We start from the raw sequence: 72089 nt of genomic DNA, 5'->3' as shown, positions 1-72089 counted from the left end.
TTGGGCTAAAGAAATCCTGATAGGACGGCGGCAGCATGACGACAGGCAGCGGGGACTCCAGGCAAGAATTTCATTTGTGACCAAGAAAAGTTGGGGTTGTGTTTAACAAGCCAGGGGTAGCCTAGAAGGAGCGGGTGTGATGGAGAATCCAAGATGAGGAATTGGATTTGTTCCACATGAATGGCGCTGATGGTGAGGTTAAGTGGAACTGTTTGCCGTTTAATCAATCCAGGCAACAGGGGAGAACCATCCAAGGAGTGCACAGAGACAGGAGGAGAGAGGGGCACAGTGGGGATTTTCCATTTCCTGGCGAGTGAGGCGTTAAGGATGGTTTTCGGCGGCACCTGAATCAATAAAAGCCGAAAGGGAGATCGTAAAAGTATTCCAGGACAGAAACATGGAAAGGAAAGGACCCGAAGGGACAGGGCAACGAGAAATATTGCTAACAGTGGTGGAGATTGAGCGCGCCGGTCAGGTACTGGGAGGTTTAGAGGGACAGGAGGACAGGAGATGACCTGGAGAACTGCAGTAGAGGCACAGGCCTTTCTGAAGGCGTCTGGCCTTCTCCTTCGTGGTAAGTTGGGTATGTGACATTGCAGGTTGCCATGGTGTCAGGGGAGGGGAGCCTGCATCCTCTTGAAGTCGTTCCATCTTCCTGGCCTGAAGATGAGCATCTAATTCCACCACCTGGGAGATAGCAAGATCCAGAAAGTGGGGGCTAAGGGGAATAAGGACTAGGTGGTCCTTCAGATCTTTGGAGAGACCCTTACGAAACTGGCATATAAGTGACTCGTTGTTCAAGGCAGAGTTCGTGGCCAGAGCTTGAAATTCAATAATATAGTCTTGAAGGGGTCATAGCCCCTGCGGGACTGAGGACAGGTGGAAATTAGTGAGGTCTGAGCTAGAAAGGTCGGAAGTCGTCCAGAGTTTCTCAATAAAAAGGTAAAAATCAAAAAGTTCAGGGGATCCTCTAGACCATAAAGCTGTGACCCAATCCAGAGCCCTGGCTGTGAAGAGTGAAATGACAAAGCCAATGACAAAAGGAATCTTATCCCTTTGCAAAGAGTTAGTTTCTGTTATCATTGAGCTATGATAAACAGTAAAAAATAACAAATTATCATCAAACTGTAAAGGGCTTTGGTGACCTCTAAACATTCACTCTCTCCGCAAAGCTCTTATGTCAGCTGGTTCCCTGAAGAAAAGTGACATCATTTTTTTGCACAGGACTGATTGGTCTGTGAGTTGAGCTCAGAACAGGTTAAAAATAGAAGATCTGTTGCTATTTTTGGGATACAGTTAGCAAATGGTGCAATAAACAAAACAGGCAGCAAAAACTGCAAAAATTAACTTGAAGATCACAATGTCACTCGTAGGAAAGCTAACATTAACCCTAGCTGGGGTTTCAACTGGGCAGTTCTGCAAAAGGTCTCTGAAGCTCTGCAGTCAGCAGATTTGAAAACATCGTTCAAACCACAAAATATGAGTGCAGTGCAACAAAGTCCTCGGTTAATAACCTAAGGAAATTAATTTTATTCAATAGTCTATCATCCTTAGAAGATTTTCAAACTGGTGAAAAATGCTTTTAAAATGGTCTTTTGAATGAGAGAGTTATTTAAGGCCAGGGTAAGGTTAGACTTACAAGAAATATTAAATGTTTCCCGCAGTAATAGTTCTAAATGCTCATTAAAGGACACAATTAAGATAAATAAATAAATAAATAAATAAATAAAACAGGTTTTCTTACAACTTTTGATCTGATGCAGTTTTGGGATGCTATTACTGAAAGTTGCAATATACAAAACAGGCAGCCAAACGTCTCCTAAAACAAAACTTCAAGACGGGACCAAAATACCACTTGTCCTAAACTTCAGTAGTCCTAAACTTGTACAAACTTCACTTGTCCTAAATTGCACTACAGGTTGCAGTGCAGAGTGTAAACGCTTTCTTACTAACATGGGAATGCTAACCTTACCCCTAGCTGGAGTTTCAACTGAGCAGTTCTGCAACCCGTCTCTGAAGCCACTAATCAGATTTGAAAATGTTCCTCAAAGCACAAAATATGAGTCCTAAGCAATCAAATCCTTTGATATTAGCTCAAGGAAAATGTTAGAAAATCTCTCTCTTTTCTGAAACATTTAAATCAGTTGAAAAAAAGCTGCTAAAATGGCATTTAAATGAGCATGCATTTTAGGTCACGATAGGGTTGGCTTACAGGAATCATGAAATGTTTACTGCAGTTTTACAGTTGCTTATTTAATTACAAAATTAAGAGTTTACCCAGCAGAGCAGGTGTTCAAACAACTTTTGATCTGACTCAGTTTTGGAATACAGTTACTGAATCGTACAACATAAAAAACAGGTGGCCAAAAGTCTCTAAACAAAAAGTTGAAGATAATGTCATTAAAGCGACCAAGAAGGGGAAAAACGCAAGTTTGAAGGAGGCAAGAGTAAAAAATGAAAAGGTTGCAATAAGACACAGAAAGTGTTGAAGTTGAGAATAATCCCCACAGAATTTCATAAACATATTCAGTCATAGCGCTTTCAGAACGAAGAACTTGATTTGGTTTTGCTCATGGGTGGGACACAATAAATCCTTCCAGGTGTCCCGAGGGAGTATCGAAAAGAGATGATGGCATTAATGTAAAAGTAATTAAAAGTTTACTGTAGGCATTTGGAGACAAGCATATGATGTGCTTTTAAGAAAGCAGAAAAGCATCAATTGGAACTTCTGTACTTTGTTGGTCTGAAATTACTGAGTTTTGTGTAAATGGTACCATATCCCTTTTGAGAATACTGCAAGAAAACATACTTAGCAGGGAGGACTGGAAGCAGCTGTAATGAGGGATCAGAGTGGCTTTCTTGGGGGAGTTCTGCAGGAAGATACATCTGTTGGCCATTTGTGAACTAACGGTGTGGCTGGAACAGTTGAGCATAGGGAACTAACTGCTGGCTGACATGGTTTCCTGCGGACTGTGTTACTGCTGTATATAGAATGATTACGATGGAGCCCCAAATAGTGGAAGGCTACTTACATTAAATGTAGATAGGCCCTGTGAGTTCAGAGGGATTAACAAGGAGTCCGGGCCTGGAGTAGACCAACACTGGATGTTCAGGAAGGAGTCACTGGTGCTAAGTAGGAACCTGGAGCACTTGACGAGGCTTGAGACCTGGGATCCTGAAGAATTGGAGCAGCCAGGCGGGGTTCAAAGGGCAGGCTGTGCGAACTGGACACCAGTTTTGAAGTGGGATTATGGGGTGCGGTAACCCCTATGTAGCACCCAGGGATGAAAGGCTCCAGGGACAGTGGAGCTGTTAAAACAAGGAGGCCAGGTCTGGTGTTGGCTCAAACCAGGCCCAGGGGCAGAGCGTGTGTCATTGACTGGGGGTCTCCTTGGCAACTGGGGAAAGAGCAAAAAGATGAGACAACAAATATAGACCAGGGCCATAGGCATAGACGACTGGACACTTGACCAGAAAGGGAGTGCAGTTGAAGAAGGGGGATGAGCAGAGATTTGGTGGGGGGATGTGACTGCAATTGATCCAGAGCTCCATAGAAAGCTGGAAGCAAGAGGAGGCAACATGGTAGACGCTTGTAGCTGCGTCTGAGGAGAGGCTGAGGCTGAAGAGTTGCTTGATTGAGCTGGTAAGGAAGGAAACTGGTTCCTAGTCTTTGGGAGATGTGTGGTGATCAGATCTTTTAATCGTGCCGTACTAGGAAAGGCAGCAAGCATTAGAGATGGCAAACCTGGAGCTGGGCAAAGCAGCAGCAGAAAGGTGTAGAAGCAAGTAATGTAAACTTAAACATCCCCAAATGTGAGACAGCCAAGTGCGGGGGCAGTGCGGTGGCTCTGTGGCTAAGGATCTGCGCCTGTGGCTGGAAGGTTGCCAGCTCATATGCCGCAGCCGGCAGAGGAATCCTACTCCGTTGGCCCCTGAGCAAAGCCCTTACTCCCCACTGCTCCAGGGGTCCTGTATAAATGGCTGACCCTGTGCTTTGACCCCAAGCTTTTCTCCCTGTCTGTGTGTCTCATGGAGAGCAAGCTGGGGTATGTGAAAAGACAAATTCCTAATACAAGAAATTGTATATGGCCAATAAAGTCATCTTATCTTATACTGTATCTCTGTGACTGCTAACACACTGAAACATGAGAGATACATGTCAGGAAGTCCAGGGTGTGAGACTTAATTTGTGTCGACAAGCAAAATGCGAATTAGGATTTATCTATCCTCCCAAATTTCTATAATAATCTATGTTAGAATTCTATTTATCATACAGAGCCATGTGTATGTTATGACATTTGATTTCACAACTGGTCCAATATGCATCTGAAAGGATCTTATCATGTTTTGTTTACTAATGCTTTAAATATGATAAAATTATTTGGTCTATTTCTATCTGGAATATCATCTTTACTTTTTTGGAGTCTCCTGAAGCTTCCATAAAAATTCTGGTATGAAAATTAAATTCATGTTATGACCATTACAAATATTCTCTAGGTCATAACAGTGTTGTTCTTAATTATGTTCATCCAAGAAATGTAATCAGAAATAAATTAAGATAACAAATACCATATTATTTTCTTAAACTCTGTACAGTATATTCTCTCATACATAAATTAGACCTGAGGGAAATTAAATTAAATTCAGAATTACTATTAAAATGCAAAGAAAAGAGAGCTTCTTAGATGACTCAGCCATGCAGACTTTAACAAATGTATGTCTGTTCCTTTATAGAGGACTTCTGGGAGGGATAAGATGTTTCTGTCTTATTAGTGAAATTCAGGAGGAATTCATCTTGGGATGGTGAATAATACATGTATGGATGATGTCTTTCTTTCCACTATTTATATTATCCTTAATTAGGTCTCAGCTTTCCTTTAAATGTTTAAATTATGTATTATTTTAAATATAAAGAGTATGCATTCTTAAAAAATACTATGTGTGCAAACCCTTTAAGGTTAAGGCCTATTCACTAATAGTACATGTATTGAAATAAAAAAACAATGTGGCCTGTCAATTCACTAAAATAAGTCTTTGAAGAAACTAAAATAAAAACAGATGTTGAGAAAAGCAAATGGAAGTTTCCAATGCAGACATTTTGACTCACAAAAAGTAAACAATTAGTCTGATATTTACAAATATTTTAAAAAGGGCCAAATTGGAGTGAAAAACTAAACTAAGCCTTAAATGAACTTTTTACTCAGACCAGTACTTCTTTAGTTTATCATTAAAGATGGCGTTCTCATGTTCAATACACATTTATGAAAGTTAATCAATGGAAAAACATTTTTTTTTCCTTTGCATTGTTCAAGGAAGTGAAGAGTACGCTTGCTGGAAGCAGAGACACATGCTTCACATGCTTCACATCCTTCAAACAAGTAAACTACAACCAGCTAATGACATTTAAACTCTGCCACATATAGCGTGAGAAATGTTTTGCAATAGCATTAAATCCTTATGGGAGGAGAGTGCACTGAAAACTTGGCTTATCCCCAGCTAATTCTGCGTATACACTATGTCCATACTTTGTAATCTAGTGGAATTCACACAAAGAGCATAAACTGAAGACTAGGAAGGGGGCTGTGTGAAATAATGACCAAAGGCATAAATCTGGTCTTTAGAGGCTACAGGTCAAAAAAATGTCAGAGGAGTGTTAAACTCATTAGTCTGTCCTGGACTCTGGAATCACTTGTGGAAATACTGTAATGCTTTAGACTTTGTATTTCAGATCTAAAAAAAGTTTTTCACTAAATTTAACTTAATAAAAAATTGGGAAGTTTCTGCCAAATTTTGTTTTTAATCTGTATAGAAATTAATGCTAACACAGTGCAATTAAGTAACTTTGGTCTGAAACATTGTGAAATAAATATTTTTTTTAGCAATATAAACCTTGTGCATGTTTTCCTTCAGCAAAACTTCATTCCAGCTTTCACATTTTGGTGTCTACCAACAAACGTCTCTTTATGAAGAGTTGTTAAATTGCTAATCTATAAAATAAAAACAATTGATTTGATGTGATTGGAAACTCCAGAACAACATCTACTGCTTCAGCTAATACACATTTCTGAGCAGAACTCTCCTGCAAGGGCTGTGTCATTATATCTGAATATTTAGTCATAGATTCCTTTTTATAAATTATATTTGATATGAAATTAAAACCTAGGTCTGTGGGACCGCACACATATGAATGTGAGAAAGGTTACAAATGAGAGGACCTTTAGTGTGTTTAACTTGGTTGGTAGTGAGTATCTAAATGATGTAAGGTCTCATCCACTCGTTTCTTGAATGAAACCAGGGTATCAGCTTCAACAGCACGGTTCTGTGGCTGTTTCCAGACTCTTCCATTCCTTAATGAAAAGACACTGCTTCCTGTAGTTCATTTTAAATTCCCTTCTCTTTAGTCTGCTTGTGTCTTTATGGTTTCCCTGTTGATTCTATAAAAAAATACATTATTTATTAAATATTGGCAGAATTTTGAATGGGAATGTTGTTGGAAATTTAAATGTGAAAAAGTAAAGGCTGACCTAAACTATTCCCTTAACGACAGATTACTGTTCTTTTAAATTTTCTCCATTCATTGGAAGTTTCATTTCACACCTCTCTGCACCCATTCTGACTTCACACCTCTTGATTGGCCTCTCTTTCTGTCCCCTGCTCCCGCCTCTCACTCCTCCTCCCTCCCAACCTTTGTTCTCCAGCTACTTTACCTTTGCCTACTGCCCTGTCTCTCTCACACCTGAAGAAGGCTCCACGGCCGAAACGTTGTGTTCTCTTTCTTCTTTTTTTCAGCATGGAATAAACCTATTACTTGTTCCTTTGCAGCCTACGCATGCTGACGCAGCTACCCACCTGAACTACTAAACTATTCGTGTTTTTATGTGTTTTTTTACATGCATGTGATAACCATCTGCTGCTTCTGTTTTGCATCTGATGCTACAGTCTTAGTAGTAAAACATATCTATCTTCAGCTCTTCTAACAGAAACAGAAGCACAACTTTTTGTGGCACCCATAGCTCTGAAATCTGTGTTTGATTGAGCACTTTCTTAAAGGAATTTGAAATGTGCTCATAAGCTGTTTAAACACAGAAGGCAGCTTTTCTACGTGTATTTTTCAGGATTTGTTTTGTTTCCACTCGAGAAAGAAATGTGTCATGTCATTTTTAATTTGTTCATCGAGCAATACTGGAAAAATCTGTGAGATACTGTAAGTGCCTAAAATGATGAGTAATGTCACATTGCAGCATGCAGAAAATGCAATAATCTAATATTTTGCCTAGGTACCCATGTGCCTGTTGCTTGCTGAAATACACTCTGGCTCCCCTTTGACATTGTATTTGATAAAGTTGTCTAAAACTGGATACATGGATGGATGTATACAGGTAAAAAGGGGAATAATGTGCTAAAAACAATTTAAAAAGCCATATGCCTAAGTTCTTGCTTAGGTATGGTAGAAAAAATACTTTCATTGCATAGTTATGAAAATGTCTAGATCTTTAATCTTAATGACAAATTCTATTGTATATCTTTGCACATGGTTGATAGCTGTGCTTAACTCACTGATATGTTATAATGATTTAACATGTAGGTCCAAAGTGTCAGATAAAAGAGAGAAGTTATATTTTTGGGGTGCATGTGTTAAAACTGCAACTTGTTTTGTATTTATGTTCTTTTTAACTTACTACAGGTACACAGTAGATTAATGAACTGTTAGACACTAATTCAGACTTAAAGTATTGTTTCATGAAATTGGATGAATGACAGGGGATATGATGGTCATGTCAGCTTTTTCCTGAATCAGCTGAAGCCTTTCATAAGTCTTATGTGTTTGGGTTGCTCATACTGTAGTTTTGTTGGCTAAGGTCTATTTCTCACATTTACAGTACTTTAAATATACAATTCTGTATTATTAATATTACACAGAACCTATATACAGTATATATACTGTATATTAGGTTCTTTTATTTTTGCCTTGGACATAACCATAACTTATGTCCATTAGAGAAAACAATATTAATATTATGTAATCTAAACCAAAATTTTAGACCTGATATCTTCATGGAGTGAGTAAATCACCAAAAAGACCAAAGAAATTAGCAATGGAAAGCAATGGTCGCAAGGCAGGGCAAGCCAATCATACATGGGGACACTCTGGAGGCCACGGTAAAGACATTTGGCCCGGACACCGGGATAACTCCCTACTCTTATCGAGAAATGCCCACAGATCTTTAATGACCACTGAGAGTCAGGACGTCGGTTTAACTTCTCATCTGAAATACGGCGCCCACTACAGTATAGCATCTTGAGACTGTACTGGTGTTACGGGAGCCAGTTCAGACTCCCGATTTGTGTACTCCGGAAGTAAGTGGAGTAAGATTTCAGGGGAAACACGGCAGGATCAGGAAGGCATGACAGACAGGGGGCATGACGGCTGTGATCCGGTGCTCAGGGGGCGTGGCGCAGGTGAACAAGACCAACACAGTCCAAATCGGGAAGCCAGGGCGCAGTCCATAATCCGAAACCAGGAGATCGATCCAAGACAAAACACGAATAAAAACAGGGAACAAGGCCATGGAAGTTAAAAGATGGGTAACGAGGCCAGGCACTCTGAGCCCCGGACTCAGCTGGTCACACAGACAACAGGGTGGGGACCCCCCACTGATTCCACTAACACCACTTCCAGCAGCAACCATAGCTTCCCAGGAGGGCTCCCATCCAGATACTGACCAGGCTCAACCCTGCTTAGCTTCAGTGGGCTGCCAACTGAGAGCTGCAGGGTGATATAGCTGTTGGCACAAGTCACTTATTGTTGGAAAAAGTAATGCAACTACACATTGTATAATTCAGACTTTATAATTGGTCTTGATGTTGCATGAGGACTGGTTACAGACTTATCTAAAGGACAAACCTTTCAAAGAATAGCATCTTTAAACAGTGTTTAAGTATTTGCACCTTGTTTGTTTCTCCTTAGAAAATGACAGCTCATAGCTTTGCATGGCTGATAAAAGCTTCATTTCTGTGGTTTGTGCATTGATTTCTCTTCCCCAGGAAATGTTTCTCTGAAAGTAGAGGAGTCTTCTTATGCAAAATCCACTTCCTTTAGGGAATACAATGTCATTTCTGAGCAAAGCCTTGTTAAACAGACACCAGCTGAACAAATGAAAATAGTAAGCAAATCACCACATTAAGTGCGTGTTGAGTCACCAGGATTATATTCTTGCTAAACCTATTCAATAGATGCACCATCATGACACAGACATGTTTGAAATAGGATTGGCAGCAACAGTCTATTAGATTTAATTTTAATCCATCTCATTCTTTCAAGCCTGCTTATCACTTTGTCTGTGTTTACATTGTAAATTCCCAGCCTGACATTTATACAAGAGCAGAACTACTTTTAGCACGGTGTGAATAACAATTGTATGCATGCTGCGAGGCAAATGAACTTGCTCTTAACAATTTACTTTGTCGGTTCAAATGGTTAGATTCACAGGCTAGCTTTTTTTTTTCTTTTAGATCACTCCTGTGATAATTTTGAAAGATGATAACCAATTATTTCCTTTTTTGTATGGTACTTGATCTTGCCTATTTTTGCATATTCCTAAAGGAATTCTCTTTTGCATTGTTACAGTTTATACCTCTGTTTTCCCATTAACAATGCCAAATTCATTCTCCATGGTAATTACATACCTACTGTAAGACCTGCACAGAGACTAGTGAATTGACTTGCTGTATGGTGTTATGGCTTGACTAAAAAACATATTCCTGTAGTGTACCAGCTAAGACACCCTGATGCCACTGCTGAGGTACTGTACCTGTCACCACCTGTTAATACAAAATGAAAAAACTAAACAAAACTATCTCAGGAGGTAAGTGATCATGTGTAACAGCTGCACAGAAAAAAAAAGAATTCTCTGACTTGTATTCAGAATTCTATAATTTGTGACTGTGATCTCAACTTGTTCTCAGCTACTGAACACAGATCTGAAATCCTTTGTTTTCTATAAGCCTATCAAAAAGGCACAGAACAAAAGCTAGGACACATATCACAGGAAGCTTTGTTGTGCATCTAATAGGTAATTGATCCAAATATCTCACCCAGCCAGAGTATAAAGTACTGTACTACATATGTGGGTAGCTTATTCCAGATGCCCATAGACCTTTGTGGAAACAAACCGCCTCCTGTTCTCAGTTTTAAAAGCACTTTTAAAGTTTCCAATTGTGTCCTGTGGTTTATTGTTCACTGTTTATTAGTTGATTTAGTTGTCAGTGCAGGATATTCCTTTAACCACAGAAATGTATTTGTAATTGTTTTTGTAATACAATAACCGCTATTGTACAAAATATTCTAAAATAGGTTTTATACAGTATTTGTGTATTTGTACATCTTCAGTAGAAAATATAAGTACGTAATGTGAGAGTATTTAGAGTGTCTTTCTTTATAGGCTGTCTTTCTTTGTAATGTGAATGAGCTGAGATGATGACATATGGTATAGCTCACAAATGGTTTGAGAGAATGAGAGAATGTGGGAGCCACAAGCATTTTTCACTTTAGTGTGCACAAACCCTTTCTGACGGAAACTGAAATTGTATTTGTTTCATCAACACTAATGTGGTATTAGTTTAGTGTCATTCCCAATGTCAACATTACAAGCTAGAGTTTCTGGCAGATGCCATTGAAAAAGGAGACAAAGTTGGTAAAAAAAATAATTGTTTTTTTTTAAAGTAATTTTTTACTTTTACCAAGCAAAACATAACCCCGCCTTATTGCTTCCCCATAGCGGGCAGTAGCTAATAGTACTGTATATGCTGCCTGCCAGGGCACACAGGTTAGCATCAATCAGAAACTGGCTTTGATAGCTCACAGATGTTGTGTTAATTCAGCTTCAATTTCCTAAAAACCCATTGGGTGAATTCCTGACGCCAGGAGTTCCTACAGTATGCTGCTTGGCTATGGAGACATCCTGCAGGTCCTTCCCATTGATGGCAGCTTCACCAATGGCGATCTGCTGTCAAAGGTGCACACACAACAGGGACTCACATCGGATCACTTAATGTGTGGTTTATTTTCTAAATATTAGAAGAAAACATGAGGGGGTTCTCAGAAGTATTCACGGGATGGCACAAGATAGGAGTTCTTTCCTAAAAGTGAACACCTGATGTTAAAAAGACAGAAATTCACACAAGGAAAGCAGGTATTGTAGGACGACTGCTGACTCAACTGGAGGAGTAGAGTTAAGGGCGAAGAGGTGGCATTAGGAAATGCTGTTGAGACAAAGCTGGATAAAACATGGGGGGAACAGGCAGAAATTAAATAGAGTGAGGGAAAATGAGTAGACCTGGAGTCTGTAGATCAGTGGGTTGGGTTTTTTGACAGATCTTAAGGTTTCTGCGCAAATATGAAATGGATATCTTGGAAAATATGTGTTTTTTGGAGGACAACATTATGATCTCTCCTTTGAGCCAGAAGGATGACAGCTGAAAACTACAAAAATGTAGCTCTAAATTATAGACAAAAAGTTTTTCTAGCACATTATCTTCTCCATAAAGTCTTAGTTGGCATTCTATAACTGGTTTGCCGGTTGCTCTTTAAGAACTGTTGGAATGCACATGCTACAAAGCAAAATCTGAAGTTCTGGCCGCAGCAGTTTAGACACATCCCAACCCTAGATAACTCTTGAGAGTCTTTCTAACTCTTTCTTGCTTGTGTGAAGAAATGAATAAGCAGACAAAGATAAATTTTCACTCCAAATGTACCTAATTTTTTTCTTATATCTGCAACATAGTATCAGCCAGCATTACAGACACATTTGTTAACTGTGAACACTGTGATACATGAAAAGAGTTCTTAAATATCAGAAAAAGGGTTAGAGAATTCCTTATTTCTGTTAGCTTTGTTCTACTTTTTCAGTATATTTTTTCTCATACTGCTTTTTACTGAGAACATTATTCTTATTACTAAATGCCAAGAACAGTATCCACACGATCTAACTACATTCAGTGTTGAGTACATATTTACTACGCATTTACTGCTCTACCACAATCCTCCTCCATCACAGATTATATCTGCAACACATTGCAGGATCAGTTCCACTTGATGCTTACTAGAGATGCTCTAGTCTGTGGAGACGTGCCACCACAGAGCCAACAGCAGTTGATGTACTGTAGCTCTGTAGGTAACAGATCAGCAGCTTCTTCATGTTCATATTTTTTATCTAGCAATTTGCAATGTAAAGCCCTGTGGATGTCTGAAATAGACACAATAGTTCAGCTGTTACTTCAAGTGATACATAATTTGCACCCTAATGCTTTTTGTAAGATCACTTACTATAGCAATGATAGTTGCGAAGGAAGTTTAGATGGATGGAGAGTCTAGAGAGATATATAAAAGGACTAACAGAAACTAATAGGAAAAATAGAGAGATCAGGCGAATGTGTGCATGTGGGTTAAAGGCACAGATTTCTATGTGCAACAGCATACAGAGCAACAGAGTGAGCAGAGCAACACTCAGCTGCAGCCAGCACATGTTGCAGCCTCTTTAAGGATGAATTGACTCAGATACAGGGAGTTCAGTTACCATAGGAGATAAGGACAGACACAGTTTGTGAACATCGGACTAGAGACAGAGTGGGAGGGAGAAAACAGAGAGAACACTCACAATGTCGCAATATTGTGGGTGCCTGGTGATGTATTAATCCTCTCAGGGACAGAAACAGACAAGCTGTAAAAGTCACCCAGACAGCAATCTCAGAGTAGCAGTAAGGGCATGCTGATAAAAGGGGAAGAGTAAATAATAATAATAATAATTATAATAATAATAAAATTTAGTTCTAGACCTTAAGAGCTCCTGACTCATGGGGAAAGGGAAAATAGGTTCTCAGGTGGAAGCCGTCCTAGTACTGGGTTAGTTTCTAGGGTCAGCAGCAGCAAGTGGAATAAAAGAAAGTAGGAGCATGGTGCACATACTGTACCAGTAAGCTTACAGTAATAGTAAGAGCACCTGAGCCAAACATGATCAATTACACTGCTGCTACAGAGGGTTTAAGAACTTAAGACAGAGAGAACTGGTTGGGTATACCTTTATGGTATTCTAGGCTCAAACCTTGGATGGGGGTTGTAGTCATCAGGGTGAAGGAACTCAGGGGACTGATACAGCCAGTTCCGTTTCACACACTGTGTGCAGGTGGCTGCTGTTTAGGATTCACACGTCAGCTATCTCATTAAAAGGCTCCAGTAGAAGGTACGTCCATGGGTTATGTGAGAGGATAGGATGGGATCACTTCCTAGTCCACTTTCTGTGCTGGAGTAGAACAAAAGCCCTGACCTCAGCAGGTACTGTAGATGAGACAGTGGTAGGACTGAGAAGAGATTAGAGTTTGCAGGCATGCAGTGAGTGCACTCTAGGAAAGGGGTAGAGACTTAGGCTCTCAGAGACACATACAGTACAGTTCAACAGATCCAAAAAGAAAACTCAGACGTGGATCAGCAAAACCTCAGAAACAATTAGATTTGATGCAAAGCTGTGAGTCTCCAGCTAGATGTGTTGAGAAACTCTGTTATGGTAACCAGGCTTGGTTTTGCTTGGAAAGGAGGAAAAAACCTACTTTGTTATCATTTTACAGTCCTCCAGAAATACATCCTCTATAGCTGGATGGAAGCTATATACGATATAGACTATATCACTCTTATAGAAGATATTACTCTCTTATACTGTACTTTATTAGAGGAGGTTTTTACATACAAATTAACAAGCAGAAGTTTGCTCTTAGCTGACAAGTAAAAATGAAACATTGTGTTTTCTTTCTTCTCTTTTCAGCATGGAATAAACCTGTTACTTGTTCCTCCTACAAATAGTATATGTATGAGTATCAGCACCCAAAAGGTGACAATTTTTATTTTTCATTTCATTATTTATGTTTTTGTCTTCCCTAGCCAGATTTGGAGCGTCTTCTCTTAAAACGTTTCTTAGGGCATCCAAGGTTTTATTTTAGTCTTGTTTTGCAAGTGACTAATGCAACACGTACCAGGATTGCTGTGTAAAGAATTAGATTCCATGATATGGCTTAGTGAAATGTTCCAAGCACTTAAGCACTCTTTCCGTGACAAAAAATGGAAAGTATTTTCCATTACACTAGTTGCCAAAATTCTGCATAATTTTATAATTAACTAAATAATTTTATAAACTAAACTAAATCACCTAAAACTACCATTCCTCTTTAAATACGCAGATCTAAACATTCTCAGGTCAAATGTAAAGGAACATTTCCAACACACATACTGTACAACAGTAAGGTCAAAAAGCTGGCAGAATAAGGTCGTTTGGTGCTTCTGCCTTTTCCTTCCATCACACAGCTGCATGCTGGCACTTTTGAAAAGCCTTCAGTTTTCATTTTATTGCACGTCTTTGATTAGAACAAACCAGTATAAAAAGTTATATTGACTTTAATTCATGCATATTAAGGTATTTTTTATGTTTTAAAAATGGACATTTTAATTTCATCGGATAGGTGTTATTCAGGAGTTCTGCATATTTTTATATTTAATGCATTTTAAAATGAGCATTTTATGTGTCAAAACACTCACTTTAGACATGTTGACTTAAAGCTTTCCATACAGTCAACACCTGTGACTTAAAGTGCCTTTACTAAAGCCGTTAGATCCTTCTTATCATGTTTTATTTTGTGAAATGACAATGAAATGAAATGATATGCATACATATTCTTTAACTAAATATTTTAGTAAACACCTCACAGAGTGAAGACTTCTAAGGGTGAGTTAAGTTTAACAAAAAAAAGAAGAGGAAAAAATGAAATAGGTTGATTTACTACAGTATGTATTCAGACTTGTCCACTCAATAATTGGTGGAAGTAATTACAGTCTTTTTGGGTAAGTCTACCAATTTCACACAACTTGGTGGATTAACTCAGGCTCTCCCCAATTGCTTGAGGGTTGCTAATGGTCAGCAGCTTTCTGATAATTCTGCTGATTTTCAAAATGATTCCAGTCAATACCTCGACTAGGCAACCAAGGGACATTTTATTTTTTCCACGTTACTTTCTCAAAAATTCTGTGGCACACCCATTGATGTCTGAAGACACAACACTGTACTATGTCTGAGAAACACTGGTCTAGTGTATGTACATTTGGAGCCTTTTACTTTCCAAAAGTATTCTTTCACCATTTAATATACTGTATGATTAGGTATTTTCAGAACAGTTATATTACACACAGGTATTGAGAAATTGTATGAATACCTTCTCTGGTAATACTAAAAGTTACCAATTTTTTCCACATTCATATTCTGTTATAGATACTACATTATGGGCATATTTAGCAGCAGCCAAGGATGATAGATAGAATAAATAGATATACAGGGGCTCGTGAAGATTTTCATCACACACATCAGGAATATTTTCATTTTGCACAGCAGTCTTCTACTGCTGTAATACATTAGTCTTGTGTTGTGTCTTCTTTCCAGTTTTAGATAATAAAATGGGAACTTATAAAAGACAGTAGGACTTTCTCACATATAGAGAAAAAGCCTATACTGGGGCATCTTGACTCTACAAGATAAACCAAGATCACAAACCTTAGGTAGGGCAAGCTTGAGAAAGGTGCAAGTGTACCTCATAAGAAGTGCCTAAATTGATGTATCGTTTGCTTAAAGCGTGCACAGACATGCACAGACATGTTTCAATTTTGTGAACCTGCTGTTTTAAAAGTAAAGATAAAACACAAGAAATTTTATCTGAACAACAGGAGAAGTACACATTAATTCCATGCCGAACAAAGCAAAAAACAACATTTTTGGCTGTGGTGCATTCTTCTGGTACAACAGGGAAATAGACAGAGAGCAGGAATATAAAGCAAAGGGACTGGTAAGGAGGGCAAAAGAAAGAGATCATATTTTATATATTGCTTCCCTATAACTAGGAGTGGAGCTGTGGTAAGGGCATCCAGCAAGGGCATCCAGCTCCTGACCGGAAGGTCCTGGGTTCAGTCTCAGGGGCAAGTGATGGAGCTGCTCTAATTCCTTCCAGACGGCTCCCAGCTCCACTCAGCCTGCTTTCCAAGTGAGTACTGGGGGTTAATCCTTCTGGGGGTAAAAGGCCGCCCTGAGTGTGATGCTGACCACATCACCTCCACCTCCAGTGTCGGTTGGCTGAGAAAAATGGTGGCCCTTGTGCCCCATCCTCCGTGGGCCCTGAAAAGGGGACCTAACCTACAGTACCTACCTACAGTATGTCTAGGATCAGGTTACAACATCCGATCCAAATGTGACTGGTGCAGCTCCAATCCCCAAACATCAGAGAATTTCACCAGGACACCAGGTCTTCTGCTGAAAGAGAGCTACACACTGCCTAGGACTCAAGGGTGTGATGTCACGTTCACTGTCACTGATCCCTGTACTAGAACACTTATTATTCAATGTGGGTAACTTTAACTTTACTACATCAAAGTCACGACTTGTTACAACAAGTGACATTAAATGCATGAATTAGACATAAATACTAGCATACATAGCATGGGAAAGTCCAAGTACAGTAAACCTCTTGCTTTTCTCAGAACATCAAAAAATGAAACATACTGTATGCAGTTATGTATAAAAGAACACACAATTTGTTTTAATTAATGAAGCCAAAATGTAAATGAGGATCAAAAATAATAGTTTTCATAGTCCACATTTCTTCTATTTTACTGTAGCCTATACATTTTAAAGTACATTTGATCAAGAAAAGCATAAGAAGTTTCACCAGTCTTCTGATATACAGTACAGTACCTAGTCTTTCTCTTTCAGACGCAGCTGTGCTAGAAGTGCCTATATCCTTGTCTGATCTAAAGGAGCTGTTTCATGACTTGACAAGGGTAAATTGTTTGTCATTCTTCCTGCATTGTATGTGACTTTTTGGTTCCAATTAGGTTCTCTATGACCTGATATTGTCATTGCGAAAGATATCATTTTTAATACTGCCATTATATCCCCATTACTGAGAAAAAATAAAAATCATATACAGTACTACGTGTGCTCTGACCACTTGCGTCACTAACTTGCTTGGATGTTAAACTGTGTGCTAAGGTTTTGTTTCATCCATGTGAGGTCTAGATAATCAAATTAATATATCATAATTAGACAGGCTTTATTTAAGAGTGCCTGAAGAGCACCTGAAGGAGGCTCCACAGCTGTATCGTTGTTTTCTTTCCTCTCTTTTCAGCATGAAATGAACCTATTTCTTGTTCCTTTGCAGCCTATGCATGCTGACGCAGCTACCCACCTGAACTACTTTATTTAAGAGTGTCTTGCATCTGACTACAGTTTGTTCGTGCTTTCTACCACATCACACACACACAGCTAAAGGAATGGTCTGTCTCTGTGCCACTCTTTTATTAAATGCAGAGAATTTGTTAGTCTTGATTGGGAATAACAATGGCTGGGTGGGTAAGACCTACAGTAGCTCTTTAGAAATGGTGTTAACAGGCAACAAGTGTTCTTCTCAGTTTAATAATTTCTGGGTAATTTGTCACGTACAGTATGTACACTTTAAACTCTAATATTTGCTTTGTCTTTGGAATGTTTAGCTCAGGTTATTTGTCAGTCTACTAATTCCACCCCTATTTCCATTGATAATTGTCAACAAATTACATCACTTTATGCAGGTGTTACAGTATATGGTTATACTGTATGTAAGCATTGTCTCTTAATCCATGGATTATATTCTAGCAATTTTGATCTGAATAATTGGTAATATAGTACCCATCCATAAAAAGGTTGACAAAACTGTAGAAAGTAATTATTGATTAATACGTCAGACTTCTGTTACATGTAATGTTACAGAAACAATATCTGTAATTAGAGCTAAACTAGAGGATCACCTAAACAGAAATAAGATCCTGCTCAACACAGATTTATAAAATGAACACACAACAACAATAATGGACACACGGGTAAGATACTGTACAATACAGTGTGTTCAGACTTCACACGGCTTTGATAAACTTGTTCATAAAAGTGTTATGAAATCATTTAGCAAATGAAACTGCAAAGTATTTATAATCCCCAAAAGTGCCCATAAAGTCAACCCAATTCATTTATTCAGAATCAGCAGCAAAACATGAACTTGAGGCCACAAGTGGAAATCATGTGGAAAGCAAAAATATTGGCACTTTTTAGCACTGGGTTGTGGGAGTATGGAACAAGTTATGCAGTTATGTTGATGAAGCCACTCTGCTACTCTGCCTTTTCATGAAACAGCTGGATGAGATCCTAAATTAATTACTAACTTTTTACTAAATACTCAAAGTAGCAAAATAGTCTCCTCTTTCTTGTAACTTTAATGTTCTTTTGATTATTTTGGTGATTTGTCAGATTATAAATGAAGTGTTCTTAGTCCTTTTTATGTGCCATCATTGTAAACAATTTTGAAATTATTGGGTACACAGTACATTGACTTGAGTAAATGGACAAATGTCTTGCATCCCCATAATGGAAATGAATGTGCTTGTTTGTTTCAATTATTCCTATCTCTTTTGCTTCTTTATTTCCACCATTAGGTATAGACTGTTTTAGTGCATAACCTGGTCATAATTATGTATGGGGTTAGCTTTCTCACTTTATGATTCTTCTTATTAAAGGCTTCTTGTAAACCATTAGCAGTGGATACTTTATAGAACCAGGATCTTAAATTGAAGATGTATTGCAATTTCCTGGGATAACATTCCTGAAAATAATATTATAATTGATCTATAAAGTTCCACAAATTCCTATGATACAATGATCTTTGAAGAGTGGTGTTTGACCCCTTGTATACACAATGAAATGATACTAGTCATGATCACTAGTTATCTGTTCTACTCACTGCCCAGGGGTGTAGTGAACACCTTATAACTTGTTTTGAGAGTGGTTAAGTACTCATGTGGTTATGCTGGGGAAACAGGTTTGCTCTTAGTATATTATAATTAATAATAATAATTGCTTCCACCTACTGTATATAGTGCTTTTCTGGACACTCCACTCAAAGCACTTTACAGGTAAGAGGGGATCACCTTCAGCAACACCAGTATGCAGCCCCACCTGGATAATGCAATGGCAGCCCATACTGCACTCACAGTATTCTCACCACACGGCAGCGATCAGTGGGGAGGAGAAGTGATAAAGTCAATTCACAGACAGGAATTATTAGGAGGCCATGATTGGTAAAGACCAATGGGAAATTTGGCCAGGACGCTGGGGTAACACCCTGGGATTTTTAATGACCACAGAGTCAGGACCTCGGTTTTACAGTATAGTGTCCCCGTCACTATACTGGGGCATTAGGACACACACAGACCACAGGGTGAGCACCCCCTGCTGGCCCCACTAACACCTCTTCCAGCAGCAACCTTAGTTTTTCCCAGGAGGTCTCCAATCCAGGTAGTGACTAGGCTCACACCTGCTGAGCTTCACTGGGTTGCTACAGTAGCTGTGAGTTGCAGGGTGATATGGCTGCTGGCTATAACATTATTCAAATAGTAAAGTTCCTTGGTCAGACTTAGTAAGATATCCTCAGAATGATATCCCTGCTTCCATCTCATTTCACATCTTTGCATGTGTGTATGCACTTTTATATTTTATTTTTAATTGGAATTATTTTACACTCTTAATGTATATACAGTACCTGTTGTGTTTCTTGATTCTTTTATTGTAAAGTACCTTTCGATGCATGATTTGCATGATTGGTCCCTGGTTAGTCCTCATATCATTTACAATGAGGTTATAAATGATATACATGATTCCCTAGGAAGGAGCAGTAGACTTCGAGCTCTGCGTCTGACATAAAGAAGCTACAGCCTTATTCATATTGCATGATTTCTCCAAATGTAGCTGTCTAATTGTAGTTTGAATATCCTACAGTCTAACCTGGAGCAGGGTACCAACAATGGTAGGTTGGATGGTGAGGGGAATAATGTGGTCTGGTTTTCTTTTTTCATACTATTCCTGTTTCTGACCATTTAAAATGAATAAAAATGCCGTTGCAAAAAAGGCAATTTAATCATGTTTAAGTAGAACAGAGATGTGTTGCACAGTATATTGAGCTGTCATTGTTCATAAACACATTCATCTTTCTCTTCCAAAATAAAATAAAACATTGAAATGGTTTATCGATCTTTCTGAACCTGCTTGAGAACTGAACATCTGAGATTTAATCTCAAAATTAAAATCACATTTTAATAATGTCCACGTCAATACTACCCATAAGCCTTTTTTTAAATTAAAAGATCCTGGTGTCTTCTGACGCACAGCCTGTATTGTGAACATCATTTGTATCTTAAGAAAATGCTGATGCTATCCGTTAATGGACTTTCTAATTAATGTTTCCTAAAAAATCAAACAGTGGTGCTCATTGAGACACGAAATTCTTAAAATAAGCACTTATGTGTTTTATCTTGTCATACTAACGTTGTACTTATTATGATTAAAAGTAATATTAAAACAGCAATATTATCACCTTAACCTTAAATCTAATTCATAAGAGTCCTTCACAAAAAACCCTGCAATTCTGATTTATGAAATGACTGATGCTTAGTTCTACCCCCACAATATCACTTAGAACAGGGATTGGTGATTATGGTATCTAAAAAAAAAAACTTTTCAAACTAGCTCTGGGTATATCTTTAGACTTTCTGATAAACTTTCTCTATTCCTCAAAACCTATTAATAATCCTAAGAAAACAGGAGAAACTCTACATCATATTCGTCAAACAGGATCTGTCATTCATGGTGTGGTTTTTACTGTTTTGTATGAGAGATTAGCAAACACACACAAGTTCACATCTTTCTACACCTTTTTAATGTATAATTTTGAATTTCTCTCAGGCAGTTTTTTTATTACTGTAAGTGTGTGTATAAACAGAGCACCAGCAGTGACTAACTAGCATGTCTGCAGAGATTTATTCATACTGTATACATAAGAATGAACACAAATGATTGCATGAAAAACTACCAAAAACAAAGTGAATTTTGAAATGGAGACAGACGAAGACATTCTTCTCGTTTATCTATTATCTGTTTTTTGCGTGTCTGTTTTACTTCAATGGTGAAAGGTAAAAAATGTTTTAATGGTTACCAATTAGTCAAAGCTGTTGCAAGCACTGTACAGTAAACATTTTGTGCAGTTATTAGATGGAAGCTCTGTTTATCACTGTGACACAGGCTTAAGTAGGGTGCCATGGACAAGATCATTGATAGGCTAGGTAAAATAGACTCAAAACAGCCGTAAGGTAAAGAGGTAGTACACCTTTATTTACAGTATGATTTAAAATAAGCAAAACACAAACAAAACCCTAAATTCTGCTTTGACGTACATAAATTTGGCAAATGTCTGTAACATTTTCCTGAGCAGAATACTGCCAAAGCTTTGCTAGTTTTCTAACGAACAGGGCAATGGTAAAGAGTTTAATTCACCCATGTGAATCATCAACAGCTCATATGTTGATACCTGTACATACAGTTCAGTTTGTAATGTGTTTCTAGAAGCGCTCAGGTTTCAAAGAACTTAAGAACATTGAAAATGCAACTATTGCATGCTTTTCAGGCTAAAATGAACAAATACACTATTTACAGGATATACTGTAATAGGACTACTGTATGTAATATTCATATAAATGTAATATAAATGTATATTAATAAATCACAGTCCTTGTTTTCTATTGACAATCATGAAAAAATTACCTACTCCGTGGTCAATGAATGAGATGGACAATTGCTGCATTGTTCATTTTTTGCTATATACCGACCTGACCTGGAATTGCCTATTGTTCTGTATCTTAACTTACAGCTCACGTAATGGTTCTGGGGGTTTCCGCCGTTGCCACCTCACTGCCAGGACATGAACGCGGGTCTCCAGTGTCACACAACAGGGAGCTTGCCAGCTGAGCTAAAGGAGACCTCGCTTAGCCTGGGCAGCTGAGATCCCTGTTATATGCAGGGGCATATTTGTTACACTCGAAACCCTGCACACTCACAGGGGGAGCATGAGGAAATGGAAGCAGACTCCTCTGACCTGCCCTCCCATGTCATCTCTTTACTTGTCACTTGTACTAGAAGTTTAGTATTGATTGGAATAGAGATGGCAGGGGTCACTGTGTCGCTCAGAGGCCCAGCTGACTAAGCCCACCTTACCAGTCGCAATCAGCTAGTGGCACAGTCCAGGCTCAGGCCTGCAACACCTAGACCATGGAGCTCAATCTGCAGTCAGGTGAGCCATCAGGAGCTGTTAAGATGGACAATTAATAGCAGACTGCTCACAAGAAACATAAAACATATGCTTTGATTAAAAAAATTAACAGTGAAATACAAAGCTCTAAAGATATTTGCTGTTTTCTAGTGATCCATTTAAACTCATTTTTCTTAATATAATTCACTGCTGAGAAGCACATCCTGTGTCTGCTTGTATTCTGCTCAAACACAGGACATCATTCATTAAATTGACTTATTTGTACCTTTTCTCTCATGGAAACTGAGGCTTTTTTCCATTAACAAGGCAACATGTTAAGTTGTTGATTTAAATTTAAGAAATATATATGATAAAAATATTCTGGAATCATTCTGTGACAGTTTTAGAGCATATTTTACTAAAAGGGAGTCATACCAGTGACAAGATTAGCCTGCTTGATTATTCAATAACTTTTTTTTTTATTTAAATCACCATACAGTATATGTATGTAATGCCAATTCAGCTTGCCATTGTCAGCTGGTGAAAAACGGATCCCCTACTGCATCAGGAGAATGAGGAACATCAAACACACCTGTCAAAGAAATCATCTTTTGAGCATTGTAGTCTGCTAAGTGGTTTGCTTGTGTAAAGGCCTTTTCTATTTCCTTTTTCACAACTTTCAGTGATCGTTTGTATGAATCAAAATGCAATTTTCCACCCTTGCCATATTTTTCTCATTATCTGCACAGGATGATGTTAAAAGCTTCATACAGTCCCATTGCTCGGTGTTCATACAATCGTTGTAGATTTCCAAATATTTTATATTGGTGTTTTGTAACAGTGACGCTGCCTTGGAAAAGTATTCCATTCCAGTGATTTCCAATGAATTTGTTGAATTATTGGTGATATTAATTAAAATAAAAGGTGCTCCCTTTAACAAAAAGAGATAACATGGAAAGGGGGTGAATATCTTCACATGGAATTGTGTCATGGGTCTTAAAGATAATACTGTAGATGCCAAATAATAAGGCTGTGGACTGAATTATCCACCTCTGATTTTTAATAAGGTTACAAGTGAGAGGAGGCCATTTGACCCATCTCATCCATCCTGCAAAGCGTAGTTCAGGACCCTATGCAGACGGTATAATCAGGAAGAAGGTGGAGAAGGACAACAGGGAGAATGACGAGGATCAGGATGGGTTGACAGACAGGGGGGCGTGACTATGGTGATTCCGGTGCTCGGGGGGCGTGGTGCAGACGAACGAGTCTAAGTAGGGAAACTAGGGCACAGTCCAATATCCAAAAACCGGGAGGTCCATCCAAGACGAAGACAAGAATAAAAACAAGGAATGGGGACAAGGAACCGGGAACAAGGAAGTTAAAAATAGACTGACGAGGCCAGGTGCTCTGAGCCCCGGACTCAGCTGGGTCAGGACGCCGATAGGAGACCTATGCCCTCAAGCCGCAGACATAGGGCAACTGGATTCTAGGCGGACCTCCGGGCGTCCGTCTTCCAGTGCAGAGCCAGGAATAGTGAGAGCGCCTGGGTTAAATAAGGAGGGACAAACAGAAGGCAGGTGCACATAATCAACTAAACTACGAAAGGGCCGAAGCGCCTTTAAGAGGAGGGATTCCGAGCGTGACAAGTTGTTAGTATCCTAATAATCCCCAGGATCTTATACAGTCATTTCTTGATAGAATTCAGGGTATCACCGTCTCATGTTCCAAAGACATACCAGCTAGGGTTTTCAATGTATCTAAATTGTTCCTGCGTGTATAACCTGCAGTAGACTGGCATTCTATCCAGGCTGTAGTCCTGCCTCATGCCCTATCTTCCATAATAGGTTTCAGGGTTTCTGTGATCAGAATTAATATTGATGTGACCTGCTGTTTAACAGGATTAAGCAGGTAACGGATGGTTGTCCTCTCAAAGTTTTCTTCGGTCTGTTGGTATGTTTTGTCTTTGAAAAAAAAAAAACAGGTCTTTATCTATATTAAACCACATGTTTACACAGTTTTTGATCAGTTTTCTTTTACAAATGGTTAAAAGGTATTTTAATTAGGTGTATAAGAACTTTTTTTCCCTGAGAGAAATGGCTTACCATTTCATGTTTCATGCAATGTTACATAGATCATCTATAGGAAAAATATTCAATTATTTAAATGAATTTAATTAAAAACTATAAAAAAACTGACATCAAACTTACTTGCATATAAGAAGAAATATAATAATTTTCCTAAAACTTTTTAACAGCAAAATACCATCCCATGGGATTTTTAAAATTGTGACAGAAACTGGTTGCTAATAATTTAGAAAATTAAAATCATACATTTATTTCAGTTTTCTTTTTTACAGTTTCAAATAAAATCCCACTTTGGGATTTCCACAAACACCCCACTTCATAGCCTCAAATGGTAAAAGAGTACAGTGATTCTCACTATGGGATTACATGAAGGAATCTTCCTAAAACATTTCTTATTTGTAGGTTATCTGCAACATAATTTTATTATTTTTAGTCTGCAACACAGTTGTGAGCCTCTATGTTCCTGTGTTGCATTCTGGGAAGTGGATATCACTAAGTAACACTGTGCCTTTTGAAGTGCAGCTGTGACACTGAAAATTGACCCCTGTGGTTGTGATGGCTCGATGACATTAAAGGTCAAATATTTCACAAATAAGGTTTTTTTATGATTAATATGCTTATCTGAGAAGCAGCTGATTATGCCACTTACATTCTCATCGAGTTAATTAGCCTAGTTTCACCATACTTGAACATTGCTGAAAAACAATAATCCAAAGGATGGACATTTACATTCTTTTAGTGTGATTGAGTCTACAGCATGAGAAACACAAAAAAAGATATATTAAACAGATTTGGCTGACTGGCCTGACTACTAAAATGTCAGTGGTGGGAACCATCACTTTCCCTTCCTAAACATTGTTGGATCCTGGCTTATGCTAATATTATTTCTGTGTAACTTCAACTGTTTGGATGATGGAGGCTTGGAGTGCTGCTTATGATACAGTCAAAGCCTTGTGGTTTCATTGTATCAGTTTGAACGTATCTGAGGTTTTCTTAGGTGGAAACCAATGGGGATGAGTAAGGGGGGTTAATCTGACTAATTTTATTTTTGTTTTTTTTCTTTTTGGGAAAACAAAAACGTCTTCATACAAAACGTTGTCTCAAGGCATTTGCTTCAGTTGTAGTCTAAATTTTGATATCATAACAGAATGATAAGGGTGTTACCTTGGCGTCTTGGCCAAATTTCTGCATTGGCCTTTACCAACCGTGGCCTCCTAATAACCCCAATCTTTGAATTGGCTTCATCACTCTGTTCTCCTCTCAACTGATAGCTGGTGTGGTGAGTGTACTGAAGTGTGAAGAAATAATTCATAAAAATATTAAGTGGTTGTCATTAGTATTCAACGACCTGCCTTATGTAGAGGATTTTTTTAGTGAGTTATGGATTTCCAAACCCAGAGGTACTGTACAAAGTGTATTCTGAGTCTTACTGTAATTTTGTTTCTCTGTTTACCACTGTTTCCTCTTCATTTTTGAAATTATTTCGCTTCTAACACTCACTAAAGGACAATATCTAGGAAATTAAGAATTATAAGATTTATTGGTGCTGTATAGGAATCAATTATTTCAGTGGAAATTAATACTTGGCACAACTGGGAGAGGAACTCGTATTTAACAGTGGGATGACATTAGAGGAAGAATCTTATATCCTGTACTGTACTGTGAGATTAGTGTTTGACCTAAGTTTGACATACATTTAAAAATATGCATCAAAACTGACATCTGTTGTTTATAAGGGCCAGACTGTATAATAACAGATGCTTTCAGTCTTTTTCAGAACTTTCAGTCACAAGCTGCTTCCTCCTTAAAATTTCTACTAACTACTGTATATGTACTGTACATATAGCATTTGTCCACTTTCTATCTCAAGTTAAAAAGGCACATTTGACCCTTTGCTGTATCCAATTGACCATGACAAAGAAAATGTGCAGGAAATACATTAATATAATAATAAGCTTTATTTTATAGCGAATAGTGCCTTTAAAGGTGGCTTCTCAAAGCGCTTTGAATGATTGAATGAATGACACAAGAAAATACACAAGAATGCACAATGAGAATATATCATGAAGGGAGACAGTAGATGGGGGTACTGAATCCGGTAGGAGAAAATACATAAATAACAGAGCCAGTCAAGTAAAGGCCCTTATAAAGAAGAAGGTTTTGAATCTAGACTTGAAAGAGTTTAGGCTCTCATATCCTTTAGGGATAGAGTTGCGTTAAGGAGGTTGAAACCCTGACAGCATGGTGCCAGGACAACAACCTCTCTCTGAACACCAGTAGGACCAAAGAGTTGATCGTGGACTACAGAAAACATCAGAGAGCAGACCACGCATCCATTTACATCAGCGGGTGTGCAGTGGAGAGGGTTAGCTGTTTTAAATTTCTAGGTTTTAACATCATAGAAGACCTAACCTGGTCCCATCACACCAGCCACGTAGCCAAGACAGCAAGGTCGTGCCTGTTCTTTCTTCGCAGACTTAAGACGTTCAGCATGCCGTCACATATCCTGGGTAACTTCTACAGGTGCACCACCGAAAGCATCCTAACCGGCTGTATCATTGCCTGGTATGGGAGCTGCTCCACCCTAGAGCACAAAGCACTGCAGAGGGTGGTGAAATCAGCACAGCACATCACTGGCTGCGTGCTACCGAACCTCAAGGATATCTACTCTGTTAGATGCCTCATGAAGGCCGGGTTTATTCTCAAGGATCCCAGTCACCCAAACCACAATCTGTTTTCTCTACTACCATCTGGAAAAGATACCGAAGCATACAGACAAAGACCAACATATTTCAAAACAGCTTTTTCCCTCAGGCAATAAGACTGCTAAACAGCCAACCACTGTTTAGCAGTCTAGCAATTACCCAAATGACCACTGATAAATAGTCAGTCCACTTGAACCTGATAAGGTGCACCTGCGTTTTTTTTCTTTCCCTGACACCACCTATCCCTACCATATCTCCTTATGTTATTCATTGCATAAATCTTGTCAATTATAATTTGTTTAATTTATTGTATTCTACTCTGTAACCTTAATTCTATCAACTTCTGTCCTGTCTCTCGTTGCGAGCTTGTGGAAAAAGCATTTCATTGCCAACAACCGCTGTATGATGTATTGTTGTGCATTTGGTAAATAATTAACCTTGATTGATTGATTGGGTTCCAGAGTTTTGGGGCATAACAGTAGAAGGCCCTGTCACCCATAGAGTGAACACAAGCTTGGGGGACAGACAGGAGACCAAAATTAGAAGAACGAAAGGTGGGGAATAGGACATAGTAGCTCAGACAGGAGCTGAGGTGCCAAGCCATGCAGGGCAATGCAGAACATTAAGTTATAACTATAAAGTATATACACCATATAACTCTGGTTTATTCTCTATATAAATTGCATTTTTAGAGTTTTAGACAGGGATGATAAATAAAAAATGAGGCTACTGTATATCACTACTTTAGCTGAATAAAGGAAAAGTCAGTTTATTGAAAATAATCATCCAAGTTTATTTATAAGTGCTTTATGAGAAACTCAAAGTGCTGTATAATAGCAAAACTTATGCATAACAGGAACCAAAAGAGATTAACACAAAATGGGCTCAGTGAAAGCAAGAGTAAATACATTATTCTGTATACTTTCATCTGTTTGGTTTAAAACTAGTTAAGATGAATTTCAGGTGCAATATGAACTAGTTTGCTTATTTGTTCAACTTGCCCGGCTGAGAAAACAACCACTTGGTTGTAGCGATGAGCCTACTGTAACTCTCATTCCCTCTTGGTGAGGAATGAGCCAGGGAGCTGCGGCAACGGTGAAGATGGGGTGGAAGGAGGGATGTGAAACGAAAAGGCACAAGCAGGTGAACTAGAAACATTATATGTATTCTGCACATACTATAGTTCAGTAGAAGTGGAGATGATTTGGGCTTGAACTCCTCGTGATCTTTTGTTTAAAACGCCAGTGAAAAGACAGGTCTCTAAGTCTTAAACATTCGACAATCGCGGAATGTCTAATAGATCTGGGCAGTGAGTTACAGTACATAGACTCATGCACATGAGATCATGAACTGCACATGAGCTCCAGATTTGTCTTTGGTAGAGTAAGAAGGACAGAATCAGCATGTCCAAGATTAAGAGCTTAGCTGTACTCCTGCAGTAGATCCTTACGATTATGTACTGCCTTATATGTGAGAAGTAAAATTTTAAGGTCCACTCTGAATTTTACTGGGTGGTAGGACAGACATGAGTTCTGAGCTAAAGCAAAGTACATTAAGGTAGAATATGGAACTGAAGTCTCAACATTCTGAAACCTGTTTAATACCTTAAGAGACGTTATCAAAAGCAAAATTGACCTTGCCAGTTTTGCAAAGATGATGTTGGAAATGTATGAGTGTAACTTCAGTCTTGTCACAAGTTTTGTTTTATCCATATCGTAATACCTATCTGACATTCTTAACTTGCTGAAACCAGTGCAGTCGCGTCCGAATTGGTCTACAGGCAAATTGGAGTGTCATCAACACAGCAGTGAAACTCAAACCCAAGTGATGGCGAATAATCTGAGCAAGAAACTACCTTTAAATACAAAATAGTAAAGGTTCCAGCACAGAACCCTGTGGAACACCCTGACTAAGTTGGACAGTGTCAGATTATAAGCAACCATGATTTATAACTTGGCTACTTGTAAAGTAGATAAATAGGAGCCATTGGAAGTGAAGTACCAGTGAACCCAGATAAATTCCCATAATATCCAGTAGGAAGCTGAATGACAATCTAAGAAGCTACATTGAAATACAGAAGAAGACTAGTAAGTTTCCCTAGTAAACCTAGTCAGAAGTCAACAAGTCATTAGTTTTTTAGAACTGTCTCTTTATCTAAATGTCAGCTGGAAAGATTCAAGCAATATAATTGCAAATGTAATACATTTAATTACATATAAATTAAGCAAATTAACATTTTCATCATGTGAATATGTTTTTGCATGTAAGTGACCTTTTTATTACTCTTAGAACTGTAGTCAGCCATAAGTACTGTAACTCTTTTTTTTCTCTCTTTAGGAGAAATAAATCACCTTCTTAAAAGCAGGAACTTAAATGCTCTTCTCATCATTAAGGGCATCCTGTTGACCTCCATTTTAGCAGACATTTTGATTAGTTTAAACTTTCAACAAGCACAGCTTTTATGCATAGATTTCATGAAGAAGAACTCATCAGTCTTACAGAGATGACATCTGCAGTTTTTATTACACTAAAGTAGAACTTATTTGAGCCTCACAAATGAAAAAAGAAGATTATTGAGCAAATTATGGGCATTAAGCTTTTAATTATGCATTGGATATATACAGTATTATGAATGCTGTTAATATTTACTGTTGTTTGGAAACTAAACACAAAGAAGCATGTAAAGTTTTTAATATTAAGAACATTTGCCAAGAACATTTAGCAATCGATTTCAAAACATTGTGTAGAAAATGTTTTCTTCTTCTAAAGAGGCTTACTAAGGAAATTACTCTGTAAGTGAAAACTAAAAACATATACCTACACTACAACTTAACATGCAACACATTAAAAATATTTCACTTAAAACCCATACCTGAATTTGTATAGTCAATTAGTGACATTAACAATTAGTAAATGCAAACTAATTCAGACATCTGTTCATCATTAAGTTTACAATTCTAAGAAAAGTGTGTTTTTAAGAATGCACTCATGAATAGTACTTTGCTTTCTAGTATGGCTTTGCAGGTGTGGTGGTAGGAGGAGTCATACAGTAGATGCTCTATTTATAGAACAGGGGTTTATAGATAGAGGTTTATTACACCCCCATTGTCATCTTGGCAACACTGCAAATCATAAGCCTTAACTTTTGGGTGGGACTCTGTTTCATTATGTTCGGTTTTACTGGCAGTTCAGACTGAATGATTGTACTTCAAGACATTAACCTGAAGAACTAGCCCAATATTGGTGAAGAGGACAAGCTGCTCTTTGCAATCTGCTCAATGTTAACACTTGGCCCATGTGACAGATGTTTGATATCTTTGTACTTGTAAAATGATACTGAGTTTAGAACACGCTTCATTCTGCTATTATTTTTAATGGCCCTACTAAATCATACCTAACACTTACTGTATGAAAGATAGGTGTTGTTAATATTTTTACTATTAAAGTGTCAGAAATATAATTGCTTGTAATATGAGCTCTTCAAATCATTGCCATTTTAATTAAATTTGTGTTTTCAGGGGGCTGAGTCTGAGATTATGCAGGCTACAGAGTAGGAGTGTTAAAATACAGTAGTCATTGTCTAAAGGTACTGTACATCCCTTCAGGGAAAAAGCAAAGGTGTTCCAGTAGCCAAAATGTTTCCTTGGATGCAATACAACACTAGATAAAAAAATGCCAACACCAATCAGAGCAAGAATTAAAATATGAAAATTTATTTATTGCTTATGCTGTGATAGCCATGTATAATTTTACATCCAAATAGGACACAGAAATGTTTTATGGATCATAAATAGTGATTTCAGCTCTCATCTGAACCCACTAGTATGGCCAATATAAATATGTATTAAACATTATGTAGAGCATTATTATTGCTTTCACTTTTTGCTTCTGCACACAATACAATTTAATTCTCTGGCACATACTGTATATAAAATGAACAGAATTACTGTGCATGGGTTATATGAAAGATTGTATTAATAAACAAAACAAATTCACAAAGTAAAATCAGTGAATTTTCCGATATAGAATGTTGGTAAGTTAAATTATCACAAAATGAATATATTCACACATTAATTGTCAGAAAGATACTTATTGTCTGTCAAGGGTGCAACAACACAGATTCTATTCTAGAAGCACAAGAGAAAGGTTGGGACTGTACCCTGGATAGATTGTCAGTCCATTACAGGATACACCACAAACATTCAGAATAGATTTAAAGACACCAATTTACTGCCAATTGGACACTTATTTTTGTTAAAAGATTTACACCATTCATTTAATTAAGATTTAATTTTCTAGTGGACAGCACTAGTGTATCACCACCACCACCATCATCATCATTCTTATTGAATAATAATAATAATAATAATAATAATAATAATTCTTATCTCTGAAATATATTAAAGACATTACATTGGGAATGACTCAGACACAAATGTTAGGTCAAAGAGACTTTTAGTCATGATTTTCAGCTGTCACTTTTACACAACCAGCAATTTCACTCCTAGCTCCAATAATACAATAATAGGACTGGGGCTTTTTGTCACTCACATACTGTATTTCTGTCCACTGATATTATTATGGGTGCTTTTTTCTCTCTTTCTCTATGAGGCACTGCATTAGGATGCCAAAAATAACTATCTTCTTTGGACAGAAAATGGTGCTGCTTTGGAAATATCATGTTTAGGTCTGTGCCGTGGTAGTGCGAATTTGATTTTTGTGGCCTCTGTCTTGATCTTTTTGCAGTATATAAACAGTCTGATGTATGAATGCTAATGGTTGTGTAGCTAGTAACTACTGTATTTGTAGCTGGATACCATCAAAGCACAAAAACATTAAATAGTGGATGCTAAATGCTAGACTAGGATCTCTCCAATGACAGTAAACCAACTACTGAAAGGTTAAGTAACATCACAAAGCAGCTTGGTACATGCTTTTACTGAAGAAGAAGAACAGAACAGAAAATTACAACCCAATTTAGTCCAAGACGTATAAAAGCTCTTAGTTCATTAAAAGCTAGTTACTGTACATGGTTTGTATGAAAATACTTTTCAAAGAAACATGTCGTGTCATGTCAAAGAATGTGTTAAGTTTTTGTCATTTATTTTCATACTTTACTGCATACACAAACACCTTTCACCATCCAAAACTGTTTTTAATTAACTAAGATACAGTAAACAAAGATAAACAGTAGATAAAGATTGCATTTTTTCCCTTTTTTGCAAGTATGCTTTTGTATAGTCTGTAGTAGGTTACTTCTTTGTTGTGTAAGTAAAGAGCTAAATGTATGGGAGAAAATATTTAAAGGATGAATACTATATCATAATATTCACACCGCTTTATAAGGATAGTAGTTCAGGTGGGTAGCTGCGTCAGCATGCGTAGGCTGCAAAGGAACAAGTAATAGGTTTATTCCATGCTGAAAAAATGAAGAAAGAGAACACAACGTTTCGGCCGTGGAGCCTTCTTCAGGTGTGAGAGAGACAGGGCAGTAGGCAAAGGTAAAGTAGCGGGAGAACAAAGGTTGGGAGGGAGGAGGAGTGAGAGGCGGGAGCAGGGGACAGAAAGAGAGGCCAATCAAGAGGTGTGAAGTCAGAATGGGTGCAGAGAGGTGTGAAATGAAACTTCCAATGAATGGATAAAAATTTAAAAGAATATATCTATATATACTTATAGCTTTATAAGGATGCACATACAGTTGCATCAAATTACTGCTTTGCTAGGTACTGTAGGTGGTGGACATCTAAAGCAATCTGCCAAGCCATTGGTAGAAGCTGAATCCCTAGATATCTTAAATAGTTAATTAATAATTAATAATAATTGGTTACACTTGTATATAGCGCTTTTCTGGACACTCCACTGAAAGCGCTTTACAGGTCATGGAGACTCCCCTACACCACCACCAGTGTGCAGCATCCACCTGGATGATGCGATGGCAGCAATAGTGTGCCAGAACGCTCCCCACACATCAGCTATTAGTGGGGAGGAGAGCAGAGTAATGAAGCCAACTCATAGATGGGGTTATTTGGAGGCCATGATTGGTAAGGGCCAATAGGAAATTAGGAATAGGAAAATAGGAAATAGGAAACACCCCTACTCTTTTCAAGAAACACCCTGGGATTTTTAATGACCACAGAGAGTCAGGACCTCGGTTTTACGTCTCATCTGAAGGACGGCGCCTGTTTACAGTATAGTCTCCCCATTGCTATACTGGGGCATTAGGACCCACATGGACCGCAGGGTGAGCGCCCCCTGCTGGCCTCACTAACACCTCTTCCAACAGCAACCTTAGTTTTTCCCAGGAGTCTCCCATCCAGGTACTGACCAGGCTCACACCTGCTGAGCTTCAGTGGGTTGCCAGTTGTGAGTTGCAGAGTGATATGGCTGTTGGCATGAGGTATCAGGGTCAATAAGCTACCAGCAATATAACAAGCTCCTGTAACCGAATATTTTAAATGATCCAAACCTCTTGCTAGTGCAGTAATGGGGTGGATTCTCACCTTGAGATTCAAGTCCTAGACTGTCTACCCTTTCTTCACCATATCATACCTGTGTTTTCCTGTAAGAAATTATGTCTTTGTCCTAGAACCTCAAAAAAAGACAACAAAGACCCTACTTGAAAAAGTCAAAAGTATATGCGATGAACCTGAAATAGAAATCTTTTTTCCATTCATCTTTGTAAACTGTAACATAATACCAGGTGAGAGAAGAATGGCTTATTAAATTAAGAAAGAGGGACATACTTCAGTTTTGCCACCCTTGATATTTTTCTATCAAATAACAATATGTTAAAATTGGAATAATAAATCCACAATCCCTGTAGAATGTAATCTGGGAGGGCAAGGCTAAAATTATCTTTGAAACATGACAATCACCTCTAACACAACCAATAACATTGACTTAGGACAGAATGTGATGTTAAACATAACAGTACAGATAAATCCACAAGGAAAACTATTTTCATAATTACAACAAATTGTTTAAATTCTTATTTCTTGGGCCACAGCCATCAACCTCAGAATTGTTTACAGAAGGAAATACCATGCTTTGGCCCTGATACACTTTGCAAAAAAACAGATGCTTTTTGGATTTGATTAAGAAGATGCAGAAAATATTAAAATAATATATCAGACGTGAAATTAATTTTCATTTAAAACACATTTCTTTCAGAAATGAAATCCTTTTTAGTTAATGTGTTTTAAAATGCAAAAGGATTTTAATACAAAATGGACACTAGGTAAAAGTGTGAAGAGTCTGTTATAAAAATTACGTTACTGGGACCTTATATGATTAAAAATACATAATTAATTGTTTTGTGTAAAAGTTATTTTTTTACCATCTAACAAAATTATATCAATTTTTTAAAAACTTAAGATTTGGTAACAGACAACAAACTTCAATGTCTTACTTCTTATTTTAAGTATCAATATAGCTGAACTTGTATCTTTATAGCTGAACTAAATTCCAAATAGCTGTACAATTTAGAGTTTAATTCCTCTGGCAGGTTTGGGATTCTTATGTTAACAGAAAAGCATTCATGTCATTCATATCATTCAGTAGAATTCTGCTATGCATTCCTTCGTTTCATGTTTAGAAATAATTAAACATCTTATTTGTTTAATTTGATTTGCATTTTAAACACAAATCATTTTTCAAAGTTGAAAACTATTAAGTGTGTAACCTTTGGAGCTTGGTTTGCAGTTCTATTTCAATTTATTACAGCTGTTAAAGAAAACTTTTACAGCCCAAAGTCATTTTATATCCTTCTGGATCCTTTTCAACTTTCAGCTAATTTATTTTAATAGATTATACAGGGGAAGTTAAAATGCATGCTTAGACAACAAATTCTAATGAAATTATCACATTCACAAAAAGTGTTCTTTGCTTGTCTTTGTACTCCATAAATAACCCTGATAACTTATTAAAATAGTTATCTGATAGCAATGTATATTTGAATACAATAGTACTTAAAGCAATAGTTTTAATCTTAGTGCAAGATAAGACATTCGTTTTGTTTATGCAAACATATAAAGTTTCTTCAGCTAATGGTTACATTCCTTTGTCCTCCAAAGGTCAGAGCTCTCTCAGCGCAGCATAACAGCATGTCCTGGAACTACACAGGTACAGTACCTGTGATTTTGCAGTGATACCAGTAAAAACTATGGAGCTCAGATCAACCAAAAGTCTCATGTAAGGTGTGACATAGAGCTTCTAAAAAGATCTGAGGGTCAGCTAAACGAGCTTGTCTGTCCTTCATTCTCCCTGTTCAGATACAGGAATAGTTACTGTAAATCAAGATTGTATACTACATTGTTTAAAAACAAGCAACTCATTAAGTTAACCCTGAACTTTTTTATGGATTGAGATCAAATGGTATTTGTTCATAAAAAAAAGCTGCACAAATCTAGGTTTCTTGAAAAGGGTGAACTTTAATATGTAGAAGTTTTTAATTGAAGTTCAACAGGAATAATGACAAAGTCAATTTCACCCGGCTGTTTTAAATCAGAATTATTTGCCTTTCCGGTATACTGTGTACTGTAGTATATCTGAAGCTAACACCTCTTTTAGCACTTTTTTGTATGGATTTCGCCTTTTGGTGGATGGTGCACCAAACAACACAGAAGGAAAGAGAAAATATGCAAATAAAAATAAATATTGTACTGTTGTCTTGCATTTGCTTCACAGGTTTTTTTATCGATATCTAGACCATGTTTCAAACTGCAAAGCAGACTTAAAATAAAAATTCAACCCATTTCTCATTTTGTCTCGTGCATAATTCAACACATGCACTGGGCTCCTTATGACAAAAAAGAACAAATCAAACAACCAAAATAGACAAAAAATAGAACTTTGTGTATTTTTATCTTCTCAGATCAAACAAAACAATTTTAGACAGAACAGAAGAAACTCAGTTGTGACCTTTAAAGAATAGTCCTCTTCGCTATAGATCTCCAGATCTGCTGTTCCAGTGAAAAACTTTCAGACTCAAGCGACAATTTCCATCTTCTCATAACGAGCCTGCTGCTTCACCTTCCTGTGCTCATACAGTATATCATTCCCATTACATCTCCCACTACTGCAATCCCTGACATCAAAGACTGGACTATAGATTGGTTGCAAAGGATGTTCTACACCTACAACATTCCCTTCAAAAATCAATGCACCAATTATTTTGTCTCTCTCTTCCTGTCTGAGCTCTATAACAAGCAAACTCTGTCACTGAGCAGACGTCAGACTCCCGTGATCATGTCATCTGCTTCACAGTCTGTCTCTGTTTTTTCATGGTATTTGTTTACTATCTCAGCTTATTCTTCTGCTCCTGCTCTGACCTTCATATTGTTCATTAATTTAATCTCTACTTCCTTCTGCGTACTATTCTGCTTCTGTCCCCAGCATCCAACAATTGCAACTTGTCTGGTGTCTTCAACCCCAGGTTTCTCCCTCTGAGCCCCTGCTAATCCTGATGTCACAGACTAACACTGACTAACACACTTTATTGGCCATATACAATTTATTGTATTACGAATTGGTCTTTTTCGCGTACCCCAACTTGCTCTCAATGAGACACACAGACAGGGAGAGAAGCTTGGGGTCAGAGTGCAGGGTCAGCCATTTATAAGGACCCCTGGAGCAGTTGGGGTGAAGGGCCTTGCTCAGGGGCCCAATGGAGTAGGATTCCTCTGCCAGCCATGGGATTCGAACCAGCAACCTTCCAGCCACAGGCGTGGAGCCTTAGCCACAGAGCCAGCTCCTCAGGTTCTAACTTGAGGTTAGTCTACAGGCACCCTACAGATTTTAATGTCCATCTTCTCTTTTCCGACATAATGTCGGCCTTTCATTCTGTCTCTATCCCTGGCATACAGCAATTTCCAAACATTTGTGTCTCCAGCCCTGGGCTTCTCTCTCTTGGCTTTGCTGCTTTGCTGGGTCTGTCCAGTGTCCAACCTCTGGTTCAGTCAACATTTATTTTTCTGAAATATACCCAAATACTCTTAACAATTTTGGGGGGTTACAATTGGAAAAAATCTGGATTCTTCCCAGAACAATTTCTCAGCACTCATTTGGAATGAGTGCAGCCTTTTCAGCAGCTGCTCAAGGTGTTCTTTATGACTTCATTAAGAAACCCTGTCAGTGGTCTTCAGAATTGTCTATCCAAACAAATTCTAGCTTTCTGAAACCAGCATTCGTGAAGCTTTTCATACAACCGCTTGAAACATTGCTTTGTTTCTGCTTTGGGTGTTTTGGGGGCTGCTTGTTTCTTTATGGAATTCCAAGACTCCTCTGCACCAGGAGGCTAGCACACAAACACTAATTAAGCGGATAAAGCCAAGAGCTTATTATACATAAAATACTCAATAAACCAACAAAAGACAATTCTTGGATGTCATTTTTCCTCATGAAATAAAAGTTCTTAAATGAAGGGAGGGGTAACAAGAGACAAAGTCAACTTCACCCAGCTGTTTAAAAATCATTTCTGATTTTTGCTACAGTATATGAGTATACAGTATACATTTCACACACACCTATTTTCACTTTTTTGTGGCATACTCCCTCCCTCCACCACAACTCCAGGCTTGCACATAACTCTGCTCTCTAAATCGAGGTCCAAAGCTCCTCATTGTATAGCTAGGAGGTTACCCCTTAAACAAGAGAGTTAAGCAGAAAAGTTTGACATAATTATATAAGAATCATACTTAAAAAACACTCATGGTGCATTTGATTTTTGGTTGTCATTATTCCTAGTGAAAATCTGATACATGCAAAAGGTCATCCAAACCCAAGTATCCAAAGGGCTGTAATTGTTTCATAGAATATACTTTTACTGTATAAACAAAATTACAAGGCAGCAAACATTTAGCAAAGCCTAACAATTCAACCTTTTTTTTCCACTGTTTCATGTACAGTACATTGTGACTGTTATCTTTTACTCCTCATATCTCTTGTTCTGTAAGAAAAGATTTGCGGTTGGGCAGCTAAAGTGTTTTCTTTGTTTAAAAAAAAACAAACATCACATTAAACTAATCTTGAGCTATTTTATCACTGGGAATCAAAATATGTGGTATTTGTTAGTTTAAACAGCAATTTGCAGTTCTAGTGAAATGTTAGAAAACCTGAATGCTCCCAAACTGGCTGCCAGCCACACATTATTAAGCATTCTATCTCTCTGTTTTATTGAAAGTTTGTAAAGTGAACATACAATCTTTCAGGAAGTTTTCAGATGATCTATCCAAGGAATGGGCACCTGAAGTACTTTAATTTGAGGCATCCTCTGTGTTCACATTATGCTTTTTGATTTCATTGTCATTTCAGTCATTCATTCCAGCTTTAGACACTGCTGTTCTCAAACACTGCCTTCACAGTTTGATTGCAGCTTTTTTTTCACACGCTGCTCGGAGATTGAAAATTGGTCCATTATCATATAAAAAGATATAAAAAAATATTTTGTAGGCTGCTACTGCATATTTTAGACCCAGTTTTTAAAATCGCATGTGATTGTAAAGTATAACTACAGCTACCGATTTGCAAAGCAAATTCAACACTCAGGTGTAACGAATTGAACCAAATTTCCAAAAAGCATATATCAAACGAAAATCACAGTAAATAAAAAATACAGATAAAAAACCTAAACAGACTGGAAAATTGAAAGCATTAAAATTAAAGGATTGGGTATGACTTCTCTGAACATTATAAAACAAAATCCTGGCAGCCCTGAACAGAACGTTTGATTAGCTTCTGCAAAGACTTTTCACCATGTAGCTCAAGCCAGCTGACAAACATTGGCCACTGTTTGTCTACTATTGATGGAGTTGGCATGTTAGGTCCCACTAGTGTGATTTCAGAAACTCTCCTTCATTCTTGGTGAGGCCGTGGATATGGAGTCTGAGTGGACCATGTTCTGCACCTCAGTTGTGTGGTAACCACGGTAGTACTGTGGTAAAAGGAGTTTGACACCTATCAGAGGTGACAACCTTAGTGTATGCTGGTGGACAACAGTGATGACAAATGATGTCAGCTGAAAGGAGGAGGCCTTCCAACCAATGTTAGTGAATTGTTCTGTTCAAGAGTGCTGTAGTTGCTATGGTCCCAAAAGCAAAAGCCTTGATGTGCGATTCACTTGAAGAACTTATGGAGAGCAACTTTCAGATGGCCACAAATGTGTTCTGGAAAACCATTCAACACCTTCAGCGGTATGTTGCTTAAGCCGTTAATTACAATGGTGGTGAAACATGGACCTCAGCTGAGAAGATCATCAGTTAGTGGAAGCAGTTCCTAGGGGACTTCCTCAGCCTGGTGGTCACAACCTCCTTATAGGCGGATGTGCCAGACACCCCTGATGAGATTGGGTCTATGACTAAGGTTTGGTAGTAAAGTGCCTTGGCAGTAGTAAGGCCGCAGGGGGGATGTGTTTTGCCCAGAGATATTGAAATAGCTGGACAGAATCAGGGAGTCATACTGTAAATAAAGACACTGTATACATTAATACAGTAATTTCTTAATTAATTGTTGGGGTCCCATTTGTTCCATATTTCAATCCGTTTTGCTTCTCTGTTGTCTAGCAGAATATCCAGCAAAGTATAAAATGATTTGCTTCTATTGCAAGTACTGCAAATTGTGAGTGTCTAGAATGTCGACAGGTGGTGTTAACCCATTCAGCTCCAGCTAAAGTGTGGGAATCCTGATCACTCAGCCAATAACACAACCCAGGCATGAACACATTCTGCCTATACTCTGGAAAAGAGCATTTTCCCTGAATGTGGCTTCTGGGATCTCCACATTCACGCTTTTCATTTGGAAAAGCAATGCCCAGGCTACCTCAGAAGAATCCCTGATGTTTAAAGGAACTACCCATAAATAGGAGCTATAAAATGCAATAACATCTTTCAGCACTAAAAGTTTATTAGTTTTTAATTTGTGTTTCATTTTATGAGGACTGCTCATGGTCCAATAAAGCAAGCAGGAGATTAATTACTTTGCTCTTGTGCGCTGTGAAGACTTAAGACTTTTTTTGGCAGAGATTTTCTTCCTAAAACAATGCTTTTAGGTTATCTAGTAATAAAATATTATAGCTGAAAGTAATGAAATCTTTAAAGATCTGACAGGATTGTAATAAAATTTATTTTATGGGGCTTGGGTTTACAAGTTAAATTGGAGTCCTGCTAATCATTAGCAGCATGCGGCACCATATCTAGTATTTATTCATTCTGAGCCAAAGTTAGGATGGTACTGTACAGAAATATGAAATTGAATATCTATGAATAACACAGCAGTGAGAGAGTTTACAGAAAACTGGCCATATGCATTTCCTTTTTGTACTTGAGATTGCAGTTCAAGTTAAATTATTGAATTCATTAACCATTTTCCCTAAACAAGCAACCGATTGATCTATTATAGGGAAAACAAACATTTGATATTCACTTTAAATGTCATATTCTAATCATATGCGAATAGTTTGCAAGAGTTGGGAACAGGTAAAGGTTTAGTCCATGCTGAATGGAAGGTGTCATCGCCAAAACATGGTGTTTTTTTCTTTTCCTTTCAGCATGACTAACATTTCACCTGTTCCTTTGCAGCCTAAACATGCTGACACAGCTGCTGTACCTACTAGAACTTCCCCAAGCCGATAAACTTGCCATGTGCTACTACAGTATATCTATACAGTACCTGCTCACAAAAGCAAATTGTATTACAAATAAGGATTTTGTGTATTCTTAATAAGGACTATCAAGAAAATAAATAACTTTTCTTGCATTATTAGTTCATTATTTCAAAATAATATTTATTTTGTGGTCACCGGGGTAACAATAATGTACTTCTGACCTTGCGTCTTGTAAATTAGGCTTGTATCTCAAGCTTGATAACGTTACAGCTGCTGGTCCTGTTGTTTTTATTATGTTGAAAAGAACTTTGAGGGGAGAATAAAGAGGTATACTGTATATAAATTAAATTCCCTTAAATCCGGTGCAAAGAGAGTTTAGACTTGTTTCAGTGCTGAAAGGAATGCTGAAAGTGCTGATAGGAATGACGACAGATTTAAAGATCTGCCTCACTTTAGTCTGGGAGGGTGATGGATTAGAAGACATTTGATTGAAGTCTTTTTTTAAAAGACATTTTAGAAAACAATGAACAAAGCTATCTCTTGCTGTTGTTTCAAACTCAACATAATTTTTCAGAACAAAGGGACATTAAGAGAAACTTGGTGAAATACCATAGAAATACAAAAGGATTTTTTTTTTACAGAGTTTAAAACAGTCGATCAAGTAATGTTGAATCCCACATGATAATTCCTAGATACTGTGTTAGACTTGTTTAGATTAAATACGCAAACAACGTCTAAGAAAGCTGAAGTTATGGTCACAACAAGCAAAGAAGAGGGAACGCAGAGAAAATCGATTTAGTATGTCACCCATATTATAAGTGATAATGTACAAGCCAAAAAACATACCAAAAGCAATGATTAGGAAATTAATCAGGGAATGTATTGTATAATATATTGAACTGAGAGCAACAATGTAATATTTGACTCTGACTCTTTTTTATGCTCTGGGAAAATTTCGCACTCTGTAAATAATAAATTACATGGGCAGTTTGGCACTGACATGGCTGTCTTAAGACCTGGAAAAGCTTTTGAAAGATCATTAATATTACAGCATCTGTTCTTTTCTTCGTGTGTGAGTCTGCTTCACGGTATGTCAGAGTACCTTATTTTGCCTTTTTAAATATTTTTGACAAGCAAACCCCTTTCCATGTGTTGAATTACACTAGATATGTGATTAAAATTAAAAGTAAAAAAAAACCCCAATAAACTTTCTTACTGGTCAGTTCATATACTTATTTCTTACATTTTCAGGAAGAAAACTAAACCATTGCATAACTATTCCGGGATTTCTTGGAATATGTAAAGTTTATTACACTGAATATCAATCATGTCTAATGCACAAAAAGGATTAAATGAGTGTATATTACATACAGTACTGTATATAATATATCATTAATGATGGAAGGCAAACAATGGCAAATGGTACAGTATGTAGAGAAGCAGTTCAGGTGGGTAGCTGTGTCAGCATGCATAGGCTGCAAAAAAACAAGTAATAGGTTTTGGCCAAAAACAAAAAGTAATTGACATTTCGGCCCCGGAGTCTTCTTCAGGTGTCCTGAACAGCTGAAGAAGACTCCACGGCCGAAACGTTGTGTTTCCTTTCGTCTCTTTTCAGCGGGGAATAAACCGATTACTTGTTCCTTTGCAGTATGTATAGATGTTTCTGGGAATCCCGATACCATGAATACTGTAGGGTATTGATTTGTATTGTCAGTTTAGACTATAAAAATTCTACAGTATTTGAATTAAGACACTATTTACAGTACACTTTTGATCCACAACTATTGGGACACAATTTAATCACAAAATAATTGTTATAAAAGTGAATGCCCCAGTCCTCTATGTTCAGGATTATTTCTAGTTTGTATAATGACAGTGCATATTTTGTGTACATTACAATACATGGTGCTTTTATGTTTATAAATAGGTGCAGTTTTTTAAACCTACAGTACTTGTCTAGATCATTGGTGAAAACTGGAATATGTGTTCAATTAATGGCATTTTTCAGCTTGTAATTTTTCTGTAGTCGTGAATTATAATGAGAATAAAGAAATCTGCTCTGCCCATCACTCAGAGTGCATTCAATCCAGTATCAATTTAGAAGGATAGGAAGGAGGTTGTGCAGTCTCCACTTCGCACAACCTGAATTAAAGTGCTTTATTCTGATATTTTACGTTGCCATGGCATTCCTAATCTGATCACGCATTATATTATTAAATCAATTATTTAAAAAGAGTTGGGGTTTTTTCAGCGCAACCAGTGCTTGAAATCAAAGGGAATATATCAAGATAGCACTGAATGGACTATGTAAGATACAATAAATAGAACTAAAAACTACTGTACATGTAGTGAAGGGAATTTCTATCCTGTCAACAGAGATTCAACAACTCTTATACCAGAAACACACCAGAAGCCAACATCATGATTTATTCGTTTCCCCATCATTCAACAGTCTCTTTCTAATCTCTGCATTGGCTTCCAGACTGCTGTCTTTCACACTTCCCTCAGAAGGTTGCCCAGATTTCCATCTCATTATTCTCATTACCCATTCTCCTGTCTTTTTGTCCTGAGTTCTCCACCTAGGAAGATAAGATCACTTTATTGGCCATATACAATTTCATGCATTAGGACTTTGTCTTTTTGCATACCCCAGCTTGCTCTCACACAGGCACACAGTCAGGGAGAGAGAAGCTTGGGGTCAGAGTGCAGGGTCAGCCATTTATACATTGCCCCTGGAGCAACTGGGGTTAAGGGCCTTGCTCAGGGGCCCAACAAGTAGGATTCCACTACCAGCCACGGGATTTGAACCGGCAACCTTCCAGCCACAAGCACAGATCCTTAGCCACAATGCCACCACTCCCCTTTGCTTCTTATTCCTGTTCTCACCCTCTGCCCCCTCATAGGAGAAGAAGGCAGCGTAGCCAAATATTTTTCCTTTTCATCTTGGAATGAATCTCTTCTTGTTCTTTTGTAGCTTGCATGCTGACAGAAGCCCCTCACACTGCCTCTTCAGAAAAAGCTGACGATAGACACATAGATAACACTCTTAAAAACTGCAAAGCAGGATGCGTGTCTAATTCCAATTAAATTATTTATTGGCTGCCTTATATTATGAATTGCTTTGTCATATAATCACATCCACGGAAATGGCACTGTTTAGATAGTCATATTAGCTTTTTCTTAATAATAAATCATCTGAGAAATGGTGTCAACTTTTTTTCTCATCACTCTCCAATATGCCATCACAATGGCAAGATAAACCTGCTGCAGAGGAGTCATTTTTCTGATTTCAAGCATAACCCTTCATCAACACAATTCTGGATTTTACTGATTTTGTTTTAGAACGTGATCTGATGACATAAGAACAAAAAAAAAGACTACAAAAAAAGATTAGGTAATTTGACCAGGTCTGCTTATTTAAATGTTGAAATATATTGATCTAATCACAATCAGCTTTTCCTTTCAGAATAATCATTGGTTTCTACATAATTACCGGATTGCGAGATTCAGTCACCTACAGTATACCTCCTCCTTTCAGTGCTAAATATACTTCTTATATAGTAATTTTCACTTGTGTCCTCATGTACTTGTGTCATTGATGAGAATGAAGTAGTCTCTCAGGCTAAATGTGCAATACCATTCAGGGTTTGAATGCTTTGATTAAGTCTTTTCATAATTTCCTCTCTTCAAGGCTAGAGGCTGCGAAAGGGGTAATTTTGCTTCGATATTTTGTTTAAGGTCGACTCTTCAAAACTGCACCATTTCTTAAGCTGAACTCTGTGACCTTACTGACGCTACACCAAGGGCCACACTCACTTTACTTTGCTGAATTTGGGTTAATTTCTTTTACTGTAAAAATACTTTTCTTTGTAACCACTTAATGCAAATTATATTAGATTAAAAAATGATTACATTTTCTATTTATTTACTAATTTGAATGCAGGATTTGGCCATTGATATACAGTACACACATCACGCTCGTAAACCCCTCCTTGGACGCTCCAGCCCTTCCTTGTCTCCATCTCCAGCACCTGCTTCTGGTTCCTGCCCCATGTCCTATAAAAGCCAGACGTTCCTGCCAATCTGGTCTCAGCTTTGGAAGATGGACGCCCGGAAGCCCACCTCCCCGCGAGTCCAGGAGCGACTCGGCAGCATCGGCTTCAATGGCGTCCTGACCTTCTGGGTCCAGGACTGGAGCGTCTGGTCCCGTTATCCCCCTTTTATTCCTCCAACCCTCCACCGGATCCCGCTCCTGCCTTTTAACTTTGTTTGTCTGTCAGGTTGGATCTCCCAGTTTTGGACATTGGAATATTCTCGGATTTGCCTCGGACTCCTTCGGACTGTTTGCCTCGGACACATCCCTTGAACACCAGCACACCTAGAATACGCCCCCTGTTTTCCTTCCAGCCCCTTTGTATGCTTCCCCGTGTTTTCCTCACTTCTCCCGGATTGTGCTGTCTGCATAGGGTCCTGAAAGAACGCTTCGTGACAACATATATCCTGTCATACTGTACACCTTTCCAAATTCAAGTGTATAGTTTTCCATGGTTTCCAAACACATGCTGTTTAGTCATGCAAGTGATCCCTACCCAAAACATTTGTGATTCCACAGCTTGAAACAGAAATGCCAAAAGGACATGAAAGATGTACTACTGCAACAAAACTGTGACTTCCTGGTCAAATGTTTTTTTCTTATCCTCCAAACCCATTCAATTAGGCTATTTTTGAGTTTTGAGTCTTTACATATGTTACAGATAATCTACTGTACATTAAGGGCCAGAGCCGGCTTTACTTCTTGAGCAGGCTCACGTCCTTCAACGTGTGTAGTAAGATGCTCCATATGTTCTATCAGTCGGTTGTGCGAGTGCTATTTTCTATGTGGTGGTGTGCTGGGGCTCTGGCATTAGAGAAGGGGATGCTAACAGGCTGAACAAGCTCATCAAAAGAGCAAGTTCTGTCATTGGGTCTGATCTGGACCCCTTGGAGGTAGTGGCTGAGAGGAGAATGGTGAACAAGTCTCCCATCCCCTTCTATGACACGCTTGTGAGAATTAAAAGCATGTTCAGCAATAGACTGATCCAACCATGGCACAACAGGGAGCACTACAGGTGGTCATTCTTACCTCCTGCCAAAAGACTGTACAACTCATCCACTGTGTGTCTGGGCAGGGGCACCATTGGCCTGTTTTGTGTCTAAACATTAATTCTCTGTTAACAGCTGGTTTTCCTGTTTACAACTGATTTTTATGCAATATATGCTAGAAATTGGTGCAATATATGTATAATATGCACTACATCTTTTGTGTACTGTACATTCTGGTTTGTTTTGTATCTTCTGTAATGTGAGCAATTCTGTATACTCCATTAAAACAAATTACTGCACTTCGCACTGACTGTACTCACTGTATTGTATTGTTTATTATTGTATCTTTTCATTACACTGTGCTGTGTTGACACTGCAATTTCCCTCAGGGGATTAATAAAGCTATCTAATATATCATGTTCCATTTTGTGTTTGTTGTATTTTGGGAAATAAACAATTAAAGATAAACACGTGGTAACATCCATCCATCCATTCTCTAACCACTTCATCCAATTCAGAGTCACTGGGGAGCTGGAGTCTATCCTTAAAAACAATGGGTGCAAGACAGTATACACCCTGGATGAGACACCTGTCCATCACTGGGCACACACAGACACAGACAAATAGATGCACTCACACTAGAGCCAATTTTGATGTATGACTTATACCGTACTTAAAAGACAAAAACAGAGCACCAGGAGGAAAGCCACACAAAGGGAGAGATTTTACCACAGGATGAGAGAAGGAGTTGTAGTGAAGATGCTATGCCTTATTCTCAGTAGAACTTTTCAGGTTTTATCATGTGAACATCAAGGATCAGTGAACTTTCTTATTGCTTTAATTATATTGGGTAAATCTTCACCAGACAGTTAAGTGAATTACTGTTGGTGTGATGGATTCGCACAACAATACATTCAGAGACAGGAGAGAAAGCGTTGTCCATGTTACATAAGAAATGTATGCACACATAGCCCTATCAGAAAGGGTAACTAAAAGAAAATGCAACAGAATGGAGAATGGACTGTAATAACTATGCTGTTATACCTGGGTTAGCCAGAGGTCGCAGATCTCTGTCTCCTCAGTAACCAGACATATCAGCAAGAGGACAATGTACTAGAACACCACCCTGGGCTGTTCAGACTCTCTCGGGTCCGTTGTCCCTACCACCTTCTTCCAACAAATGGGTGCTAATTCCCTCAAGTCCAGGAAATACAAAAGAGAATTTGCCACTTATCCAGTGCTCTGTCATTGAGGTACCATCCAACCCAGGTAGTGTACTAAGCATTATTAACCTGTGTCTCAGAATGACACCCAGCCTGAATCCTACCTGAAAGACTCCCTGTCTGTCCTGAACCTGCTCAGCCTTTCTGTTGTCGCCAACCACCAGACCAGGGGCACATTTCTTCACTTGCAGCCTGTATTCCCACTGGAGAGTGTAGCCTAGATCAGTCCTGAAAGCTGCGTTCGCCATCTTTCACAGATTAGTCCCGTCTGCGACTGCCTTCCGATCTGCCTCAGTAATCCCCATCCATCCTTGTGAATGTCCGAGCCTTCGCCGGGATCAAGCTCTTGGATTCATCAGCCTGTCAGCAAGATGCCGCTTTTCTTATCCGGTTGCTACATCAAAACAAACACATTTTATTTATGTGAATGTAGTGAGTGTCAACACATGAACGATAGAGTTGTGGCATTCTAGTCTGTAGTAAAAAATATCAGAATCTATTAATCTAATCTATTCAGTCACATAATGCTCTATTTCTTATCAACAAAAGAACTCTCTATCACCTTACCCCACTAGGACAAAAAGAGAGCATGAACATGGAAAACTTTATCTAGGATGTAGCAACAGAATCACGAGACTTAAATTTTCCTGTACTCATTGAGTACCCCACTTACATTTCTCTGATCTGATAGGAACTAATACAGCATATGAGCTATCTGGGTGAGAAAATAGTGAGGAAACATTCAAATTCAGATCACACTTCAACCACTTTGCATGAAAAAAATCACTGTGTTGAAAATTGATACGTGGTTGTATTGAATAAAACAATCAGCCTTAGACATGTACTTTTCCAAATGTGTTGTATCTGAGCTCATTTTCTGACTTTTGCTTCCTGACTAATTGGGTATATTAGTGTCAGTTGCAGTTTGTAAATGTGAAGGGAAGTGTCATCTCTGATCACTACAGCCCTTTCCCTTGTTTTATAAAAAGTATAACTTATCGTGCATATGCTGAAATCATAAGCTATATCCTAATCTGTTACTGATTACGACACAATCAGGCTAGGTCTAAACAAACAAACTAAAGTCTTGCATGCCTTATACAGTACCTCCAGCATTTTCAGCATTTTATCAAGTGAAAATAAGGTGTAAAGGGCATTACACAGTGCTGTTTAAAAATTCATAATGGTAACTATACCCACAAGTAAAAAATTCTAAATTATTATCATTAATTTATTTTCCTGGTGCCCAAACAAATAATTACAGTATTACTCACTGTCCGGACAATATTTCAATGTGGTTTTGTACTTCCACTGCTTATTGATTTTGATTTTCTTTTTCCTTTGAACAGAGCCAGTTCCTTAAACAAATATGGCATTTTCTAAATACCTACAAATGGTGTTTTCAAAAACAAAAACCTATGGCTGCCATTGCCATGAACTCATAACTGCCAAAAGGGAAAAAGCTGCTGTACACCACAGTAGTAACAGATCTGTTTCAGTTGTATCATGAAGTCAAGTTCATGATGAAGACAAGGCTGGGGAATTGTGCCACTTAATAGTGAATAGCATGATACCAAGTGAGACATAAAAAAGACAGGGGATTAAACCTTCTGTAAAATTTAGACACAGCTTTTTTTAGATTAATTTCTACTGCTATTTCTGAAGACTTTTTCTGTGTCCTGCTCTCCAGTGAAAAGTCTTTGCAGTGGTGCAATATTTCAGAAATATTATTACTAAGAATTCAAGAAAATGTAGGAAGGCAAAATGTTCATAAACCTCAACCGTCTTGAAGAATAACATCCTGAATGAATTATAGGACTGTGTGTTCCTTTAGATTACTTTCCCTCTTAACCTTTCAACATGAGCCTCTGGTGGCTCTTAAAATAAATGTCTGTTTTGCCAGAGGGATGTGTGCAGTGTTTTGAACAGCAGCTGCGTACCATCAATGGGAATAGAGGTTAGCCTTTCGTTAGATCAGGACAGTGTAGTGGCTTAACAGTGTTTTTTCCTTCACGTAGCGACGACTAGCTAGGCAAATCGTTACGTGTTCCACTTGAGCTCCGAGTATCGAAACTTAAATCTGCCTAACTTTTTTAACTACATCACAGAAAGAGAAACATAGATGAAAGAAGTTTTAACGCGATTGTGTAGAACATGATCTGTAAATTAAGAATGTGCTGTCCTCTTGTGGACTTTCGTTGAACAACAACAATTATGTGTCGCGTCACAGACTACATTCCTGGGAGGAGGAGACAGTGAAATCTCAGCCGCAGCTCAGTAATTTGGGTTTGAGTTTTCTCACAGTGGATGTCGTCTGTGGAATATCAACAAACAGGGCAATACTCTTCACACGGCAGAAAACAAAACGTTAAAGGAATATCGTTCACAGAACTAATTTAACTGTCACTAATAATAGTAATGGAAAAACAGAAAAAAAGTTGAAATAATCTAAGAGGTGAAATGATCTTCAGAGTGAGATATATTGCTAAACTGATGATTTAGAATTTAACCTTTTTTGGTGTTTTTTTGTAGGGGGGATGAATGTGATGACGTTGCTGCAAAGCTTTCCAACAAACATGTAAGCACAAGTATTTCCACTCTCCAGTGCGACAGACGCACCTTGAGCGTGCGTTCACAAGTTCTTGCGTCTTTTCATATCTTTTGAATTATTTCCATACTGCAGCTCCACAGCAGTGCTTTAATGGTCTCATTGTGTCTCTGAACTAACTTAAAAAAAACGTTTTTCTTTATGGAGTTTCAAAATGACTTTTTCTGACTCGAACAATGATAACGATAATGGAAATTACTCCGGAGGCACCGGTAATCTGTCTCTCGCGGAACAACCTTTTGCCAACATCAGCAACAACACCTCCATGGAGCTGACATTGGATTCTCAGGCAATAGGGATAGGGGTGTTTCTGTCCGTTTTTATATTATTCGCGATCGTGGGGAACATCTTGGTGATACTTTCTGTGGTATGCAACAAGCACTTGCAGACAGTCACCAACTACTTTATCATTAACCTCGCCATAGCTGATTTACTTTTAAGTACTATTGTGCTGCCTTTCTCTGCCTCTTTAGAGGTGCTCGGATGCTGGGTTTTTGGCAGGATATTCTGCAACATCTGGGCTGCGGTGGATGTGCTGTGCTGCACTGCATCTATTATGAGCCTGTGCATAATCTCGATAGACAGGTACATCGGAGTGAAACATTCCCTGAAATACCCTACTATAATGACAGAAAAGAAAGCGGTGGTGATCTTAATAGTTGTCTGGGTCTCCTCTATGGTTATTTCAATAGGACCGCTGTTAGGATGGAAGGAACCGCCGCCGACAGACGAGAGCATCTGTAGCATCACCGAAGAACCGGGCTATGCCCTTTTCTCGTCGCTTTTCTCCTTCTATCTCCCGCTCATGGTCATCCTGGTGATGTATTTTAGGGTCTACATTGTAGCCAGGAGGACTACTAAGAACCTAGAAGCGGGGGTGAAAAAAGAAAGGAATAAGTCAGTGGAAGTCGTCCTTAGGATTCACTGCAGAAGTGTCCTGGAAGAAGCCGCCGCAAGCGCTAAAAGCAAAAGCCACCCTTTCCGAAGTTCCCTGTCCGTGCGCCTCCTGAAATTCTCCAGAGAAAAGAAGGCGGCCAAAACTTTGGCCATCGTTGTCGGGGTGTTCATCCTTTGCTGGCTACCTTTCTTCTTAATTTTACCTCTAGGTATGTAAGAAATCGTTATTTTGTTTTTGTTTGTAGTAGTGTGCGGACCAGGGCGAAAAAAGGTGTGTTCTTGCGTTGAGACTAAATGTGGCGTGAGAGTGTGGGGGATTTTATCGATTAGGTTACCCAGTCTAACAAAACTACTAACGTCTCTTTGTGTAAACAAACGTGCAATGTCGTTTCAGTAAAACAAACAAAAAAAGTGATTACCTATCCGTGTTAATGGACGCTGTCAGAAAGTAATGCAGGCGCAACTGATCTCGTTCTTATTGATGCTGCCTTGATAAAAACGTAGAAAAAGCTAAACGGGAATTTTGCTTTTCTTTTCAAAAATATAAAATAAAATGTGTCTTCGTATTCCTGCAACACCAGCAATTGACACCAGAGAACTGATGCGGTGAACAAATTATTTTGACTAAATTACAAAAATTCAGTAAAAAAAATACTTCATATTAACTAAAACAATCGGATTGTAGAGTATGCTTAGTTTACAGTGTAAAGTAGCGTTTAGTGCTGTATATGGTTCAGAAGTGCTTCAACATATCATGTTTTCTATACAATGCAAAAACAGGTTTAGATGATGGTCATAAAGATGTTTTTCGTTATTAGTCACTCTCCAAATAAAACCAGCTATATAGATATAACCAGGTTTCGTTATTCTTAAATAGAGATTCAAGACTTAATTGAAGACCAAATGAAAATTAAAACAAAGTGAGTTGGCAAAGCTCTTCTCTTTTTTCCCTTTCTGGCAAAGTGTGGGAAGAATTAATGGCTTATTGTTTAAAACAAGTCCACTACTCAAACTCACATTTCAAGGCATTCTAGACTGTGAATCCAGTAATTTCAACAGTCTGTTAAGTTCTATGGCTTTTAAAATCTATCCTCTGTAAATGGTCACATACCTCTATCTAGAGAGATTGTATTTGTCTTAAAGTCTTGCTGAAGTATTTGCTTTTCCCAATATCTTCTGGTACAATTAACTGCCACACTTGACAATTATAAAACTTTAAATGTATGTTCTTAACAAATTTAGCAAATATCATTCATGTTAGGTTTTCAGTTCAGATACTCTTAGAGTATTTACGTTTAGTTTACCAAAAAGTAATATTAATATATTTTCAATTTAAAACATATAAATCTCACTGTTTTCACAATCAGTTATATCATATTGCTTAACTGTAAGGAATAAGACATCAGGATACTCAGCTTTCAAACTCTTGAGATCATGTACTGTATTATTACGTAATTTTATGTAGTCCTATAAGAAATTAAATGCATCTGTATAACCGAGATATATAGATATTACATCTATATACTGTATAACATGTAAAATTAGGATTCTAATTATTCGGTTATGTCTTTCATCTTATTACTTATTATAGACACTTTTCCACTGGTTATTTTGGGTCATGAGGGAAAATTTCTATCCTGTGTTCCCATGAATAGAACTAGGTCTGGTTCATTAATAACTTATGAAACAATACATCAATGAGTCTAATCTGAAAATTCCCTTGTTCTAAAATGTAATGACTCTCCCTTTTTCTCATAATGGACACAGATTGTGTACTTGAAGACATTGCACACATTAATACATTAGTGAATATCAAATAAAGTCAAAGATATTTTTTTTCATAAGTTAAATGAGAAGGAGGTTGTTGGTTTTCCTGGTATGTTAAGAAGAACAAAGCTTGACAAGTAATGTGTTAATTTAATCTTCAGTGATATGCAAATATCACATTATGAGTGCATAACAATTAACACTAAATTGCTTAATAAAACATGTATGAGATGCATATGTATATATGAGAACAATCTGAGTTTTGTTGTCAAATATGTTATTAATCTTTAGTAAGGTTCAGTTCATACTACTGTAGGTTATTGATGGACTGTAATGATAACTAATACTGAAATTGCCATTTAGTTTATCTACATTAGCTTTTGGTATGATACAAAGATTATACAACCGGCATACTTAAAAATAAGACTAAACTTTTTTCCCAGCATACTTTTAGGTTATTTTCTGAATTGATTTTTATTAATTTCATTCAAAGAAGAGGAAGCACTTTCTTTTGTTGAGAAAGGATATTAATACAGTACAAGAGTCGCACTCAGCCTTGGGTCCAGACGTACACTTCAAGCTATAACTTTTCTTCTTTACACTTCAAGTCAAACATTTGCATACTTTTTTCACCTAATAAGAAAATGTGGAGAATAATAATTTTGTCTCAAACAAAATGTTACAGAATGCAAAAAAAAATACAGCTTTAAAAATACAGTCACAGTTCAGTGCTTATGAAAAGAAAATAGGTTTAGCAGATGAATGGCGTTTAAAGCTATTGTTCGGGGCTCCAGCAAACATATTCTTGTGTTGTCGCTTATGGTGGATTATTTAGTATCTACTGTATATACTCAATATGCCTAAAATATTCATATCTTTAAATAAAGCCAATTATGGACTGCTTGCTCATTTTCATTCATTTCATTCAAGAGATGATTTATGGTCGCTATTTAGATGATTTGTGGTGAGGTCGTTTTTGGGATGCATGGGTGTATTAATTCATCCAAAGTTAAGAATGTAGTTTGACACCTGTCTGAAGTGTTGGCTTTGGATAGCTTTTACCCTTTTTAGTGGCTACTGTGCAGTCCTCAGAGGCCGTCCCCTTAGGGGAATTACAGTCCACTGTATTTATCATAGTCATCATTGAGCCCTGTTATTAAGGTTGATGTCACTTTCTAAGCTTAATGACCTTTCTGTTAAACTCAGAACTTGTCTTAACATAATTTATCAATTTCCTGGATGCAGCACCTCTGCTTGGACTTATTGTAATAGAGTCACACTATGCTGTTTTTGACATCTCTGTTGACAACGTGCTGATTAAGGGACATAAATTCAATTTTTCTGCCAGTACTTTTGGAGTGTATCAGATGTGCCTCCAGATAATCTGGGCATCTGCTGTCTGGCACAGAACCTGAATTCCTGGATACGTTGTTTTTTTAAATGTTTCTTTTCTGCAAATTTTTCATCTATTTTTTTTCCTAACAGAATGCCACTGTCTTCATGTTGTTCCCCTGTTAAGGGAAAATATATCAGATATGGGTAGTTACTTTTACCCAGATTGAAATGTTTACTGACACTGTACAGACCCCTCTCAAACCCATTGTAGGATTTAATTTCTTTAAAAATATATGTTTGTTTCAGTTTTTATTATAGTGGGAATAGAAAATTCTGTTCTTCCATTCAGTTCATCTGCTTTTTGTCTAAATAATTTGAGGTTGTTTTTTTTTCTTCTCTGGCTAACCATACATGTAGCTTGTCCCTAAACACCTGTCATTTTTAGTTTGCATTTTTACCTGCAAGGAGGCCTCATTATCAAGTAATTTATCAAGAATTATTTATGTTCTTCAAGTTTTTCTTCCTTCTTCCAGTAATAAAATATTTCTGAATGCTTAGAAACATATGTCTTCTTTACTAAACAACAAAAAACAATAATGAAACAAAAAAAGATTATAGTAGTTCAAGTACTGTAGGTACTGTAGCTACGTCAGCAGGCGTAGGCTGTAAAGGAACAAGTAAAGGTTTATTCAATGCTGAAAAGAGAAGAAATAAACCACAACGTTTAGTCTGTGGAACCTTCTTCGGGTGTGAAGAAAAAAGCTTATGCAGCCAAAACCCCATTTGTTGCTACTCTGATACTTATGTTGATGGTTTGCATCACAAATTAAAGTTGAAAATTGTGGTAAGACTCATAAAACGTAAAACTTTCTGGGTGCTGTGTTGGCTGTTTGACCCTTTCATACCTTGCTAAGCTTTTGTCTGTTTTAAAAAAGCTCTTACACACTCAGTGGAGAGTTTATTGCTCCTATTGTAGTCAAAGAAAAAATACAGTTCTGCAGCAAAGGATTAGCAGAATACAAATTACACGACATGGATTTCAAATGATGACATTTTATCTTTGTTTGGTAGTTTCTCTGCTAACATTCTGTTTTTTTTTAAGTCTGGCACTAATCACACATTAATCAATCATTATAATCAGGAACTTTCACCAGGCTACAGCAGGTCCTCTATTAATTGTTATCTTGCTTTTAGGCAAAAATTATTTGACTTTGTTTTTAATTACAGTATATCTAGTTTTAAGCAGTTATGTGCAACAACGTCTAACAGTGAATTATTTGCAAATGACATTGTATAGAACATGGTTTTAACATTTTACCCCCATTAATATTCAATGTTAATTAACTTTGCTAGTACAGTATATGGAATATGGAACAGGCTACCCAGCCAAGTTGTTGAAGCTGATACCCTGGCTCTCAGGAAACAGATGTGCTGTATGAGGTCCTGTGATCAATTAGCTACCAGTGACAAACTGGATGGGCCTTCTCTGATTTTAAATAATTCTTATGGTCCTAATTTTTTAGATAAGTTTGTTATTATCGTTGTAAAGCTGCTGTTATCAATCAAAAAGATAAATCTCAAGCCTCAAGTATGCCTGAAGGAGACTGCAATTTACTTAGCATATAGCTATATTTAACAAAGCCTACTTGCTCTGAAAGATTGTTTGGGGGCTAAGAAATTCAAATTCATTCAATTCCTATTTTTGTTTTCAACTCTTTCAGCTCTGCCTCTTGGAAACTTAAAAGTTTAAACCCACAGGACCGGGATTTAAACCACAGGACCACAGGGCACACAATTTTAACGATAAACCTCTTCTTAGTGGCTCATCTTTAATATACAGTTTCATTGACAGTGAAAAATGATTGCAGAATATGTTTTAAAAAATGTATTAAAAAATGGAATACACGGTGTTCAGTTAATTGCGTTATTTTTATTTTTAATATGCTTTTGAAATGCAAAGGGGAATGTACTGTGTTTGAGACAATCTCTTATGTTTATACTACGCAAAGCTTTTTGAATAATAACTATAACTGATTGAATTTGGCCACAGTTATGATGTCAGACTAAATGTTTTGTCTCACTCGTTCTAACAAATTTGGTTATATGTAATGAACCTTATGTGTACCACATGGTACCATAAAGTCTGCAAACTGAAACCAAGTCTAAACATTTTATTTAAACTTAATATAAAATCTCTGTATGTTTCCATATTAGAAATATTTTAGGCAGTTTTTACAATAAAAAAAAAACAAAATCTATACATCTCAGTAGGTTCCTAAGAAAAACAATATGTTCTTTTACATTTTCATTGATTTCTTGGCATATGAAGCATAGTTCTCAATTTGGCAAAAGCATGGGTGCTAATATACTGCATTTATAAATAATGACTTTAAGTAGCTAAAACTCTGTCAGCTGAAATAGCTGCAATAAAAACAAAATGGATATCATTTTAAATATTCAAATAGTTCATCAAAGCGGTGGCAAGCTTTTCAGCTACTGTAATAATTCACAGTTTGGTTTTCTGTATACAAGTATTATTTGAATCATAAAGATTAAGTAAATGGGTTTATAATGAAAACATGCTGTATGAAGCATTGTCTATCTAAATCCTTATGATCTGTATACATTAATTAGGCAACATCAGACTTAATTCTGAAGTTGTGTGTAAAAAGGTTATTGAAATACTTAGAATATATCTCTCTCCACAAATTTATTTTACTCCTGTTTCCTAAACAGCACCCATCAAGTGCTTTTGAATAGATAATGATTTACAGTTACTTCAAGTCTGCTTTTACATTTTTTAATTTCAAAAGTAATAAAACACACATTAAAGAACACTTCCTATAGATTCCAAATTCCTTAGCACTTTTAAAATTGGTTGACAATCGTTGAGTAGGTAGCTGCGTCATCATGCATGGGCTACAAAGGAACAGGTAGAAGTTAATTCTGTGCTGAAAGGAATAGAAAAGAGACACTGCATTTCGGCTGTGGAGCCTTCTTCAGGTGTGTGTTTTCTTGAGGTGGAATTTTTACATTTTAAATTTCCAGCACCTGAAGAAGGCTCCTCAGCCGAAACATTGTGTCTCTTTTCTTTTCCTTTCAGCATAGAATGAACCTTTACCAGTTCATCTTTAAATTTGAACTACTGAATTTAAAATATGGGACGTCTTCCACCTAGTGGTCAGGTGACTGAGGACAGCGGGTCATTCCCCATTGCTTTGTAAAAAATCTCCCATCTTGTTTCCACCTACTGCCTCTTACAGAGAGGAGGACCAGAATTTACTTTTTCTTCACGTAGGGAACTGTCAGGATGTTCATGAACTATGAACAAGTATCACAGAAATTAAATTACAAAGCACCAAAAGCTTTCCCTGCAGAAGTTAAATCTTTTAAAAGAAGTATAGGGCATTACTTTCTAAGCCATCCCATATTAGTAGGAGGAAGGAAAATAGTTATAACCAAATTAGGATATGATACAACTCTTTAACAAAACATAGCACAGATTCCAGCAGCAAAAAGAGCTTTGTCTTTGTCCTGTCTTTAAATATAAAAAAATGATATCTAAATTTCTGAGATCTTGATATTAAACTAGCTGTCACAGATGTCGAAAGGGATGAACCGTGGAAAGCCAGGAGAGCAGAAAAAGACCCATGTGCGTAGTGGCGGAACAGTGGATTAGCCCAGTCTCAGCAGTTCAGGAGTCGTATAGAAACCAATGCCCTCAGGCAGTGGACGTGGGGCGACCTGGATGCTAGGTGGGTCTCTGGACATCCGAACGTTAATACTGAGCGAAGGGGAATGAGTGACCCGGAAATACATAGCCCCAGAGAGAGAGAAATCGGAAGGACAGCAAAGCACAGGAAACTAGGGACAGGACAGAGTAGGAGTGCCCTCTGGCTGCAGAGGGCATGACACCAGCTGTGCAAGAGTCATAAATACCAAAATCTACAGTAGATCTTAGATACAACATAAACCAGTGATACAGATACTGTAGATTTATCTTTAAAAGACAGAAACTTCTCTGAGGCTGATAACATTATTAAGACATCATTATAGTTATGTAAGATAATAATATTTAATGGTAAGTCTCTATATCAGACAAATTAGTAGTAATTAAGATATCCGCTGTATAATATAATAAGATAAATTTCTAAATTCAAGGTCAATTTGGAATCTTATTCTTTGATAAGTTTATAATAATCTTAATGGTCTAAACTTTCTTTTAATATGTAATTTCAATTTATTGTGTAAAACTTTAGTTATCCAGTTTTTATAAAGTACTTTTATACCAGTCCTTAATTTACAAGCACAAATTTGCTCTACACAAATACTGTACTGTATTTGGAATAATACAGATATTTATTCTAAAATAAATGGAAATGCTATCTTTTTATAAAATGTTTTGATTTAGATCCTGTGACCCTCTATAATTGAGCGTCATCCTGATTTCTTAACATAGTGACACATCATAGTTGTAGGGAAAAATGTTGAAGGAAAAAATTATCAGTCTTTTTTAAACAAGTACTTGTAGTAAAATTAAAGAAACAACATTCAAAATGTGTGTTTCAATTACCGTGCTAAGAAAATTTGAACAAATTAAAACACAATATTGATCTTGACTGTTCATTCTGTAATAGATTCACATAAATAATGCTGCATTTTTCCTGGAACTGTCTTATTGTGTCTTTAAAACAATTAAGGAAGACAATTTTACTCTACAATGTGGAATTATACTGTATAGTTTCATAAATCTCAACACCCGTTGAAAGACTTGAAAATTTAACTAATCATTGCTATTTTAATAGCTACATTTCATATTTACAAATGTAAATTTTGCTTACCTTACTTATTTTATTTTTAACATACTGTAAATGGAGCAATACATATAATTGAAGCCTCTAATAAAAAAAAAAGCTGTGTGAACCATTCACCTGTGCAGAAGCTTTTGATATGTTTTTGGAGTTGACTATATACAATCCAATACAATTTTGCAATGTCTTTTCTATGTACGGTACATATGTGTAATGTGCTCTTCTGAATGCCCTTATGCCTGTTCATCCAGCAGTAATAAAAAAGTCAGATGTTTCACAAGAAACCTTTCACATGCATGATGATATTAATTTCAAACATTTATAACGCAGGATTTGGGGTGAGACGTTAGTGTGGAGCTGCATACACTGTTGCCTCACAGAGTGAAAGGAATGTTTTTGAATGCTAAACACCCCTCAATTAATTTACATTGCTTGGATATATAATATCTAATCTTTTCTTTTTAGAAAGGTTATGTTTTTCTGTTTCTGCTTTACCATTAATGTGTTATACTCATCCAGGTCTACACCTCTAATCCAATCCATTTCTGGATTTCCCTAAAGCCATCTCCTGAGATATTTAACTGTCAATCAGTAGAATCAATATAGCAGATAGGGATCTGGCTGAATCATACCTGAATACCCAATTCTGATCCTGGAGGGCTTATGTACAGGTTTTTCAGGTCTTGTTAAAGTATCAAAACTTAAAGAGCTGGGAGGAGGTGGGAAATTGGTTCACTTAAGACAATTACGCACTTTAAGGGGTTTCTTGTATACAGATGTGCACTTTACACTCAATTGACCCCTTGTGTATACTGAAAAGGAAACTGAAAACCTAACCTGAAGTCTTACAGTAAATAACATCCATGTCACCTTCGTACAAATTAACCTGTCTCTATATAAAAAAATCAGACTAAACACAGTATGTTTTTTATCATTTATTTACTTGAAAAGTATAACTTATTGGATTATTTTTACTCAATTTGAAAAGACTGTAGGACAGCAAGGCATGTTTTTTCACTCTTGCTAGAAATAGAAATGGAGTTGTGATTTGTTTTCCCACATGTGGATTTTGGCAGAAAATAGATTAATCTGAATTGCAATGCACAGATGGAACACCACAACATAGAACAAAACTATTTTTATCAAAAGTTAATTATGTAATTTAAAAGGCTGTAATAAAACATTCTTTGACAGAACCCTGAGGCTACATGCATCTAAAGTACAGTTTACTAGCACTATATGAAACACTGCAAGCTGGTAGGTACTTGTGAAATTCTGTATTTGACAACACACAATACCTTACCCCAACAAAAGCAACCTGTATCTGCAGCTTCCTTCCAATTCGATGAACCTTTAACCTTGACTGCAGCACAAGTAGATAATATTCAGCTGTGGGGGATGATAACAATTACTCTAGCTCATTTTGAAATTCCCTTTTTGAACTGTTAATTCTGATTATGCATTCATTTTATAAATACTAGGTCCACACATTTTCATTGTGTGTCACATTGACATACTGTATCCTCCTATACCTACCTGAGTATATATTGACCACCAACATAGTGTATTTTTGTCTTATTCCGTGTCCTGTGCTTGTGTTAAGGGTAGTTTTAGTTGTGTTCTTGATGTAAGAAGCTGCTCTACAGCAGTTTTTCTTTGTGTTGTACGAGCTTCAGTTAAAAAGAGCTAACCTGGCTTTTCCTTTTTTAGCGCACTTTTTCTTCTGTTTCTGTAAAGCTCTTATGGATCGAAGACCAGGACTCTGCTTAATTGTCCTGGAACAATAGGTGAACTAAATACAAGATCCAGCCATCTTGTTTACGTTTCTAAAAGTCAAGCAAGTATGTTGTTTGCAAGCCTTAAACAGCTTTAAAGTTTAAAACATTTTAAAGTGTCAGACTTTTTAACAGTTTAAAGCACAAGTTAATGCTTTTAATTGATGTCTTACTACTGTATATACTTTTTGGAACATTTAGCAAAGTACTTGGGCTTCTTAACATGGAAATAACCCACAGCAGGAACTACTGTAATGTGGCAGGATTAGCAACGTCTCTGGAGGACTACTGCTGTACACCCAAGTATTATCACGTAAGGAAAGTTAATCTCCAGTCAGACCAATCACAGTTTTTTTCTTTGCATGGTGATTATAGGGATAATCCTATTTCCATTGTATAACAATACAAGCAAAAGTGCCAATATATAAATAAAAGGTTCACTCATTAACTTTTCCTGACCTCCATTGTAAGCTGCTGTACATAGAGACCAATAGGTTACTATTTATCAATTTATATAGCAATAGTGTGCTTTTTCTAAGAACGAAGTTACAGTAAGGATTTGAAGCATACCATAAGTCCACTCACTCCATGTTCTAAGATTAAAACCTCTTTCATTAAATTGTTTTGCCAATGACAGCTTCCAAAAATGTCCTTCATAAATGGTCTCACATCCTATTTATAAACAGCCGCCTTTTCGACTTCAGGAACATACTGTAGCAACTTGTTGGATGACACCCGAGAGTGGATAAATGGCAAGAGTTTCATCTGTGTAATAATGTCAGTTGCTACCACTCAGATCATTGCAGTGGTGAAAACAAACAACAAATGGAAATACCTGCTGCGAATATGATCCTGCCCATGACGAAAACACCTCCTTGACAACTATAGGCGACATCTGAGGAGTCAAGAACCCAAGTCTATTATTATGTATTGAAGTGTTTTCTGAATAGTAACAGTTCGACAATCCAAAGGAAACTATTATAAGGGGTTCAGACACTATCATTATGATATTATTATTGTGTGGTTTTAAAATGATTCTAGGAACCTGGACTACATTTCCCAATATCATGGCTGTAAAATTAGACATTTATCAGACATAGTGATAAAAATCGAAAGACATAAAAATCCCCTGAGTAGAGGTTTCATGGTGCCACCATTTATTAGAGGTCTTTGGATTACAGTATAAAAGCACAAACTTAATTTGATTAAGACATATACATTTAATTTATATAAATTGCTCACTTACTCTCAGGAAAAAAAATAAAACAGTTCAATTCAAGCATTTGAAGTTCTTTTTTATGCCTTGTATTTTCGGATTTAATTTTGTTTCAAAAATAGCCTTGCTTCATAATTTCAATCAGTAATTCAGACCGTGAATCGATGCTGTGAAAGTATACAACATCTTGACGGTGAAGTTCCCCAAATTACCGCAGAACTTGGACTCCCTCCTTTCTTCTTCCTGTCCAAGTCATGGTTTATTCTCTATTCCATCACCTCTTTATAAACCAAGCTGTACAAAAGCTAAAAAAATATGTATTTTTAAATGAGACACATCATGCAATTCATAACCAGTTCTGCTATATGATGTGTATTGTTGTTATTGAGTTTGACATATGAGTAAATCTAAAGCGCACTGTGTGTACTGTATGGGACTGTTGCGGTTCCGCGCGTGCTCGTGCCCTCCACCGCTCCAGCCCGCCCGTTTCGTCCCACAACACCTGGGGCGCTAGCCCGGGTCTCTGGCGTAACGCAACAGGGAACCAGCCGAGTGAGCTAAAGGAGACCTCCCCCAGCCCAGGCGGCTGAGGTCCCTGCTACGCAATGACGTCGCCGTGTCCGAACTAACTCCGCTACATATACATTAATGTATTGTAACGCTTACGGCCGACAAGCAGTGTGTGTAAGAGCCGGCGTACCAGAGCGGGTGACGTCACCGCCCTTCCCTGTGATAGCAGGACCACAGCTACTGGGCTGTAGAGAGAGATCTCTCTTTGGCTCACGGGGCTAGGTCGCTGCAGAGAGACGCGGAAGTCCCGGGTTCGAGCCCCGGATGGTACAGGGGCCGAACAGATGCGGCAAGGGCGCCCGCCTGAGCCCCCGTTGCGTTACATTGGTGTCAGAAGCGGGGCGGGATAGCCCTTCGCCGGGGACGGCGATTTAAGCGGGGGAGAGTGTAACGCTTACGGCCGACAAGCACTGTGTGTAAGAGCCGGCGTACCAGAGCGGGTGACGTCACCGCCCTTCCCTGTGATAGCAGGACCACAGCTACTGGGCTGTGGAGAGATCTCTCTTTGGCTCACGGGGCTAGGTCGCTGCAGAGAGACGCGGAAGTCCCGGGTTCGAGCCCCGGACGGTGCAGGGGCCGACCTAATGCGGCAAGGGCGCCCGCCTGAGCCCCCGTTGCGTTACAGTATTTTCAAATGAATTGTTGAAAACATCAATTTCTTCCAGGTTTCAGGAGAAACATCTGCATAAAATCTAAAAAATACTTAAATAGCTGCTAATGCTGGAGCTACTGTAGAATGTGTGGTTGAAATTAAATGTGTGCGGTCTGCTCCCCTAATACTATAATGTGGTACATCAAATGTGCCACATTAAATGTAATGACCCCTTTTACAACATGTTTAATTTTATTTTGGACTTTTTCCTGTTCTAAGTAATAGTCACAATTAAGCTGCTCATGGAGAAATGCACTATTGTTTAAAAAAATAAAAACATAAAAAGCATGACAAAACATAAAAAAGCACAGATCTTCAGCCCACAGAGGATGACATACAGTATTTTGAACTTGTATTGGAGGTCAGAATGTCCTGTAAAAAACAGAGAGAATCATCCTGAAAGTTATGCGTTAATGGGTCATTTCGCCAATGTCCGCATAATCTCAGAATCCATCTGTTAAGGTGGTGAATTGTACTCCTCTGCAGACCGTAAAGTACGAATATAAAACCATTTGTTTGTCTGAATTAAATTTCTTACTTTTATTTTATAGGCTCGTTTTTCCCTGCACTGAAACCTTCAAAAGTGGTCTTCAAAGTAATCTTTTGGCTGGGGTATTTCAACAGCTGTGTTAACCCAATTATTTACCCCTGCTCCAGCAAAGAGTTCAAGAGAGCCTTCATAAGACTTCTGAAGTGCCAGTGTCACAGAAGGAGACGATCTCTGTGGAGGTTCTATGACCAGAGGTGGAGAACTTCCATCAACAGCTCGGGACATGGCTCTTATGGAGACATTAAGCCCAGGTTTTCTCTAAGAGAGTCATTTTCAATCAATAACTCTTTTGTTTACAATGGCAAGGGAAGAACTCTGGGTCTCCAAGGATGGAATTTTTTTCCCCCTTTACAGAACTCATCTTTCCAGCTAAAGGAAAAAATGAACAATCTTTCAAACAAGATCAAGAATGTGCCAAATAAGAGCTCTGTGTCCTCACTCAGTAAAGTGGAAATAGATTCCATTTCCATGGGAATCTGCAATGACTTTGCAGACCAAAATGATTATCAAATATATGATCTTACAGACTGCTATGGGCTGAAGGAGACTGATATATAAAATTTTAGATTTACGACTGCTACTGAGACCTGTTAAAGAAAAATGGGACCATTCACTCAGTGTGTGATGAGGAAAAACTTTCAATACTTGGGTGAGGAAAATATTATTCATTGATTGCTAATACCCATGCATTAGTAATATACTGTAATATGGATCCCTGATAATATTGCCATCTCTAAATAGGCATTGCAGTACATGTTAGTAAACGTTGATGGTAATCAAATGTGTTCTTCTTTTACTGGAAATTGTGAAACTAGGGAGTGTTAGGTATTTGCTCTTGTTAAAGGTTTCTGGTGAAAAGAGTTACATGTGACTACCATCACAGACATGAGACAACTTTCTTATTCATGTCAGAAGGACATTTTTAAGGATTGGACAGATACATGTATTTGCAAATATATTTGTGATGCTGGGCATAGAGTGAGTAAAAAAAATGAGTAATATAGACTCTAAAACTGGTCACACACACTGTATATGTGAGGCACCGTTTCTTTTTAAATGGTGGCCTTTCCTATTCTGTGCCTGTTTAATAATTTAATATTATTGTGTGAGAAAGAACTTCCTTCAGACATCTTTAGAAATGGCCATTCAGATCCAAGCACAAATCATCCCCTGGGAGAAATTTGCAGCTTATTGAATTTAGTATTAGTTTCAGGGAAAAATGTCTCCCAGTAGTTATTTTATTGAATGTGAGATATTTATAGCTCACAGCAGCATTTCAGTTATATGGAATGCACAACAGAGACAAACTTCATTAACTATGATGTGCAGAAAATATACAATTGAAACAAATTATTAACATGAACCTGGAAATATATGAAGACCTGAAAAATAAATATCTATATATATAGTATTTTTTGTTTCCACTTACGATAGTATTCATCCATTTCACCAGCTTTGGAACCTGTCAAGTTAGATTTGTAAATACATACCATACATTATACGCTTTTGTACACAAAGGTCAGCATTGTTAGCATAAATATTGAAATTAATTGACTCTTTGAACACATTTAACAATACTTTACTAAATAAGATCTCTATATAGTACATGTTATTAAACAAAATTAAGTGTCATTTTAATTTGTTTCAGTACCTGTATTTTTAATTTCCTGTACAGGAAAAAAAAAACTTTAGATACTAAAACTGGTCCTGAAATGCAATGAGTATAAACTGCTCACAAGAGAAGAGGAGAGGACATGTATATTCATCTATTTACTACTTGATACCTTATTCACATTCAAAGAAAAAAATCTGATAAACGTTCAAATAAATTAGGAAAAGAAGAGATTAACAAATATATAAAGTCTCCATCTCCATTCATTTCATATCATTTTTTTTCCAAACTGTTATATTACTCTGTCACACCCTAGACAGTCACCATAAATTCATCCTCTTGGTTCTCTTTCATTTGACCTCTTTTCAAGTGTCCCCAGTAAATCCAGTTAACCAGGCAGCCTCATCCTGTAACACTAGACAAGTGCTTCAGTCTCCTGGGTCACAATTTCTCATCTCACATAATGTAAACACATGGTGTTGCCTTGTGTAAGAAAAATCCACAAATTATACTCACTGAATGTATGTTCTGTTAGTAAAAGTCTAGGTTCCTCACGTAATACATCTTTATATCTCATATATTTTATAATATATTTAATAAAATGATTTTCTTCACTTTTATGGAAGTAGCTGTATAATATGTACATATAGAACACGAATTCCTCATTCCATATACCAAGGTTTGAGCAGACTCCTAGTTGGAAGCATTGTAAAAGGGACATATTCAAATATTATGAACTAAATAAGATGGGTAGGTAACCTATAGATATGTACAGTATGTGTCATCATTATCATGTCTGTAGACAAACAGACATAAGCTGTCTATACCGTACATACAGTAGTATCTGTTCCTGCATGTAATACTGGCAATATAGGGACAACATTTCAAAAAAGATATATACAGTATAGGAGGATAGCCTCACAATATACTGTAAATGACTTTTTCCAAACCAAAAGCCCCTTATGGTAAACAAAAAAGTATTAAAACATTTCTTCAGAGTCTATATTCACCCACCGTATTAAATACAAAATACCACTCATTTGGTTGTCCCCACAACAGATAGAATATTAACAAGTAGGAGGCTGAGAATAATGTGTACTTTTCTCTCTTGCTCATCAAAGACTCTCGGCTATATACTGTACCTCTCAGTCAGGGACAATGATCAAATTGCCATTAAAAAGGGATGATAATGGAAACAGCAGCCCTTGTCAGTCAGCACAGCTACTTTGGTCATACTGTATGTCACAGAAAAGCCCTGACCTGCCTTACATAAAATGAAGTCTATGTCTGCTCAAAGTCTCAGTCTATGTTCCACTTCCAAAGGCCTGATGACTATGTTATTTGGTGTCTTTAAATGATCCCAAAGTTAATGTGAAATGTGTCCCCTCGATGTTGTAGTCCAACAGTTTGGCAGGCCTCCTTATTGACCTGAAGGAAATTAGGTGTTTTAATTTTTTTTACTCAAATGGTTTTTAATCTGAACTTCACTACCAAACTGCCAAGTGCCAGCTGAGTAAAAGAAAAAAAAACATCTGATCTTTTCTTCTTTATATTCTTCATATACATGTATGCTGATTTAAAAGACAGAATGTCCTATTTAAAGATGGAGGCAAATCTCAAATATGTGAGATGATGTAAGTGTGCTCAGTTGGATTGGAACGTGCAATCTTTAAATCTTTATGAGTGGTTCATCATAGTCTTGGGCAAAAATGTTCATTTATCATATCATTCTTTGGAGTAAAAAACAAAAAATGAATTGTGAAATGCCTGCCTTTTCCAGTAGATGTCACTAACAGGCTAATATATTATAATTCCAAAGAAAGTTGAAATGGATTTTCAGAATCTTTTTTTGGTATTTTAAAACAGCTGCTTATACTTGCTTTTACCAGGAAGCAAAGGATTTTTAATTTAATTAGGGATGAAAGTTTCCTTAAAGTCATGCTCACTCTTTAAACTGGGGACTCACACACCTGCTGGTTTTCATTCCTGCTGAGGTTTTTTTTACTTAATTGCATCCTTAACTGAAAAAACAAATTGTTTGACTCTAACCTCTTGCAAGTTTATTTTTTCTGCTCAACATTTACTTATGAAATGCACGAGTTAAAAGGCAACCTGTAATATGTTTAGGGAGTGAAAATCACTAAATATGTCAGATTATCACTATTATTAGGTTAGTTAAGGGTTCATTTCCGTAACTTGAGAGCAGCAGGTATGTGGGTTCCCAGGACCAGGACTGGAAATCCCTGACCTACAGTACTGTCCACCAAACTGCAAAAATGGGCTGAAATACCTCCTCTCGTATGTATCCTTTTATGCTCTTAGGTTCTGCTGCAGGTTTTTTCATCTTGCGTCCTTCCCAGTCTCCTCCTTCGATTCAACCAGCTTCCTAATTTCTACACGGATCTTGCTGATGATTGATTAAATAATTAAAAAAAAAACAGTTGCAGCAAAACTGTGTAATGGGGCAGATCAGAGTGGTGGCAAGTCAGAAAGACCACTTCTAAGGTGTTGCAATTCCAAAATCTACCCCCATCCAGTGAGATACGTTATGTGAAAGTCAACTACTGTGTGATGAACTTCAAAATATCGTTCTGTAAAATTAAAAAAATATATTACTTATAACAAGTAATTCAATGCCCTTTACTGTATAATATTAGTCAACCACATTAAAATTGAGATGCAAAGTATACAGAAGTGTACAAAAAAGTCCTTTGTTTTCGCCAATTTTGGCTGAGCTGTCCACTTCTGTCCTCTGTGGTTTCGTGCCTACAGCTTTGCGTGCATTGAGTGTGGTAGGAAGCTTCCCTGGCCGTCATGCGCTCCTTCAGATGCACTTATAAGACTTAATCTAGATTTATATCAGGTGGTTGGTCTGCCCAGTCTTCCTCTGGCTGCAATGTGTGCTTAATATTACAGCAGGACTAACATTTTCAGTAAACGGCTGATTTAAAGATATCATTTTGCACAGTGATATTACTGGGTGTGGTTCTCCACCTAGGTTATTTTAAAATCAGGCAAGAGATCTACAGTCCTTGAGAAACTAAAACAACCTACCTGAGCCACCGCTGTGCTTAACATTCTGAACAGTTCACTTTTTATTCCAGGCCTGTCCTGTTCAGCTGCGTTTCAAACAATTGATAATGCACACTTACATTAAGTATGCTATTAACCCTATTTTTTATGCAGTAAAAAGAGGCATCTATCATCTTGATATTATCCATTGCCACCCACCTTCTTCATTGATCACCATGTTATTCTCTTCTGAACTAATGTTCCAGGGTCTGCTGGTATTCTCTGTAGTTTCCAGGTTCTTATCTTAGGGTGCTTGTGTTCTTTGCCTTCACTGGGTAATTTGTTCATTAATGTTTAGAAATTATATAATGCCATTTCTCCATAAAATCATAGCTATACATGCTAAATTGTCCTTTTCAGTAACTGATTAAGATATATTTTTGAATAAACCGATCACCCTTGCCCACTTTTTTGAAACTCTCGCCTTCTTTAATTTTGAGGTGTGAATCATACTTTATACTACTGCTCATTTTCAAACTAATTTGTGGTTCCAAAAATCTTCACGACTTACAATTTAACGGAAAGATTAACTGCTACCGATTACCTGAAAATTGATTGGAAAACTAGTGGTTTGTAGTTGTTAATGCCAACTGATTAAAATGACCATTGTTTGTAGTGGTAAAAAGTGTAATTGCTATGTAATTGTGTATATGTGTTTGTCCATGTGTAAAAACGATTATTTTGTTATATTGTTGTATTTGCTTTTATAATACAGTACATGCAAAAGTTAGCAATATAATGTTTATTGTTAGCCATCGATGTCAAAGCAACATGTACCCAATATATTGTACAGGTGAGAGTGGGGAGCTACAGAGGAACAAGCAGAGGTTAATTCCACACTGAAAAGTAAAAAGAAAGGAATACAATCAAATGTGTCTGTTTTGAGCCTAAAGAAAGCTTCATAAATCTTTTTACTTTTCTGTGTACTTAATCTTAAATTATTGTATAGGCGTCCAACATGTTAGCGATAGATTTACAAATATAGTCCATGCAAATAGTTTGCAGAGGCCAAGCAAATATCAAAAGCGAGTCGTTATTGGCACAGTTGCTTGGCATAACCATGTTTTTAATGCAGTGTCCCAGGAGTACACACTACAATGTTGCTTGTTTTTTCTAACTGACCATTTCCTTACCTCTGTATTAGAAGGCCAAGTGCTTGGCTAAATTATTTTATTTGGGCTGGGGTTGGGTAAACTGTACAGCTGAACATAAATACAATTTGGGAAGCAGTACAATACTGGTTGGGAGATAACAAGTTCACAGTTTAGTTGTGTGATGATTCTAACTGAAAGACAACAAACAGACAGGTTTTAAGAGCTAATCCAGAATGCAGAAGCTTCCAAACAGGATATACAGTAACATGTCAAACCCCAAAGAATATATGCCTCAATCATTACATGCCTTGATTTCAACATGATTGACTGACTCTGGATTCAGCCGAAGGTACTGTTGAAGAAAAGGCAAGTGTATAGTATTGCAGGAGACCAACCCTTAATCTTAATTAACCTTTATCACCTATCATTTGCATGTAATGTAAGAAAATGATATTGAACTCTAGAGCAGAAGAAATCATAATAAATTTTAAAGTGAGTATACTGTACAATTGTGAAAGAGTAAAACAAGAACCAAAAATACACTAGGCCATTCTGTCTTTAATTAGGGTCCATACATGTCTGAACTTAAGTCAACTAAACCAAAGTACTATCCCTTTCATGACAGTCTTTTGCTTTGAATATTTTTTGTTGTATTATTTAAAGTTACTAAAATGTGTTTAATATTTAGAATTGAAAACATTGTCCATTTTATAGGTTGACTTAAGAGTTAGCTGTCCTCAAAAGTACAACTATGTATTTATTGATGTATACTGTAACATATTTGAATTGTCCCTTGCTTTGAAGTGTCTGATTCATATTATGTGCTTAAAAACAAAGAATAATTGCATAGTCATGGTACGCACACACAGTTTTATTGTAAAGCTGATGTATCCAATTTATTTTGAAAATTAAAAAAAATGAATTAAAAATTCAATTAATGGGCTTGTACCCGTTTATGCTTGTTACACTGAATTTCATTAAGCCTATTTTATTTTTCCTTGTCAGAACACTAATAATTTCACTTAATCTACTCCAAATGCTCACAAACTTCACCTGATACAAATAAACTTTTAATTTCCTTTGCTGGTCTAGACCTTGCTTTCCATTTTGTAAGAAATCATAACACTCAAGTGCCATCAATCCCAGGTTCCATCAATCCCAGGTGACTGCACGATTTACAGCTCATGATTTCATACATTTCAAATTCTGTTCAGTACATTGATCAGGGACAAACAGTAGCACTTTCCACAGTCTTATTTACTATGTTTTTTATTCTTTGTAAGTCCTTCTTTAAATATCACCGCAGTATTTTTTCCAGTAAATGAACTATTTAAGGAGAGAAAGGAGTTGCACTGTAAATTGCTTTTATTGCTTTAAAAAGAACAGGTGTTGTTTTCTTTTTTTTATACGTTTGTATTCAGCCCGTCCAAAGCTTTTTACATGCACATGAAATAATTAATATTTGGGCTATAGCTACACCCATTATTAATAGAGTATAAAATAATAGTAATATAAATAATTAATAGTATTAATTATTATTATCCATGCTCTGCTGAAAACTTTCATCTTCATCATCTCCAGGGTTATAACCTTAAAGTTGGATATCATTGGTATTTCACATTGAGATTATGGTACATAAAATTAATTTAACACTGAAATGAGTATGGCTCCTCATTAAACCATACTTAAATTATTGCTTGTCCTGTTGAATAACGATCTCTATTTCTTGCTTTGTGTATTAGTCTTACCTTCACTAGGGGGGTTTTGACACATAATTAAAATGCCATGGACACCAAATTACTGTTAGTCCAGGAACAAATCTAACTGGTGGTCTGGGATAAATAATCCATTCTTCTGTATTTGCTGCTTCAAAATTAGACCAAGATTGACAATGTCAAGACTGAAGCTTGATCACCTGCAGGTACTTTATTACAGTTCTGCTTAAATTCCATAAATGGTTTATAATGTAATAAGAATGAGCAATAAAAGGATCTTTTATATAGATATTGCACAGGGTATTTTTTGTGAACTGGTTCTTATTCATTTATAGTAAGTTTTCCAAAACCAATAGACAATATCAAACTCAACAGTCTAACAGAACATTTCCCAACCAAGAGTCCTTTAAAGAAGAATCATTACCTATGAAAGAAAACTCATAAGGATTGAATCGCAGCAGCACTCTTATGATACTCCTGTGTTTCTTGGCACCATGGATCCAATACATAGGAAAGTCTTTGGAAATTATTTCAAGACAGGATCCAGTGATGCCAAGACTGGGAATGCAGAGACTTCCAAGCTAGAGGCAACAATTTGTTCACTGTGGGGAGACCAGGCATTCAGACCCATCTCTTATCACAGAGAGACTCCAAGATTTGAACTGTGCCCTATTAAGTGTACAAGGTGAATAGAAAGAATGCCCTTGTTTAGAGCATTGGACAATTCATTCCAATTTCCACTACTTAACCTTTTTTGGATATTCCTTGAAGTTGGGTAAAAACATGCCTCTAGCATCCCTCCAACTGATTAAACTATAGCACAGGCAACAAACACAGAAGGAACTAAAAGTACTCTTTTATTGAAAAGAACAGCTTAACTACTTACTGAACTCAGAAGGACTGCATGGACCAGCCAGCAAGAAGAAAATGGACAGTATAATTGTGTGAAGTTGGACGTCATGACTAACAGGGGACAGACACTTCAGGGTGGGAACCTGAGATCAAACATCCAGATAGGGAAACATGGGACAGCCAGCTGTGTACACCTAAATACCGTGAACAAAAACTCCTGACCTTCCCCCTAAGTACCCAGGAGTTAGCATGTCCCTGATAGCTTCCAACTGTCCCAGACAAGTTCCCATCTATCCCAGCATGCTCTCCTGGGGCTGACATCACCAGCCTCACTGCTTGTCTGCATTGCCTGATGAGGGCGCTACAGTACACAAGGGGATAGCACATAGCTTTATATGAAACCATCAATGAGAGTTCAGATATGCTCTGTGAAGAAATATTAAGTGGTGCACGAAGACCGTCATAGGAAAGCAGAAATAGAGGAAGCTATCCTTTTGGTTTTTCAATGATGTTTAGCTGTTTATGCACTGGGTAACTGGGTATGTGTACTGTGTACTCCCAGAGACATGAACTGCAGAACAAAGACACAAGTAAAACATGTAGAGAGTAGAGTATGGTAGACTGTAATCCTAGTGAAGACCATCCTCTATAAAAATATCTGCTCAAATGTGAATGTCAAGAAAT

At 37.4% G+C, this 72089-nt stretch overlaps 1 protein-coding gene across 1 annotated transcript; it reads left to right on the top strand.

The window, feature by feature from the left end:
- Positions 1-49188: 49188 nt before the first annotated feature.
- On the top strand, positions 49189-69763 carry adra1d (adrenoceptor alpha 1D). Its single transcript, XM_006629190.3, has 2 exons — positions 49189-50593; positions 63062-69763. Exons 1-2 carry the CDS (start codon positions 49642-49644, stop codon positions 63616-63618), a joined length of 1509 nt encoding a protein of 502 aa, XP_006629253.2. The 5' UTR covers positions 49189-49641; the 3' UTR covers positions 63619-69763.
- The last annotated feature ends 2326 nt before the right edge of the window (positions 69764-72089 follow it).

This window comes from Lepisosteus oculatus, chromosome 1, assembly GCF_040954835.1.
Source record: "Lepisosteus oculatus isolate fLepOcu1 chromosome 1, fLepOcu1.hap2, whole genome shotgun sequence".
In the NCBI taxonomy this organism is placed as follows: Eukaryota; Metazoa; Chordata; class Actinopteri; order Semionotiformes; family Lepisosteidae; genus Lepisosteus; species Lepisosteus oculatus.
This window is presented reverse-complemented; position numbering and strand designations above follow the sequence as displayed.

What these genes read in the sequence shown, in the direction of transcription:
- adra1d (XM_006629190.3), top strand. Translation starts at nt 49,642, where the DNA reads ATGACTTTTTCTGACTCGAACAATGATAACGATAATGGAAATTACTCC. An exon ending in CTTCTTAATTTTACCTCTAG is followed by an intron (nt 50,594 to 63,061) that starts GTATGTAAGAAA and finishes TTTATTTTATAG; the next exon opens with GCTCGTTTTTCCCTGCACTG.